General features: G+C 44.3%; 1 protein-coding gene across 4 annotated transcripts; it reads left to right on the top strand.

Annotated features, from left to right (window-relative positions):
- Window positions 1-24,517: 24,517 nt before the first annotated feature.
- LOC149275216 (disks large-associated protein 4-like) lies at window positions 24,518-53,011 on the top strand. 4 transcript variants are annotated; one of them, XM_089504866.1, is made up of 10 exons: window positions 24,518-25,516; window positions 26,298-26,509; window positions 28,014-28,123; window positions 29,264-29,551; window positions 44,713-45,065; window positions 47,144-47,226; window positions 49,002-49,375; window positions 49,807-49,898; window positions 52,151-52,303; window positions 52,787-53,011. In XM_089504866.1, exons 4-10 carry the CDS (start codon window positions 29,269-29,271, stop codon window positions 53,009-53,011), a joined length of 1,563 nt encoding a protein of 520 aa, XP_089360992.1. In that variant the 5' UTR covers window positions 24,518-25,516; window positions 26,298-26,509; window positions 28,014-28,123; window positions 29,264-29,268. The 4 variants fall into 4 exon arrangements, with proteins under 4 accessions (XP_089360992.1, XP_089360993.1, XP_089360991.1 ...); XM_089504867.1 differs by having other exon boundaries at window positions 28,014-28,128; window positions 29,305-29,551; XM_089504865.1 differs by having other exon boundaries at window positions 28,014-28,188; window positions 29,308-29,551.
- Window positions 53,012-72,089: the final 19,078 nt, after the last annotated feature.

The following is a 72,089-nucleotide window of genomic DNA, read 5'->3' as shown; positions in this document are numbered from 1 at the left end:
CTTATGGATGAGTCCAGCACGGTATTAAAATAAATATTACGAGGTTCTTCTTAGCTGCACAAAGGGAGTGTTTTTTATCGGTAATAATTTTAGACCGTGCGCTCCTCTAGAAGAAGATGTGACCTAAATAGCAGGCTTAGTATCCTTTGAAGAGTTACGTAACTGGTAACCATGTCTGCTACCCAGATTTATATTGTTGTAGCACCATTAAAACTTTGGAAGAGCAAAGTCTCTCTCTCTCTCTTTCTCGTTTTCTCTTTTTTTCGCTTTTTCTCTTTATCTCTCTTCCTTTCTCCCTTTCTCTCTTTTTTCTGTGATTCACTTTTTTCGAGTGTGTGTTCCACAGGACTGCATAGTGTGCAATGAGTGAGTTGTCTGTTAATGGTCTGCTTGTCAACCCCCCCCACCCCACCCATAGCCTCATCGGAGCCGGGCAAAGTATTTGCACATTGTTACAGGGTCACCGTACCCAAGGCTGGGTCCCCCTGTTTGAGGGCTGAGGAATCACCAGTCAGTCCCTCGTACGGATAGCACTCAGCTATCCACGGATCATCCAGACCACCATTCGTAGTAAACCAAGAAGAACTCTCTTTATTACAAACACACAGAATTTATATACAATCTCAATGCAATGAGTACCGAACCCAACCCCCAATCCCATCAGCCACATCCCATCACAAATCCCATCAGTATACAGGGGATGTATCAGGTGAGGGGATTACAGAATACAATGGGTTCCCCCACCTGTGTTATCCCCCCTGTAGTGCGGGTGCCGGCTGGGCAGACAGGGCTGTGCTGGCTGATTAAGAGCCCCAGCCAGATTATAGGATCGTCTCTGAAGGCTGGGGCTGAATCCACATCAGTCTCTGGGCCGGTTACACAATAAACACAATATAATATATTACCGGGTCACGGTATACAGAACCGGACACAAAAGTGCTCCGTGACCCGGCTAAACTTCATATGACATAAGAGCCAGCTAGCCTGGCCCTGTCACACACATCCCTATATACAGTCACTATGTATTCGCTGGATGCATTCTTCATCCTGATTTTCCTGCTTTACAACAGGTAACTGGTCCCACCACGGTGCATGGGAGGCTGCACACCATAGGGTATACAGTACAGCAGCAGTAAATGAGCACCGTGCATCCGTAATGCAATCAACGTATCTACAGGCATACATAACCATGTATACTAATACAACAAAACTGATTTAAGGAACAAATACACAACGGGTCGTATTTACGAAGGCAAAATCTGTTCACGTCTGGGTCAACGCACTCAATTTGGAAATATTCCTGGAGAAACTTACATAGTTTTTCTGATGATTGCCCTAAATTTAGCACTTTGCAAACAGAATTGCTCCAATTTTCCTTGATAAACATAGACCGCTGTTTGCAGCTTCATTTAAAGCGCCGTAGGCCCCAAATCCTTTTTCTGTCTGTTTTTATGATCATTTGCAATAGAAACAAATATTAAATTTTATAATTTTTTATTTTTTTTTTTTAAATGTAAAAAGAGGGGGGGGGAGCATTTTTACTAAGTATATCGAAATTCTTGTTACATTCAACATTGTGAATTGTGATTAAAATAAAAGTTATTTTTTTTGGGAAGAATAAAATAATTTAACGAGTTGAAGCTGATCTTTAAAATAAACATAACCCAATTTATTCGGATTCCAGAAAGAATGATGGGTAAGGAATTCCCTACTCAGGATCAAGACACATGAGCCTCTAGAAAAATAGGCCAATATATATATATTTTTGCATTTAAGTTAAAATAAATTAGCCTTTTTGTGTTGGGTAATACTGGCTTTGGAGGAGAAAGTAGAAAATGATTACATTTTGCCCCATATTTCAGTTTTCCTTGAAATGCACATCTGGCACAGCCAGCAAATGCCCAGTGGGCCATAGACCCAGCTGCTGCAGCGTGCGGCCAACAGTTGGCCAAGCATCAGGCGGCCACTGGCCTTAAAGGGCCAGTCCAGGGTCGGCTGAAATAATATTGGCCTATACTTTAAAACTATAATCAAAGGTGTGCTTGGTACATTCTCTGTTCCTTGGCCTCCAAAGGCCCATGTTTGGCCAGCAAATGTCTCCATGATATTAAATAAGGTATTTATTATCACTACAGAAATGCCGTTTTTGGGTTTGTGCAGATCAAGCATGGAAGACTCTCGTTTCTCAAAGCAAAGCACCGGTTTTTAGGGACGGGGTCCACATCTTTGTTTGCACGGTGTTTTTTTTTATCTGACTATTCATTCTTCCATAGCCTATGGTGGAGGGAAATAGCTTTTTTTTTTTTTTGCGGGAATTATGGGCTTTGGGAATCTGAGCTGGTCCACCTCCGAGATACAAGTCAACAGACGTGTTCAATTTCATGATACAGCGGAGGTCACCTTGAATATAATCTTCGCTGGGAGATGATAGCGAGCGTTTCGAACATACGGTCAGCTAATGCCAGCTAAAGAAATAACCAGTAGCCACTGGGAAAAAGTCACGTCATACGTGTGCTGTGGGCACTGTATGACTTTCTAATCAGGCATGTACCAAATATGTATGCACAGACATGACAGCATGACAGCCATACCTAATTTCTGATTATTATTTTTATTATTATTTTTATTATGGCTTTTTTTTTAATATTATTTTTATTATGGCTGTTTTTTTTGTTTTTTTTACATAATTACATGCATTATATACGTGCTCCTATATACCGTATATATATATATATATATATATATATATTACATTTTTTTTACAACCTGCTATCTCGAATACCTCCAATTGTTCAATATGACAACCGGTGGCATCAAACGTCGGAAAGAACAGAAGAAGTGTTCTGCTGCAGCTCTAGAGCTGCAGCTTCTGCTAAAGATACGTCATTTATATATTCTTTTTTTTTTGACAGATGTGAAGAAAACCTAGCATTTTAACATGCATTCTTAGTCTGAAAGGCTGCCTGGTCCCTTTAACCCTATATAACCCTCTCTTTATATAACGCAGGCTCCCTTCCAATATCTGTTCCTGCTGCTGTAATAATTTTTGTCGTTCCATGTCATTTTCCACGCACTCTATGAACGTTTCTTTGCCGTAAATAGTTTACAAAGTATTCATTTTTTCATACTGAACTTTCTTATGTATTCTTAATGAATTTTACTGCTACAATAAGGAGCGTAGTATATTTTTTAGCACTTTAAATGGATACATTTTAGATTTAACTTGTACATTAGACCAGAATCTTTCAATAGGATTTTTACAAATGATGTTTAGCACTCCGAATGCCATTTATACCTTTTTTTCCCCCAAGATAGTAAAAACTATTACTATTTATATAATACCGCAGTGTTTGGGCTTTAAGCTTTTTAGATAAATATATATATATATATATATATATATATATATATATATATATATATATATATTTGTTTATGTAAATAAAACATAAAATAAGTATATATATTATTAAGGGACTCATAAAATCCTTGTTATTGGTATTAAATACTGTTTGATATTCATCCATAAAAGAGCCATGCATGGATCTTCAACACAAACTCTGATGATTTTTAAAAGATCTTATGTTTAGGGGCTAGGAAGACCCTTTAAACATATATATATATATATATATATATATATATATATATATATATATATATATATATATATAATAATATATATTATAATATAATTATTAGTATAGATTGTTGGAGGACATAGTAAAGAATGAACTGTGTGAGTTTAGGTATTCTTGGAATAAATAGTTTTTGCCCCAATCTTCTTGCCAAATGTAAGCCAGATGTTTGCGCTTAAAACAAAATATTAAAATATTAATAAAATACAGAAAAAATAAAGCATGAAATATGATGTTTCCTAATTTCTGTGCCATGTAACCAAGATGTTAAAAGAAATTAAATGTGGAGCGAATTGGACCCAGGAGGTCAGGGGGAAGCTGTGAAATCTATTATAATAAAATAACTAAAGAAAGAATAAATGTTAATATATATATATATATATATATATATGTTAATATCACATATAGCAGGCTACTATCAGTCTTCAGTCTAATACAAGCTAAACTTGCTGATAACTTTAGGGGGGCACTTGTAGAGTAAAGGAGAGGGCTCATGGAATCTGTCATTCCTCAACAATCATTCAGCTTTTATAGGTTTTCTGCAGTTGAGCTCCCCTGCTGCTTTAGATTTTTTTTTAGATGAAAATGATTTTCAAAGAGGTTTTTCACCTGTGGTCACAACCAACTCCAGTGACTTTCCGCTGCAAGAGGGTCTTAGTGACCTCTTAAAGTAAATTCAATGGACACGACCCCGAGTTGGAAATGGCCTTCTTGGGTTTATTCTTGAGGCCAAGTCATACCTTGCGATTGTTATTCGCTGCTTAACCCCTTAAGGACAATGGGCGGCCCCTAAACCCATTGAAAACAATGCATTTTGAGCCCGTTCATGTACCCGGTTTGTCATTAAGGGGTAAATAGTCTGTCCTACGGTGCATCCCCGCTCCGGAGCATCTCACATTTTACCTCTCCTGCCATTACATGGGAAAAATCTCCACCGACATATCAGTCTGATCCTACCCCAGGGGCAGTCCGTGTCCGAAATGTGAGTCAAATTTCCTCTGCACGAGGGCATCAACAACCCCATAGGCACATTTTGGCAATCATGGGCCTCATCAATCAGGTCCAGTTGATATTGCTCCAGGCACAAGGGAGCAATGAGGTCCACATCTGGCTCTCGGTGAGTTCATCTCAAACCTTTTTTTTTGGATGATATTACGTAGCATGTATTGAATTTATCTATGATCAATTAATTCCATACCTGTGTGGGATGTATGTTATGTTTTATCCCTTTTGATACAAAATACTACTGTGTGTAATATATATATATATATATATATATATAATTTTATTTTATTTTTATTTTTTTTAATATATATTTTTTATTATTATTATTGCTAACCATGCTAAAAAAATGAGTTATTGGCTTAGCTTTATAGGTCAGGGAGAAGGGGAGACTCATTTTCACCTCTCAGAGAAACCGAGAACTGGAAACAATTTACTGAGAAAAGTTAATCCTGGCTTTTCTTGTTGGTTTATAGAGAAAAAAAAAATCTGAAAAATCCCCACCTATTGAAATACAAAGCTAGATGTATTATTGGCTGTCTCTGCAGGCCGTACGCGCAGACTTATATTGCACATTATACATTTTCACAGGTAATAAAATCCAGGCCATTGCTTATGGAAGTATGTAGAGAATAAACCAGATATATATTTAATCACAGATAGAGGAATCCGGCTCAATGTTGCAAAGAGGAGTCTAATTCCTGCCCGATACCAGACACGCAAGTTGGCTAAATCCTCTTTTTCTCATGGGAGATGAAAGCAAAGCCACGGCGGAGCAGACCAGATCCCTGGGACTAACGCGTCCACATAGTTTAGCTATTGAGATGGTAGCCTAAAACTGAAGAGATACGTATGCCCTGAGCTTGTCTCAGATGGGACAAACCTTTCTACAACGTTGACCACATTTTACTAAGTTCAAGTAGCAAGTTCCCTACAGAGTTTAGTGGAGGAATCCCATGTGAGTCAGTGATAAATTTAGTGGAGGTGCCATCCAAGGTATCAATAGTGGCAACTACCTCTAAAGCCCCTAAAAAGTATCTACTGTCCTCTGTGCCAGCTGGTCCAGGGCAGAGCACACTTATGAACTACTGCGGAGAATGCTCAGTGTGGAGCATCTGGATATGATATCCCACCCCAGCCAACGTCAATGTGCGGCATCGAAGGGGAGCAAGAGATCTGTGCCGTTGGTGACACCAAGCTGGTTGTCCTGATGAGTTAGGTCTAGTACGTCTTAACCTAAAAAGCACTGCTGACCTAGTTTGGACTTTGGTTTACTTTGTGAGCCCCAACATATCCAGAAGAAGTTTATGTGAGACCCTAGAGGAGGCTAACACTCAAGGAGGGTAGACAAGTATCTGCCTGGTTGAATTGATAAGGGGTATGGTTGCCATAATTAAAAAAGATGGTGAGGGACAAGAGCTAAATATTTGGCCCTCAGGTCTGCAGCATGTGATGCCACCCCAAAGTGAGGTCTTCTGGCCAAACTCTTGCTGCCAAGCTAAGTCCCTCTCCCTGTGCAGGTACCCATAATTAGGAACTATCCCTGGGTATACAATATTCTCAGAGATGTTGCTAACATATAAACAGACTAAAGAACTGCCAAGGGCCCTTATTAGTATAAGGGGTCCCCCCAGGAGATGCGGAAAGTATGAGACCCATGATATCAATAAAATGTATGTTTGATTTTTAGGCCAATGTAGAAAAAAGATCTAAAGCCACATTAGCTTTCTGAACCTCGGTGGTCTCTTCCTTAGATGGAAGAGACATCTGGGGTCCAGGAAGCTTATTTGATCTTTTTCTACACTGGTCCGATAAAAGATATTGACTAAAGACTCTATCTTCTTTTGGGCTAATTCAACCCAAAATGTCCACGTGCTTTGGGGTATCCAAACACAGGATGTGTGGGGGTTTAGAAATGTCTGGGGAGCCACAGATTCTGTGCAGTCATGACTTAGATTTTAATGATAAATGGCAAGTTTTGCAATATGACACCTCCCAAGTGCCCCTCTCTAGGAGAGACAGTTCTGTTTTGGGCCCCAGACCCCCTGTTCTTTTTTCCTCCCCCGATGGCCCTCTTTTCCAGGAGCTCAGAATGTTTGCTGGGTATGAGGGGATCACAAGGTTCTACAGCCACAAAAGTAACAATAATAAACATATTTACAAATTAAATTATGTATTAAGTATCTTTTTTTATAAAGGCCTTATAAATAAATATTTACAAAACAGGTCACAAAGTCACAAACAAAGTCCTAATAAAGTCCTTCTCCTAGCCACATCCTCTAGAATGGCACTTGAAGTTATTTTAAAAGGAAAATATTAAATTTCAACGTAAATGACATTGAGATTATTATTATTATATACCACAGAAAACATATACATCAGCCGGTTTCTGGAGTTCCTTTCCTGAAATGAAGCGTTACAGATATTCCAAAAGATACAAATTCTGGAGAAAGTGAGTCAAAAATATCTTTAACCGTTTAAATAATGCAAACCTGACCATTGTTCATATTCTGTAAATTCTCATAGGAGACAGATCTCCATGAACTGCTTCTCTTTAAATCCTACCAACTCAGAAATGTAAGATTTGACTCAAAATACCATGCCCCCCCCGAACTACTTAAACTCCAACATCCTAAAAAGGGAGCCATGTGTTTTACTGATACATATTAATTTGGATTACATTTCTATGCAGTTAATTTGGATTAGATTTCTATCCACTGTGCCATCCATTACTAAACAGAGACATAAGCATATCCAGTGACATGTACTGTGTCTTCCTCTATCCAGAGCATTCCAGTCATTTTCCTATACATGTAACATATTTAACAATATAATAACATATATATTTAGATTATAGTGCTTGCTTTCATATTATTCTTTATCAGCCAGTTTGCTGGCCTATTAACTTTTGTTATAATAAATATATTATTCTAATAACATATATTTATGTTTTATAATGTGTTATTATTATAATTATTATATTCTGTATATTTTTCCAGTTATGGTTGACAATTTGAAAAAAAAATCATAACAATTAATATATATATAACATATATATATATATATATATATATATTATAATATATAACACACACATATATATATATATATATATCATATACTAAATGTAGCTAGTTGTAATAGCTGATGTGTACTCATGCATTCATCCATATAATATATAAATAATATATGTACGTATGTAGGAATGAATGAATTGTATGTTAATCCACAGTTCATTCATCATTCCCACACATATATAAAGAGGGAGCATCTTGTGAGTATGGATTTACAGACAGCTCCAGATCCTATGTCCTAAATCCCCATCCCTGCAGGATTCCAGGCCTGTTCTTCCACTCCTCCCCCCCTTCCTCTCCCCCTTTCCTCTGTAGGGAGGCAGAGCATAGAGTGCCTGCATCAGCACCAGCTACAGCATCTCTGCTCTCCATCATCCACCAGAGTGGGATACAGGGGGTGGGGGGAGAAACAAGGGGGGGGCACCTCACCTGAATATTGTGGGGTAGTCTGGAGGAGGTGAAAGGAGGAACAGACAAGAGAGAGAGGGAGATATTTGTTGTTGGGGGAGAGGGAGGTGGAAAAGGGGCAGAGGAGGGGGTAGTGGTGGTGGGGGCAGCAGGGAGGGGGGGTGAAGCCGGTTTGTACCTGAAGACACAGAATAAGGAGCAAAAGGAGGGGGAGCGGAACCGTGTTCCATCTTCAACGTCACCTGGTAAGATATGTTTATTTCTTGTGTAAGGTGGGGAGGGTGCTGTGATATTTAGGGTGTTGTATAGGGGATGGGATAGCTTCCCCAATTGGCTATAGATGCTGTTGCTTTATTATTTGTTGTACAAGAAGTAGCCTGTTAAAATGTATAGGACTGTTTTGGGGGCTCTTATAATGTTAATCCTATGAAATTTATATATGTGTTGACCCCATAATCCTAATGATTCATTAACAGGGGGTAGAGGCCCCTCTTACTGCATATGGAGGTAGCTGCTTATAGGGGTATTACTCTGCTGCACATTCAGAGATAAACACAGCATCTCTCTGCTATTCCAGTGCAATCACAACTGGTATTGTATACAGTACAATACAACCCATCATAGAGTGCAATTCTTTACCTTCTATACAGCTATTCCTGAACTCCCACCCCTGCTGCTGCTCCTGCATCCCCACTGTCCACCCCTGACCTCCCCTTCTTGTACTTCTATGGAGCCCCTTCCCGTCTGCATCCCCCAGTGATACTCCTATACTGCCACTTACTGCCATCAGCAGGGGCAAACTCTCTGCTGTTAAGGCTGTATGGTGGTATATTGTGGTAGTAGCAGACAAGGGTGTGCATAGTCTGGGTACAGTGTAGAGCAGCAGACATAGTCTGGATGCAGTGCAGAGTAGGATAAACATGCTGTTAGGCCTGTTTACATTTTGTCCATTCATTCATTCATTCATTCTTTCACCCACATATGTGTCCTTATAGAGGTCCACTTGCATGTCCAGCATTGCCTGGGCCTGCCTTCATATCTGTGTATCTGTATACTTTGTATCTCTTTAACCAGGATACTGTATTTACTTCTGGATGTCACATTCCCCTCTTGCGATGTCACTGACTATGTCAAATGTGATGTCACTTAGGATTTCCTGCATCTTGACATCATCAGCAGCAACAAACCACTCCTTCCTCCAGGCAGACAGGTTGCAAATACAGAAGTATTGGGTATGACTTCACACTGCAGAGAGCCTGTGTTTGCCTTGAGACCATCCAGTAGTGAGGCATTACTTCCTGCTGAGGCTGTGCTTGGTGTAAATTGACTGGTTTGGGTCATTTCTTCACCTGTTAGTGAGGGGAAAGCTGCATTGGCAACAGGCTACCCATCCCCCCAAACACACTGCCTGTGTCTGTCCATTGCTCTTATTGGTCTGTCTCCTCCTCCCCTGTATACCCCGTCCATCTGCCCTCTGTCCCTGTTCATTCCTTGTTTTCCCATTCTTGTCCTGCTCTATATTTGTTTTATGTACCCTTTCTTCCACCATATACCTTTGCCTCCCCTTTCAGATTGTCTTGGCTGTTCTGTTCCCTTTGTCTTCTGCTGAGGGATGTGTTTAGTTAGCTGGGACCAGGCCAACCCTGTGGACACCCCACTGTATAAATCTCCAGAGATTCCAAGCTTCTGATTAGTTTCTCATACCTTCCCTAAACAGATAGCAGTTTGATAGTGAGAACCCCCCACCATTCCCTTGTACGTGATACAGGTCATCAGTGGATGGATACTGCCAAGTCTTGCTCTACTTCTCTTGCTTTGTTTCTCTGGTTCTCCTACTATCTCTCTGCGTCTTCCTCTCACTGACTGCTCCTTGTGCTGCCCGTCTCCTCTGTGCTTCCTACTTGCTCTTGCTTCTCCTGCACTTTCTCCTCTTCCCCTTCTCTCTGTGCATCTACTACAATCTCTGCTTCTGAAAATCTTCATCTCCTACCTCCTTGTGCATTTTACACCGATCATCTGTGTCACCTACTCGCTACTCCTCCAGTTCTACGTCTACATCTCAAACTCTCTGCCTCTTCATTTCATTCTCTATATTCTTTTCCCTTCTGATTCTCCTGAACTTCTTTGCCTGCCAGTCTTGCGTCACCTACACTTTCTCCTATTCCTACCATCTCACCGTCTCTCCAGCTCTGTGTCTCAATCTAGAAGTTCTCACTGTGCATCCTACTGTTCCCCACTCTTCATTTTTCTCTTCTGTCTTTCTCTCTCTCCTTCTCTATTTCTCTCCTATCATTTGATATGTTCTGACTTGTACTTCTGTTCTTCCTTGACATCTCCTACTGTTTCTGTTCTATCCATTCCTTGGTTTCATTTTTCTTTAGACTGTTTCTCCTACTGTCTGTATCCTTCCTTGGCTGTATCTCCTTTTTTTCATTTTTTTCGCCACCGTGCCTCATACTGTTCTAGCGTTGCCTCTTTGGCCTTTATCTTTCTGATCTGTCTAATATGTATCAATTCCAAGATCTATAGCCCACTTCTCCTCTGGTTTTGCTGAACCTACTATTGAAACCATAAATAAATGTTCTTTTGAGTAGCTCTGTAGGTGACTGTTCCTTCTGCAGTCCGTCCATTCAAACAATGGGGTGATTTAAAAAATGGACAGCAGGTGCACGGCAGCTACAATGTCTAAAAACACACTTGCAACATAGTGATTTGTATAATAAGAATTAACTGCCTTTATATGTCAACACGGGGGCATCATCTAAGATTAGAGGAAAGGAATTTCTTGTGCATCAAACACAAGTTGCCTTTTTTTGGTCAGGACAGTTAAGATGCGGAATACACTGGTAATTGAAGTGGTTTTGGCCGATTTAGTAGCTTTTCTGGCAAACACAAGCATTAGGGGTGCTAACAATTTAACTTTGTTCATGGTGATACGGGGAAAGATCTTATAGTCTTTGGAGTGAAGAAACCTTATTTAGGATCAGCACGAGTACTTGGAAGGGTAATCCTTAATGGATCATATGTGTTTTTTCAACCTGAGCAGGGCCGGACTGGCCATCTTGCACACTGGGCATATGCAGTGTGTGGCCAGTGGCAGAATACACTCGGCAACACGCTAGATGAGCTTAAAAAAACATAGAACCCAACTTGTCAAATCCAGCCATCGTCTGCACTTATGTCATCAGACGGCTGCTGGCCTTAAAGTGCCAGTGCCACCTCATCACCGCCAGTCCGTCGGTGTAAATACTTATACCTCAGATGTGCCATTTTATATTGCGTGATTTTCATGTTTTACGTTTGTGAGTTGTTGTTTTTTTAATCCATTGCTACAACTGCACTTGTACATTTTATCTCCACCTTAATAAATCAGGGGATATATGTGACTTGAATTCTGCCCTGGAGATCACCCTGCCAGCAGAAGACATTGAATATACGGTTATATTTTTACAGAAGTAATGTCATATCAGAGTTTTCACTGCATATGACTATAGAAAAAACATCTTTTGTTTCAATCAGGTAGAAAAAGATAAACTGTAAAAGAATTTGAAAAAGAAATTTAGCAGCCAATGATTATTATACTAATATTCCTTTCTGAATCATGTCCTCCTTCCCCCACCATGTCTCATCTTCTTATCCCATTTTATCTTTCTCCTCCTTTAGAAACCTTTGCTCAGATTAGTAATCATTCCTCATATATATATATATATATATATATATATATATATATATATATATATATATATATATATATTATATGTATGAAACATGATATGGAATATACAGTTCTCCAACTGCTTGGGTTTGAGGGGCATTGTGGTCCAACCAGAGTCAGATGAGAACCCAGCTCCTTTTTCTTTCATGTCTCCACAAACCTCCCCGCCACCATTTTTTTTGGGTAACTTTCACTATGAACAGTAATCTGTTACCTGCTTAAAATGCATCCCTAGTATTTCACTGACAGTGGCCCTATTATTGTCTATGGACAAGGCAGTCTTTAATGCTGTTGGGCCCCTGACATGGCTCTGTCGGAAGGTCTCCTTAAAGGTTGGAAGCTCTTTATATCAGATTTTGCAGTCTGAAATACTGCATTAATTTGTCAACTTTCGCCCAACAGCACGTGGTATGTTGGGAGCACGGTAAGATACTATCGCCCTGTTTTATTGTGTTATTATCTTTTATCTATATGAAAAATACGTCCCACAGTTCTGTACAATGGGTTATACAGACAATAACGATTTAAATAGCTACAGGAGCTGTGAAGGATCCTTATTAGACCCCCAAACATTTTCACCATAGTATTTATTAGGAAAACGGGCAGGTAAAGGTCCAAGTCAAGTCATTGAGCCTTGGTCATCAACTCCTTTTGGCCAGTGCTGTCTACAATGGCCTCTTGAAATGGAATGTGTGATCAAATTCTTTGAGGTTGAACAAGACATCACTTGCTTCCAAACCGCCAACTTTATTTTTCCATTAGTGGACTTTGAAAAACAAGAAGATCTTCGGCGTTTCACGTCGGCCAACACTCATGGACTAATACTGCATGACCCTACTTCCTCAGACTCTTCATCTTCATCGTTCTCTTCCTCTGCCACCTTCTGCCTCCTTCCTGTCAAATCTGTCATAGGTGAAAAGAGGGAGAAGCATAGTCAAACTAGGTTGGGGTGGGGGCGCCCCTTCTTAGTCTTTTAAAAAGTATTCTGCTGTAATGGGAACCCAGTCATAGCTACCTGACTGACGATCTTATAAGCAATGCTACTGTATCATGGGGGTGAGCACCTGCTTAGGGCTTATATGAAATGGTTTTATCCTCCCTCTCCCATCTTTGCTTCTCTTACACATTTTTATTTCTTCCCCCTTTGCCCTCTGTGCTTTCTTACCCTCTTTTATGACACATTTACCATTATTGTACCCCCTTTACCCCCCCGCTGTCTCACTTATCCCCCAGTTTCTGCTATTCCCTTATATCCCCCCTCCTTATGGCCTAATTTCCCATATTTCTTCTTCTTAGTCTCGGTTTGCTCCTTCTATGTACCCCCATTACTCTCTCTTTTCTATAGTCCTCATAGCCTGTTATCTCTCGCACTGTGTCTGCCCTCTCTCACTCCCCACCCCCTCTCCTCCGCTCTCTCTTCTCCCCTGTGTAATCTGCACTGTGCTGTCTTGTGTTCCCTCAGGTTAATCCTGCTCGCCATCATCTGCTGCCCTCCCCACCCTCCCCTTATACTGAGAACCCCCCCCACCCCCCCATGGTGCATCTGTCTCTCTCTCGTCTCACCATCTCAAGCCCTCAATCTTCATTCTTCCCTCAACTTTCGCTCTGACATAACTGTTACATGGTAGCAACTTCCATAACAATGTCGTCTATCCCCCCTACGAATACAAGTGAATATATATATATACATATATTACAGATAGATAATCAGTTATCCGCTCATATATATATATATATATATATATATATATATATATATATATATATATATATATATATATATATATGTCTAATCCGAACCACCATGACTAAGCTATCCCCCTGTTCCTTCTGACGCTCCCTCTAATATAGCTAAAATCTTGGTTGTAGCTGTCTCTGTCGATAGAATGCATCTCCGAGACGCTCTCTCTTTAGATCAGTCTCCCCCCCCCCCTGTTATCTCTCTCTCTGGCCTAGTACACATCCTCTCTTCCTTTGCTTGGTATCAGATCCCTCTCTTGGGAAGATTTAACATTCTCGTTAATTGTTTTCTTTGAGTGATGCTTTGTTCTAGTTAGGCTTTGAAGCCGTCTGTCCTCTGGTTGTGTCTGCAGTACTTGGAACGAGCCCACCCGTTCAGGGCCGGGTACCCCGTTTTGGTGGAATTTATGTCTTTCACCCCAATTCATACTGGTCTTAACGATTGTCTCTGTTCCTACCAAGAAGCTTATACTGTCTAAAAACTTACATTTTTTTTCTGAAAACCATCAATTTGTAATTTCATTAAGAATTATGGCCCAACAAAGATTTAACCCTTTTTATTGCTGAGGAATGCAAGGATGAGTTTTTCTTTGGATCCTGGGGAGTGTATGTCACTCGGCTGGTATGGGAGCAGAAAGATGAGCACAGTGGCATGCTAGCATGACAAGGACATTACAAGGTCACGCAGTTCCTTGCAGATTTTGGACACCCTGGGATCAATGGAATTGAAATTTCTCTGGGAAGCCAAGGGTTGAGTTTCTTCCAGGTCCGGTTAAGCCGTACACAGTTCCCCGGCCTGACTATCTGGCTGTGCTGCAGAGATCGACGCTACATAGAAAAGGCACGTTGGACCAGGTGCGAGTGGAAGAGAGGGATATGTCGCACAGTTAATAAAGAAAACCATAGAAATTATCAAATTATCCAAATTAACCAAAGATGAAAAAGCCGGCCTAGGTTATCTTATATATTAATTTAATTGATAACACAACGCAGCAATAAATTGTACTGTCATACGTGTACAACTGCTTGCGGATGATAGGAATTGAAGTCCTGTTCTACTAAACTCTCTTTCCCAACCCAGTCTCTTATACCCTGGCCTTAACCTTTCTCTTATACCCTGTCCTTAACCTTTCTCTTATACCCTGACCTTAACCTTTCTCTGATACCCTGACCTTAACCTTTCTCTGATACCCTGACCTTAACCTTTCTCTTATACCCTGACCTTAACCTTTCTCTTATACCCTGACCTTAACCTTTCTCTGATACCCTGACCTTAACCTTTCTCTTATACTCTGATTTTAACCTTTCTGGGTTTTCTTCACCATACCTTTGAGATGAATGATAGGCGGTCTGGTCGATGTACGTTACAGTCTTGTATCAAATGGGTTTTGGGTTGGAACGTTACAAGGCTCTCTGGTGGGTCTTCTCCACCCCTTGACTGAAGTCTAGTATGGAAAGATGGGTTATTAACTAGGAAATGCATTTTCCGAACATAAATTGTAAGTGAATTTGGTGTTGAAGGTCAGGAATGCCTGGGATACAGAGATAACTGCCAGCCAGGAAATAGAATATATATTTTTTTATAGGCAATGGAAGATTAGATGGGTCAACTTGTGTCTATCTGCCAGCCAAATCTGTAATTTATTGTTAATATCCTGCACCTACAGCACTGCGTGGTTTTGTGAGAACATCTTTACTCAATTTGCATAGATAATTCAATTGATCTGCAATTTTCATACAATTACTTTGCCCGCTTCTCGGTAACCTGGGACCTTAACTCAAAGGCGGTACTGGGAAGAAGACAGGAGACAGAGGACAATATTTTATAAAGGTTTCTCTGGCCAAGATGGTTTTCCTAGTGCTCGGTTCCACATATGTTGTTCTAGAACGGGGTGGTTCACATGATCTCAAGCAATTGTAACCTATCTAGTTCTTTCTAAGGTAGTTACCCCCTAGAACGTGTCCAGATTTGGATGGACATCATAATTAAGCTCAATGGAAGTTACAGAAGCTAATTCTTGGTGTTGGCTCCACCATATATTATGCTTGGCAATATTCTGTGCCCGTTAACTTATTTCCCCCTTCTGGTGACTCAGTGGTCGAATTCTAGCTCTCTACTTACAAAATCTACATGGTCAACAATTAACATGTTGTTGCGTGACTGTCTGCTTGGCATCTTAAGTTGCTGTTGCAAATAAAAATGAAGCAAGAATTCAGCGCATCCCCAGCGAATAATATCTATGGCACAAATATTGGGGATCCCGTCACGCTGTATGGTCACATATTGCTTAGCCCACCACTACGTCAAAGTACCTCAAGTTTGGCGAATCCTATCTCATACTTAAGGGGCGTCCAACCTGCGGCCCTCCAGCTGCTGCAAGACTACATCTCCCATACTCCTCAGCCTGCTACTTAGCCGACAGAGCATTATGGGAGATGTAGTCCTGCAGCAGCTGAAGGGCCGCAGGTTGGACACCCCTGTCATACTTCATGGCTATATAGTTTAACCAAGGAGCTTCATTTTTAACCCCAAAGAGACTGTCATGCAATGGACACCACAAATGGTATTTTATGGGCATGCGCTGAAATCTTGCTTCGTTTTGTGTAGTTAACCCAGGAAGCTGAATATGTATGCTTTTCATGCTTTTTACGTCGTGCGCTCCCCCTTTTTCATATATATATATATATATATATATATATATATATATATATATCAAATAAAAACGTATGGATATGTCACATGCCATAAATCAGTTTTTAAGGGTGCTATAAGTGTGCGGGGCGGTATACAAACCAAAAGATCATTGTGTACGTGTGTTGTTGAGTATGTTGTGTACGTATGTTGAGTGTGAATAACATGTCATATAGCTGATAAGAATCATCGTTCATGTAATTGAGCGTCTATTGTGATTTCTTAAGATAAGAACGGTACGGTGGATGAGCTCCCTGACATTGATTCCGTGACCATTTCCCCAAACTACAGAGACTCGGCTATAAGCTAGTGAAACTAATTTCCATTGATTTCCCCTGACACCGACTCCTAAATAATGTAGATCAGCCGGGAAAAAAAAAATAGGAGATAAGTGAAAGCCAAAAAAAAAAAGGGAGGGTCGTCTTCTCGGCTTTCATTAATTGTGCAGAGGTCATTACAAAGCCGCATAAGTAACCGGTGGCTCTGCTGACCTAGATGGCAGTCAATATATTCAGGGAAGAGGAATTTTTTTTTTTAAGTTTAAAGAATGTTTTATTTATGAAAGTATCAGCAGGTAACAAGCTAATGCTCAAGATAAAATACATGTTTAGTGCCGAAAGAGAAGAGAATGGAAGAGAGGAGATAAAGGAGGTAAAAGGATGAGGCTTAAGGCTTTACTATGTAAAGCTGGCAGTCCTTCTCCATGTTACACCACTACTCAATGAGCCATGTTACACCACTACTCAATGAGCCATGTTACACCACTACTCAATTAAAAGGGGTGGCGTCACTGATCTCCCCAACCAGCCCATTAAGGTCCTCCATAGTTCTGCACTGTTTAGAAGTGGAGCGTTGGGATATGATGTCATACCCTGATGCTGAGTAGTATGTACAATGGCGTTGAGGAGGGTTAGTCCTATGGCAGAGTCGGATGTAATTACCCCGCTGCCCCCATAATGCATCGTTCAGTTAGAAAAGTGATTTTGAAGAACCTGTACTGATATTACACAGGGCCCACCAAGCTCTTCATGCAGGAGAAGCTCACCGGGACCTCCACCTATACCAGATAGTACCAAATTCACCTGCAAACTCACAGTTTAGTTAAGAAATCCCAAAAATGAAGGAATCGGATACCTTAAAACTAACTTTTATTAAAGCTATTGAAAAAATTTAGATTTGTTTAATGTAATTATTAGAAATGTAAGAATAAAAGTTGGGAGGGATTCTACCTTCAGTCTACCGATGGATCTACATATATTCTTTCAACATGGCATTTAAATGCATTTAACAGATACCTACGGAATACTTTAATATGCATTCTTCTGGGGAGGGGCTCAGGCTGTAAGGCTGGCATTTAATACTATGGAGCCTACATGCTGCAGGGCAGGGTGAGAGAAGTGCTGCCCAGCAGTATGTAAAATACATATAATTCTACCACTATATGAATTCCACATGATGTCCGTCCGCTGCTGCCAGAGAGAGTCCCGTAACATGTATCTTTCATAGCTGGCCGGATTTAAACGCCTGATCTTGCACACCTGCCAGCAAGGAGCATCTGGAATAGACGTCTAAGTAACTCCAACTTGTTTGATTATCCGCACGATGCATTCTGAGTATCTGGTATATGTGCTGAAGGTATACTCTCAGCGATTCCCATGGGCCGTGTATTCGGGATGACTGTGCAGTGCATACCGTCAGTAGGAGTTGATGCTTTACACATTGGTATAGTATCTGGAGTCTGCATTCTGGATGAAGGGGCTGGCTGCTTCATTGATGCTCTTTCTGTGCCGGGGATGCTTATTGCTGTAAGGATCTGTGCATTGCATGCTGGGATTCTGCATATTTGTATGCATTACATACCCTCCCTAGGGCCAAGAGTGTGCGGTATGGCTGTATTCTATACATTCCCCAGTTCAGATTCCTTGGACTGGAAAGAAATCCTTTGTGATCTGTCCATGGTGCTGAAGCATGCGCAATAGAACATAGCAGGTGGATGTACATTATTTCACATTCTGTTATCCCAGGGTCTTATCTTGTCCATGAAAACATTATTTTATTTATATGAGGGAATAAACATGTAGGGGATAGGGTGAGACCAACGACGGATTAAGGTTCGAGTCTCTACCCCGGGCAGACTAGATGGGGCCGAATGGTTGTTGTCTGCCGCCGGATTGTATTTTTCTGTGTTTCTTTAAAAGCAGGAGGGTGATGCACCTTTGGCCCTGCAGCTGTGGCACAGATTAGATCTTGTTTGGCCAGATGGGCACAATGTACTTTGTAGCCAGTTCCAGATGCAGAAGGCTGCCTAGGTAAAAATAATGAATCAGCGAAGCATTTTTTGTCCACGGACGACGATCAGTAGTTGGCTGATGAAGTAAGTTAATGATCAGCAGTTGGGGTACGGAGTTACCCGTCGTCTTTTATCCAGACGATAGAGTAACACGACGATCAGTACTAAATGTAACAGAGATGCTCAGGGACCAGTACGTTAAGGAGGAAGAAAGCCGCGATGCCAGGAATCTGGATGGTGATCGCTCTGGAACTGGGACTTGGGTATAACCAAGTAACCCATGATCTTTAAATAGCTGATGGAACCATTGAGGCTCAGTGGCTGATGGAGTACCTAGTGGATCCATACTCCGAATGGTGGAGTAACAGAGATCAGCACTTTGCAGTTACTTAGAGATGGGTTCTACGTGTCATGCTTTCTACAGATGGAGTAACTGAGGGATCGGTGCCCACTGCGATGGTGGCTTCAAGAATCCATGCCTAGTGCGGTGGGGTAGATCGGGAATAAGAACTCTGGTTAAAGGAATAGCTTAGTTGTTAGATGTCATATTGGTAAATATCTCAACTTCTCAGTGACCAAATGTCATCTGATTATTACACAAAGCATGCATACATACATACAGTGCCAAACGATGACCGATGGTGGAACCTGAGTACTGTAGGTTCTTCTTATTGAAGTAGTGGAGGAGAGAGCAGAGGAGTAAAATTTAAGTAGGGGTGGAGGATGTCCATGTCCTCTAATCATGAGTCTTCAGACCCTCTTGTAGATATCAAAGTGAAGTAATGACCTTCTATGACAAGGATCTATGGTTATTTGGTTTTATGGCGAAAGTGTTCCTACTTACTACATCATACGAGAATTCCAGAGAGACCCTCTAGACGTTCTATCCCGTGTTTAAAGCACGTGTTCCTGTTACTTATGTGTCACTTATACATATTGTGAATAAATATTCAGAAAGCATGGATTTCTTATCAATACTCTGTGTGCGGAATAAAAGTAATAGTAAATAATAATGTGGATGGTGGAGTGTTTCCATGCTTAGATCTCTGGATTATAGAGACTGGTTTTAATGAGCCCAAAATGGCCCAGGACAATGAGCCAGACCTTATTATGTCTTTTTTCATGTTTTTTTTTTTTTTACATTGTCCCTGCATACATCGTGAATGTATATCTTCTTGTACATTTTTTATATTGTGTATGCATTTTCCAAAATGTAGATCTACGCCCAAAAATGCACACAGCAACACGGCTTCTGTTGCGTGCCGGCGGTACCTTTTGTGTTTGCCTTTATCTGGCGGTTTGTTATTCCCCGATGTCAATGTATATGTTAAGATGTGTGATTACAACGTCTGTGTGTTACAATGTAGCGCTGTCTTTTGATGTCATTCTGAGTGACCATCTCTTTTTCGCTGTTACAGGATGCAGCTCCCGGTATAATTCACAGGCTGCTATTGTCTCTTTGATGTTCCTGTCAGATTATGCAATTGTCTTTTTTGCTTTTATTGTATATTATGTTATAGAATTGTTTCTGTTTTGTTTCTCGGCTTCTCTGCGTTCCTCGTTTTTTTTTTTTATGAATGAGCCGGCTGACCCAGCCAATAGGATCCTTCCATCTGTTTCTAGACACCTCTCATCCCTTAATAAGCTTGCGTTGTGCATCTGTGGGCATCCATGCGATGTGTTAAAGTCCAGCGATGTTTTGTCATCTGTGAGTTCTTGAAGAGTAAGAGGGTCAGGCCCACATATCAGTCAGCGACGGATCGCAGGACGGGCAGTGTTCGGAGTGAGTCATGATTACAGGGCAGGAGGGAGATGGTGTGGGGGTGAGTTTAATACAAAAGCCTGTGGAAACGCACTGAATGAAGCAGAAGCACGTCAGTTCTGGCAGAAACAAGACACAACTCGGTGTATGGTGTCAAAATTGTAACAGTGCACACAAAAATAGGAGTCAAAGACTCTAGAAGTGGATGAGATTGACGCTAATGCTGATGGGGCAAATATTCTTGTCTTCATTCATTCGCTGGCGCGTGGATACGAGGAATGGATTGATTCATGATTCTCTATAATTATTTTAGGACCTTTCCGTTGGGACAGATAGCACGAGGTGTGTAGGCTTCTGCTGGGTGGCTATTCCACGGGACAGGTGACGATGTTGTATTTAAGCGGGCCATGATATTGAGTCTGTTTGCAGCGGTAGGCAGAGGGAAGGGCAATGTTTAGGAGCTGAATGATACAAAGACACAATCTAGAGAGGGTGGATATAATGAGGGCAGCGCTCTTGAAAGGTTGTGTAGTGGAAAAAACTACCCCTGGTATTCGAGGGTAACTGCCCAGTTTGAAGATCTGGGGAATGTAAATACAATAATCAATATATGTGCTGCGTAGAGAATGCGGGGCCACAATTCTGTTTCCTGTGGCCCCTGAGGTGGCTATAGGCCCTCTACAGTATCTTTGATTGTACATTGTTAAAAGCATGGAGTGTATAACTTCAGGGCTCTTTGAAAGGGTCAAGCGCCTTCCTTAGGCCCTCGTCTGGTTAGAGGGGCAGAAGGGGAAGAGGCAGAGGGTATTAGAATGCTGCCGTTGAGTATACAAAAGGGTTTTTTTTAATGAGAAGGAATGCTGGTGTAGGCTCGAAGTTCTCTGATACGGAGACATTTAATCCTGTTAATGATATTAATTAAGAAGCCGTAAGGGGTCTGATTTCTATACAGAGAGCTTGGAAAGACCAGATGAAGGACGGGGAGAGGGATGGCGTGGAAGATGAAAGGGGGAGAGAGGAAAGGAGGAGGAGGAGGAGGAAAGACGGCAACTATAAAGGGAATGTAAAAGGCATATATCGGGGTCAATACACCAGAGCTGTAGTCCGGAGTTAGTTTTTCAGCCTGAAGGTATACGCTGGAGGGAACGCACCGCATTAGTACATGATGCACGTCTTGTATGTGAGCTCTTAGCATGGGCGATATGCATAGTTTACGAGTTGCATATTTAATATATGCAAATGAGATCCAAACCCACATCTTACCCTTCGTAGCCGATGGTAGAATAACACGCTGGAGAGTATGTGATATGTAGAGATGCGGTATAACGTACGGTGCTGCGGAACATGTTGGCGCTATAAATAGTCTAAAGAGATTAATGTTTCTTTTTGGAAAGCAATCAAGATAAATTAAGGTTTGGCAGCCAGCGGCCCTTCACCCTTCCGTGGCTCCTGATGATGCACATTGCAAAGATATGACATCATTTTCTGGCGCATCGTCTCCTGATGACACATGGAACTTCCAACCAATAGGCGTGTGGCTACAGGGGCCGTCTGTGGGGTCACAGATCTTTCTGTACCCTTCCTCCAGACCCCTAGGGAGCGCACATAAAACCCGAGAGCCTTGGAGCAATCCAAACTGCCCCCCCCCCCCGCCAACAAAGTCCATTGAATCTATTACCAATAAACCTGGAAGAAGGTGCCTCAGCCTACCGGGGACCCAAATAAACGAACACTGTCACGGGGATTTGACACGGTGACCGTGAACGGAGCTGGGACTGCTGGGAGTAATGCTGGGATGATATTTAAAATGCATTAGCGAGAAACATAATATACATCCCGTGTCCCCGGAGTTTTAAATACCAGATCAATGCATGCTCCAGTTATTGCGACATCGGGTCTTTTGCATTTATCCAGCATTTGACTATCCCAGCTGATCGCCGGCTAAAAACAAGCCTCCTGCGCCGAACACGAGGCGCGCTGGCATCGGCGTTAGAAGCCTCTAGAAGGTTGCAGGTCATAACTATTCCGCAGGCTGCGCAGCGAGCGTTCTGATCCCTGCTCTAAGCTTATTTTTACAAAGTCATGGTGCATGCAGTCCGTATCCAACCGCACGACCCAAACGGAAAAAAACAAGCAAAATCATACCAAGGGTGAAGTGCCAACGATTCAAACACTCGCTAAAAGAGGACATTCTCCCCCCAAAAAAAGGTCTTCTTTTGGAGCGTTATACGCAGAGGGGTTATAACGTTGTTATATCACATGAAATCCCACAATGGTCACAAAAAGGACTCCAGAGTCTCAATCGGGTTTCCAGAATCCGTTGACTTTAATCTCAATGAATGCAAAGCCATGACTTTTTGGGGGGGATTTGATTCTTTTAACACGCGCTCGCCATATCTAGAACGGATCGGGGTAAAAGTTAAACAGCTTGATATTTGATCTATATATAGTATATATAATATATTTGATGTGAGTGCAGAGATATTGGGTTGAAGGGTCTTTTCTTTGTAGTTGGAATAGAAGCACGAATGTCTTCCGAGTATAATTTTAGGACTATTTTTTTTTTCCGGGTTGATTTATCCATTTTTCTTGTCCTTGTTTCCCTCACCGCCTCTCGTCTCGTGTTCCAGCTGTGATCCAAGGGTCGGCCCTCCTGAGACGCTCCGTATCATGGCTCTGCGCGCTGAGGTATGGGGCCGCAGCCGAAGCAGCTGTCCTCGCCGTACGTGGCAGCTGCCGCCTTCCCTGGACTCCGCGCTCGTTTTCCGAGCTTCGCCCCGGCACATCTCACGCAGGCGGAGATCTGGAGCTGCCTCGTTGATACATTTAGCCCGTCACCGTCCGGCCTGATACCCAGCGCTATGCCGTTCCTCCATTTGTTGACCGGTTCCTCCACTTCCAATCTTCCTCCTGTCATTCTCGCTACCCTTCTGCATCACTCCCTCCCCATCAGCGCCGAAAACCTCCAGAATCCTTCGTCTCGATGTCTCATTGCCATCTTCCTACCTCTCTATTTTTCTACCCCCCCATGATGTACCCCCTAACACTCCCTGATTCCGATCCCCATCTAACCATTTCTTTTCTTTTTTTTTTTTAGTATAAGAGATAAAGTGCGAGTTTGCGGAGGAAGAAGAGACAGTGACACGTCGAAGATGGAGCAAGTCACTAGACAGAGGTGGAGTGCGAAGGAGGGAATGGATTATGCGTAAAGTGAGTCCCTGTAACTGCGTGGCTTGGGGGCGAGGAGATCGGGACCGGGGACTGGTGGGGGAGGTAATTAGGACATGGTTTTATCTCTTGGTACCATCAACTAGAACACAATCCAAAATTAAACTCCGTCACCTGCTTCGCTGACTTATATGGTTTTTAGATTTTATGCAAGAAGTGCGTAAAAATATGGAATCTGGCGGCAGATCAGAGCCTTTCGTCCCATCTAGTCTGTCTTTTCTTCCTCATTTAAAGACTCAAACCTTAATCAGTCCTTGGTCCCCGTCTTCGACCCAGGAGCCGTATGCCTATGCCACGACTGTTTCAATTCCGTCATTGTATTAGCCTCTACCACTTCTGCTGGGAGGCTATTCTACTTTTTCTACCACCCGTAGAGAAGCTTTGCGATTCCGGCAGGGAGGTAATGTGGGATAGCTCTGTGTTTTAATGAAAAAGGGTTAAACGGAGATTAATATTGTGAATTGTGTGCATGATCTGCTCCGTCTGGGGTCCGCTCTCCTCGTTATATGACATGCAGAAGGAGTGGGGGCAAAGAGGGGGAGACTGTAAATTCTAATAATGTTTTTTCATCCCTAATCCCAAGATGGGTGTACGAGAAATCAATGGGAGGATGAGTGTCAAGGACAGCGAGAGTAAATGATACCTCCAGGGATGCTCTTAAAGGGGAAATCCTGTCGTTTTTATTAAATATAGAAATATAGAACGTGACGGCAGATCAGGCCCATCCGGCCCCATCTAGTCTGCCCGTTTAACCGGACGTAACGACTCAGTCGGTCTTTGTTTCATGTACTTACGTTCAAAGTGTCGTAGGACATTGCTATATAGTTAAGTATATGTTTAAAGGGACAGCGCTTTTATCTGATACATCTAATAACTGCGTGCCCTTCCTCGTCCTTGGCATAAAGGCTAACACCTGCCTTCATTGCAGGGTTTCAGAAAGGCTGTGACGAGATGCTCTTCGGGTGCCGACTGCAATGAAGGGTCTGGGGGACTCGCGCGGCCGGCACCTCTCCGGGAACTTGGACTCGCACCCAGACCCGCTCTTTGCACAACAGGAACGTACTCCTTATCTTATTAGCTCCACTGAGTCCTATCCACCGGAGCCTAGGTACCCTGAGAACTCCCTCCACCCTGACTGCCTGTACCCCCTTAACAACCAACTCTCCAACAGCAGCACTTTCCCTCGTATACACTTCAATTCGCACTATGAGCCCCCCGAGGAGAGTCCACCCTACCCCACACCGCACGCTCCCCCAGCAAAGATCAACCGGCTTCCGGCCAGCCTGCTGGACCAGTTCGAAAAACAGCTGCCCATCCACAGAGATGGATTTAGCACCCTACAGTTCCAGCGAGGGGCACCGGAGGGCAAAGACCGCAGCGAGAGCCCCGGGCGCATTCGGCACTTGGTTCACTCTGTGCAGAAACTTTTTGCCAAGTCTCCTTCTCTTGAAGGTGGCGGTAGAGCCAGTGTAAATGGCAAGAAGGGGGCATCTGAGGATGGTAAGGGGACAAGGCGGAGCAAGAGTAAAGAACGTGGCAAAGGGGATGGCAAGGGACAGCAACGGGGAAGTGCGGTATCTGGTTGGTGGAGTTCAGATGATAATTTGGACAGTGATACAGGGGGCTATCGCAATCCGGCGGGTATGATGACTTTGGGAAGGCGTCCAGAGCATTCGACTCGACACTTCTTGAGTGGGTACAACACTATCAGTGAGAGCATGTTGAAGGCCTCCAAAAGCAATAATGACCTCAAATTCACGCCCTTCCAACCACCATCCCTTACTCTGTCCCCTTTGCCAACACCCCATGAAGTGGTCCCCGCCAACTCAACGTCCTCACTAAAAAGAGGATCTTGGTCCACCTTGACCCTCAGCCATGCGCGAGAAGTGTGTCAGAAGGCATCTGCCACCATCGACAAGGCTCTGCTCAAGTCAAAGTCATGTCACCAGGACCTCAGCTACCAGTATTTACAGGTGAGTGACTCAAGTGAAAGGAGACAGGCTCTGGTGGTGTAGCGTAGATACAAAAATAGGTTAAAATGAGAAAGGAAGGGATTGGCTTACCTGTAAGATTCGATAAAAGGTGAATGGAAAGAGGCATTGGAGAAGGCCATTGGCGCATGATGGCCAGTGGAGGTCCATTGCATACAAAGCTCTCACTAGATCACAGATGCTCCAGGCATTAAAAACCACTGGTGCTCTTCATTCTCTAAAAAAACTTATGACAATAAGGCAGAAGTGGACCCCTTCACCTTAAACGTTCCTCCTAAAACAGTGGATCTGAAAATAGAAAAAGAGAAAATAGAATTTATAGAGAATCCAGACCTACCATAAGGAGATGCATATATTGCCCTTTAAAGGAGTACCCAACCCAAAGAGAAATAACCTCATTCTAAATTCATATAAACACAATATGTTGCTAAAACAAAACCAAAAAGTACAGATGTTACTGCCAAAGTCTTCAAATTGGGAAACGCCAGCAGTTAATGGCCCTCAAGTCAAGATCTACTGTAGATCCTTATAGAGGTGAAATTGAGGACAACGGAAAAGGAAGACTATACTGGATAGGAAGTGTGTCTTGGAACTGAGATGAGAAAGGGTCCTGAGAGAAAGAAGATAAGACGAGGAAATGTCTTGAGGGGATGTTTATTGTTTTGACTGTTCTGTGTTATTTGATTTCCAATCCCTGTCCCAACCCCTGGTGGGATTATCTCCGTGTTCCGTCGCTGATACGTGAATGTTGTGTTGGTTTCAGGTCCCAAGCGGGGAATGGAATGTAGCCCCATGTAAAGACGATGACATCCCATGCCGGCGAATGCGCAGTGGCAGCTACATCAAAGCAATGGGGGATGCGGACAGCGAAGACTCGGAGGGGAGCCCCCAACCGTCCCCAAAAACTGCAGCTAGGAGGCAGAGCTACCTCAAGGCCACGCAGCAGTCACTGAGCGAGCAGAGCACCACGCAGAGGTACAAGAAAGGCAAATAATAATAATAAAAAGGAGGGGGGACAAAAGAGTATTCTATGTCAGAATGGACTAATGTACTTCCAGTTAGAACTTGTTTGTGAGCCTTGATCGCCCCCCTGTGGCCACTTTGTTAGACAGTCAGTGACTCATTCTCTCTATGGCACCAGGTTGGATGTGAGATGTATCAGTGTTAGCAGTTACCCATTTGCTAGAGGCCATCTTAAAATGAAACAGATTTTAATAACCGCAATAGATTTCCCCACTCCCTTTACCTCTGTTATCAAATACACTGACACACAAAATAAAACATACGAGCCGTTTTAGGGACTGGCCACTTGGGTGGTTTGCCTGTAGACATTAACATGTAGTTGGTCCCCCTTTGCGGCTATAACGGCTTCCGCTCTTCTGGGAAGGATTTCCACAAGACTTTGGGGAGTTTCTGTGGGAATTGTTGCCCGTTCATCCAGTAGAGCGTTTGTGAGGTCAGACACTGATGTTGGACGAGACGCCCGGCTCTCAATCTCCGTTCCAATTCATTCCAAAGGTGTTTGATGGGGTTGAGGTCAGGGCTCTGTGCGGGCCGGTCAAGTTCTTCCACCCCAAACTCATCCAACCATGTCTTTATGAACATTGCTTTGTGCGCTGGGGGACAGTCATGGTGGGTCTTCCCAAACTGTTCCCAGGAAGCTTTAAACTTTGTAGTATGATAGGGGGTCGGGGGGTGTTTGTCTAGCAGATTGAAAACAGCACAATATCCCCTTTAAAAAAATAAAATAAATTAAAAAAACCTTCTATAATGGGAAGTATTTTTATAAAATACACAAAGAACCAACCAGGTCCGCATTTTCTTTGGTAAGACTTTATCATTTCATCAACTAGATTTCTTGAATTAATTTATTTATAAACCTGTATCGTCTTAATCCATGCGTTTGTGGGGGTAGTTCAGTTTATTTGGGGGTTCTCTTGTAATCTTGCATTAGTTGAGGGTGGTTTTCATTGCATTGTCTTAGAATTTTAATTATACATTTTCCGCACTTCCGAAAATATACGGCTAACTCTAAAAATGTAAATTTTAAATATTATTCAGCTCCCCCTGGTGAGCAAAATATGGTTATGTGCACACAAAAGTAATCTCGCGTGACGAATGTTTTATCTCTGGATTCTGGACCCTAACTCTTATCTTGTCAATGAGATGCCGTCTCCTCCGGCGGTTCTCTCACAACCGGCAATGGGGTTAAGAACGTACTTTTAATAAAAAAATAAATAACATTTTCTCAAAGATTCTGTTGATCATTTTGGCAACCAATCGGTTGTAATAATGGTCATTATGAAACTTAAGAACTTGTTAGAAGGTGAAGATACTCCATAATTGGGTCACCTGTATTTAAGCAGGGATTTCCAAATGGGACGCTGAGATGTCAGCAATTATTTCCTTGGTCACTGTTTGTCATTCAGTAAAAGGTCATTTTTCTTCTGCTTTATCGTGGTGTGTCCCCCCCCCCCAGGAGTCTGGACCGTGTGGATTCCATGGACATTCTGTCCCCTCCAAAGTTCCAGAGCTGGGAGGAGGATTATAACCAGCTGACCGAGAGCGCGACAGAGGAGAGCAGTCTGTGTCAGGTGGGTCTTTTTTAACCACATTGGGGGGGTCATAGAGTGTCCCCGAAACTGATTTCAAACGTAGAGGAGTCTCTCATTACGCATATAACATAGCAGAAATAAATTGGCGTTGTGTTAATTAATAAGATATACAGTATGATGTATACAGTAGTCCTGCTCTCAATAACACACCTGTGTAAAAGCAGGCTACAGTGGGACCACATTGCAGGATATCCAATATAAATGTACATTTTATTTGTATCTATGAACCTAGTTAGGTAGGTTGGGATAGCCGTATTACTCCTGTAGTTTAGATGTAAAAGAAATAAGTATTGCCGTACGATACGACTGACAATTTATTTTATCCGTTTATCGCGTCAAAATCTATACTAATCACAGAACATCTTAGAGATGTCGTCGGCAACAGACTGAAAAGGTGCAGATCGCAGCAGTTTAAGGTGGTCGTAAATGAATTTAGTGAGCGTGGAAAGAATGCGGAGGGGTAGGGAGAGAGCGAGGGGGATAATAGCAGCGTTAGAAAATCTAATTATCAAACAAATGGCTATAAAAAGATCACTGTCTACGCCAGCGAATATGTGGCGACATCTGCTGGCGGACTCTGGTATTACACAAATGACTATATTGGGTCCAAGGATTGGCTTTGAAACACAAGGGGATCAGTCTGGAGCCCATAGTCCAGCGTTTGGGTCTTCAAATCATTGGACAACAGAGGAAGTGGTAAGCTGCAGATGTAGAGCTGCAGCTTCCACCTTTTGTTTGAAATCACTCTAAAGAATGCATTATAAAGTAGGTCTGGGGGGCATAATTCATAATTTTAGGTTTGTGCTGTTGAGGATGGATGATTTTTTTTGTCCCTCCGTTATTTTGCTGATTTTTCGTCTCTTTAATTAGGATAACGAACCTCGCTGCCTCCTGCAGTACCAAACCCCAGAATCAGAAGAGCAGAGGGAACGGTACCAGCTTTGCCAGTTAGTAGAGGAGCAGAGGGATCGGTACCCACTGTGCCAGGTTCCAGAGGAGCAGATAGAGCGGTACACGTTGTGCCAGGTGCCAGAGGAACAGAGGGAAAGATATCAATTATGTCAGGTGGTGGAGGAACAGAGAGAGAGGTACCCGCTGTGCCAGGTGCCTGAAGAGGAAATGGAGCGATACCCGCTGAGCCAGGTGCCGGAGGAGCAGAGGGAGCGATACCCGTCCGAAGAGAAGATTGACCAGTACCCAATGGGCCAAGCGGTGTTTGGGGATGCTAATCCAGTCCACACTGAGGCTTTTGACCTTCATCTGCCTAATTACTTCCGTTCACGCAGCCACAGCTACCTCCGTGCCATCCAGGCGGGCTGCTCCCAGGACGATGACACAACATCCCTGCAGTCTATGTCTCCCCCACTCCCCATCACCAGCCGGACACTCCCCAGACACATCGGTGAGTGCACGAGAACAAAGAAAGTGTCTGGAAACGGCACGGCGACACTGACAAGGCTGTGAGCCTGCAGGCTTTAACCAGGGTATCTGTGTAAATATATATGTATGCATGTAAACTGATTCACACGCATGAAAGTGTCCTATAACTCCCCTACTGCTCCGTATAACCCGTCCCCAGAACTTCTTCTATTACTCTACAGAACCTCTCACATGTAACCCCTCCCATTGCTCATATAACTCCTCCCTCTAAACTCCTCCCATTGCTAAAATGACCATTCCCTCTAACACCTGCTATTGCCCCGTATAACCTCTCCCTATCACTCCATATAACCCCTTCCTTTAAAACCTCCGACTGCTCTCCATCTAACCCCTTTCCTACTCCTATAACCCCGATTCTCAACATTACGCAACTCTATACCACCTTATGTGGGTTCATACGCTCCACCCCAACTGCCCCCCAAACCCTGATCCCAGGACACCTGAGGCCAACATGGGTCTCAATGGCATACCTGGGAACTTTCAGGCTCTGGCTGCCCGGAGCCCCCCTTGCAGGACGTGGCCAGGAATACCCGCTGACATCAGTGGGTGGTCCCATTGATGTCAAGGGCCACACCCCCATTTAAGGAGGAAATGGGCAGGGAGTGGGTGGCATCAGGACCCTACTCCTGTTACCCGAAGGAATCAGGTGTCCACCTGGAGAGGTGTTGCTTCTCCCAGAGTTCCCCATTGTTTTATGGTTAAAAGCTGCTGGGACCCCCTGCTCTGTAATCTCTTCAGTATAACGCATTCTATTTTGGTTGGGAAAGCTTAAAAAGGAGGGTTCTGTGTTAACCAGTAGAATAGACAGGAGTCAAAGTACTTTTGTAATAAACAAATGTCAACAGTGGAGTAAAAATGATGCCTTTGCATAAGACTGAATTTTCATTTGTTTAACTATCTTTGTGAGTACCGTATTTGCTTGATTAGAAGATGACCCTGATTATAAGACGACCCCCCCAAAATTTGAATATGAATTAAGGGGGGAAAAAGCCTGAATATAAGACGACCCTATAGGGAAAAAAAGTTTTACTAGTAAATATTAATTCACATGTAAACTATTTTTAATATTTAATAAAAACTATGATTGAGAAAAATGCATGTTTTGTTTTTATTTCCTTTTATTTGCCACTCTGTCCCAGTTATGCACATCTGCCCCCCAGATATGGCTTATACCCCCTTATATGCCACTCTGCCCCCCAGATATGGCTTATACCCCTTTATATGCCACTCTGCCTCTCAGATATGTCTTATACACCTATATGCCACGCTGCCTCCCGAAAACCATTGAACCCCTCCCCCTGACTTACCAGTGCATCCCTTTACTTGTGGCCCGTGCGTGCTTCAGACATCCTGGAGTCCTCTGCTGCTGCCGGCACTTCCTCTGGGGGCTTCTATGGTGGAGCACCGGCAGGTCATGTGATGCCGGCGCGCCGTCATAGAAGCCCCCAGAGGAAGTGCTGGCAGCAGCAAAGGCTGCCAGAGAGGAGGATCCAGGTCCCCTGCAGCGCTGCGGGAGATCTGGATCTTAGTCTTGTAGTCACACCTCTATTTGAGGTCTGATTAGAAGATGACCTTGAATATAAGACAAGGGGTATTTTTCTGAAAAAAACCTCATCTTATAATCAAGCAAATATGGTACTTTAATATGCATTATTTAAAAAAGGTAAATAATGGAGAAGCTTCCAGCTTGCTTTAGAGAGAAGCTGCAGCTCCCTGTTTCCACCATGGACAATTATCACCGCTGATTGGCTGCTTGAAACCAATGGGATCGCTTCCTGTGCATGCACACGGGGTGGTCTCTTTAGACCCCCCACAACGTTTACCGTGCCAGCCCTAGTGCTGACTGGCATTCAGTATATCACTTGCTAGGAGATGTGTTCGGAAAAATGCATATGGGGGAACATAATGACATTTCAAAAAGGGACCTTTCAGCTACCATATACATTAATGTATATATATAATGACTAGAGTGTCCCATTAAATGCATACGTTTCACTCAATGCTTGTGATTGATTTTGTTTAGTACTAAAGTACCTTGACTCCTCTCTACCCTAAAGCAATTACTCGGCATAACTCACAGAGACTCAAAGGTGAGGACCCTTTAAAATGACACGATGTCTTTTTATAGCCCAGAAAGCAATTTTCTCTGCTACTGTATCCTAGACAATGCTAAGGAAGCAACTGTATATTACCCCCCCCTAAGCCTGCTGGGGGGACAAACTCACTCTAACACACACACACTGACTCCATACACTAACACACACACTGACTCCATACACTAACACACACACTGACTCCATACACTAACACACACACTGACTCCATACACTAACACACACACTGACTCCATACACTAACACACACACTGACTCCATACACTAACACACACCCATGCATTCTAACACCATACCCTAACACACACTCACTGTAATACCATACGTTAACACACACTTACTCCAACACCATACCATAACACATGCTGTGCTACTACTACTAAACCTTCTTCATGTGGCAGGGTCATGTAACGCTTAATTAACACTATAAAGGTTTGGAGTCACTTAAAATAACATGAAATTGATCAGAAATCCATAGCAAACGGGGTTAATGTTTTTTAAATGATGAAAAAAAAATGCTGATTTTTAATGGAATCTCTTCATAGGCGTACAGAGGCCTTTATCACTCCCATCACTCCTGTGTTTCAATGGCACATTGTGTTTGCTGATCCCCCCCCCCAGGACCTACCATGATGGTGGTCCTCCTCCCCTCTGTATATATATAAACCCCCTCTCTATAACTCCTCCCATTGATCCATAGAACCCCTCCCTATAACTCCTCCCATTGATCCGCCTCACCTGTTGTCTCTGTAAGTGGATTTGTTATGTTACATACTACTTGTTATGTCCTGTCTACCCATTGTACAGCGCTACAGAATTTGATGGCGCTATATAAAACAATAAATAATAATAATCATCACATAACCCCTCCTTATAATGCCTTCTATTGCACGATATAGGATTTAACTCCTCCCATTGCTCATATAACCCCGTAAGTCTTCCTATTGTTTATAAAGTGTTTCCTAAAAAGAATAATATTTTTCTTACACAATTTAATCTAAACACAAATATTCTGCTGTTTATAAACACATTATTGTTACTTTTAGAACCCAGCGATACTCTCATCCCCAGCAAACATTCCGAGCTCCTAGAAAAGAGGGGGCTTCAGGGGAGGAAAAGGGGGGCAGGGGGATTTGGGTCCAAAAGAGGGACTCTTGGGATGTATGCCGTACATAACCCCCTTTCTTATAAAACCTCCTATTTTTCTATATTCTGAAATTGTACAGCGAATGATAAAAATGTGTGTAGTGTGTAACCTTTCCCCAAATAGTATAGCATTCTATATACAGTGAGTGGAATTGTTATATATAGGGTTTCAGAGCAGCGGCAGATTTTCTGTAAGGGCGCTGCCTAGTACATTTTGGTTCATTCTAACAATGCCCATAGATGGAGCCCAAAATAGGTCCAGTCTTGTTGGAAATTCCAGCCTGCTACCCCTGAGATTAGACGTACTGTCCAGGATATTGGTTAAATAGAATTGTTCTTGGCATTTAAATATCCAACCGCTTTATCACAGAATAGGCGATAACCCTGTCCACACAGCCCTGTTTCTGGATGTGCCCTGGAGTTATATGACAAATTCATACTTACCAGCTGTCCCAGATCTGGGCCAGCTCAGTGAGTCCTGGGCTATTGATCCAGTGTCCTGCTTCTTGACACTTCTCCACTGGATCCATAACTTTGGAACCTGTTATAAAGGCATCTTTGGCATCTCATGGTTATGCTTTTGGCTACAATGGAAGAATGTGGCTATACTTTACGTTATGTTAACCCAGGTTAATACATTCTGGTACAGAAAGGAGAAGAGGGTCCTGCTCCTATGAGCTTACAATCTGTGACATTGGTTGAGTGGGAATTAAAGGGTTAATGAAAAGGAATCCCCAGCGATCTTAACCTCAGTAACGCATGAATCTAGTATTATGATGGGACTTATGAAACCGCTGGGTCCAGCTGCTGTAAACTACAGCTCCCATCGTGCAAAGCTATGTAAAGGCCTGCGCGGCATGCTGGGAGTTGTAGTACACGGTGCTGTCTGCATGCTCACAATGCATCCGGCATGTGCCTCTGCTGGCGGCGGTAGCGGTGACATGTTCACTTTGTTGTGGGCTGTCTGCCGCTGTCAAGACTGCCTTCTTTTTATAGACTGGTGTGGGCAGTGCCAGGAAGGGGGCATTTTCCTTGTAAACCAGAGGTAGGTGGGCAGTTTCCTTTACTTACCGATTTAACAATCATACTTTGCAAGTTATAAACGTTAAGAAGAAAGGGCATTCTAGCATTAACTACACGTGACCCGATCGCCTGTTTTAATGCCAAGAGTATGGACACACCTCTTTTGCCCACAGAACATCTATATGTTGTTGTGGATTTTTAGACCAGAATAACCCTTTAGAAGCCCGGTAAATGAAAAATATGTATGAAAAACATGTATGTGCCATGTATGATACCACCCTGTGGCATCGATAGGGATAAGTCGATGTATGGCATTAGTACTATTATTGTGAGCTGTAATGCTCAGAGGTTCATTGGGCCTGATCTTCTAAGCGTGTAGCAGTGGGCAGATATATTGCAGCCTTTATGGATCGCTGGCATCATGTACATTTGGCTTTGTGTGTCTGTCTCTTTAAGAGCCCCCCCTTCTGCGCCTCTGTCCTTTTAACTGCCTACATCACAATGAGTAAATGCACGCCACGCCCCACCAAGCTTGGCATGACGGTTTTCGGGGGGGCGGGGTTTTTCTCCTGGGCTTTAACCAAAGTTGCTCCGCCTCTTAAAGGGGAGACGCTGCAAAGGGAGCAGGCAGGAGGGTGAGTGTCTGTGTCTGTCCCCTTGTCTCTTGTCACCTGGCCCGGCCACACTAGCACCACTGTGCCCACCCGAGTACCAGGGGCAGTGCCCACCACCCCTCCGGCCTGCTGACTCTATACATTCTATGGGGTTTAATCTATAGCTTATTCTTTCAATCCTCTGCAGAATTTCCTATGAATGAGTAGGGCGGATCCCCTGCTCCGTATCCACGTCTAACCCCCACCATCACCTCTGATTTGGCACCGGGACCTCTTTGTGCCCTCCTAAATACCTCATATAGCCCCTGCTAGCCTAGAGCCCCTCCCCGTCTCTCCCACTCACTGGTTCCATCACCCTGGCTTTGTTTCAAGAGCTGTTGAAGCAATGTGAGTTGGACCCTTTTTGGTGCCCTCTTTGCATGGCATGGCTTGTGTGATCCCTCCTGGGTGGGGGTCCCTTTTTGATGGCTGGGTTTGGAATGTATATATATATATATACGGTATAGATATATGTAATTAATATGTATGGGCTTTGCTGATGATTTAGTGTCTCGGAAACCCCCTTCTTGTGCTGGGGATTTAAGATGGCACAGCCATGCCAGCGGCGGAGGGCACGGGAAGGCTGGTGTCTTTTCTTAAGTGACATTAGCCTGCGTGTATTGATTGGTACAATTAACTCTTGGTGCGCTGCGGTGGAAACGCTGATGCCAGCAGCTCTGCTAGAGAATGGACCATTTATGTGCTAGCATCCTCCCTTTCTTTCAGCGCTGGCAGCTGATCGCCGGCGTGTGAACGGGGTCCATGCTCTTGTCCTGTCCAGACTACACACTCCGGGGGGGGGGGGGGATTTAACGATGTGTGCCACATGGAAACAAAAACTAGACGTTGGCAGGGCTGGTGCCAGACATTATGCGCTCGCGTTGCATGAAGGGCTTTCGTTAGCCGCGTGCGGTTAGTCTGCTTTCCGCTGTCCTGCATGGCCGAGATGTGTGCCCCGTAGCCCCTTGGCATCGCTGTAGTTCTAGGCGCATGTGGCCCGGGTTGGCGCTGTCTCCGATGAATCAGATCTGTTGTAACCCTGGGTTACGTTGCTGGCAAAATTAGGCAGACTAATCACACATGACATACTGTGTGTACTGATTTGGCTGTACAAGCGTGTCTCTAAATTAAGAGTGACTAATATATTAAATGCAGCTACACAACATTGTGCGTGCGCAAGAATTTGGCCCATCTGGTGTATTGTTCATTGGTGTATCATACCTGCCGATTGGTAAGTCCCTCACGGATATGGCATGTCCCCGGTAGGTTCTCTCGTGGACTACTACTCCTATCATCCACAGACAGTCGATGGCTGTCTAAAGACAGTGGAAGTTTGAGACCCCTGTCCCGTAATGTACGCGAGGGGCTGAGCTTCTTGGAGATGTCTGCCACAACTTATCTCTTGTCTTACAAGGATCTCTAGGAGTTTTAAGGTTGTGGACAGCATCCCTGGGCATGATGGGAGTTGAAGTCTCGAGCAGCTCCCTGTATGTGTGGATTCCCGTTTCCTTTGTGGTATCTGTATGTCTCATCAGTGGCCTGGGTGTCACACAGTGCTCAATGGGGGTCCCCGACGGTCTTCCTGTTGTTTGTCCGACGCTCTAAATAGCAACCTGGCAGGTTGACAGTTATATGTGCGATGCTCTGCGGGGACTTTGGTTTCTTTCCTTTTCTAGCGCAATGCTCTGCAGGCTCACGGAGTTCTAACATTGGGGTAGATAATGTTGTCGAGATGGGTGGGAATGGGGTCTTCTGCAAGTGATGAGGCAGAGCAGATGCTGGACCTGTCATTCACCCGAAACCCACAACTGTCATAACACAGGAGCCCACCGCAATAAACTGTCCTGTCCTGGGGGGCCACACCGTGCAGCGCCACCGTATGTTTATGTAGCCGTACTTTTCTATATATGGTCAAGATATACAGTGTCTCTGGGATCTGTCCACAGACCCCTTATAGAATGCGTATCACACTATAAGGACACTCTGCCGTAGGGGGGGTCACCTGCCCGTATACCACCGCTCACTGAGGGTATATTTGTAGCGTTGTTTCTTGTGCGGATGAAATAACATCAAACAAAATGTTACTTAAAATCGCAACTTAAATAGTAGCAATGAGCGGGGATTGGGTGCCCCGCAAACATCTGGAAATAACAATTTGGACTAAGTACTGGCAGACGGCGGAGGCGAGCGGGGGTCTGTCCCGTTAATATAATGCAGCCCTGCCTGATCGCCTTCGCATTTCTATAGCATTTTCTATAAGTTTAAAATCACTTATTATTATTATTATTATTATTCTTTAAATGGCCTGATTGAATTTCATTATTATTATTATTATTATTATTATTATTATTATGTTTTAAATGGTTTTAAGTATTATTATTATTATTTGTAACGGTTTTAATATTATTTAAATGGCTTGATAAATTATTATTATTAATTATTGGTTAATGTATCTGCGTGAATGGTTGATATAAAAGCTCTATAGCTCTGGATGTTTAGTACATAAAAGCCCCTCGGTGTTGATCTGTTTAGCCCTTTATTGGATTTTGGGGTCCGTGTTAGGTCACGGCACTGTACAGATTATCCTCATGGCCTGTGGCTATTACTGACCTGGGGTGAGATCAGGTCTGATCTCCTGCTGCTCATCGCGGGTGGCTGCCATGATGGGAGTTGTTTCCCAAAGTTCACGTTCCCGGAGCTAGGTAAGTACTGTTAGCCGGCAGACTGGTTTAGCCCTGCACGCGTTTAGGAACAGGAGTTACGGCGTGCTACTTTAGCTTGGTTATGGCATAGGCCTGGGGTTGTTTCCATGGTTACAGTGTATATCACAAACGGTTGCCCTGGTGAGATACAGAGGGAGAGCTCAGCGGGATAAGTGGCGGAATCAGGACTGTCCCGCACAAAGCAGGACAGTTGGGAGGCACGATCCTTTTTGTTGTGTGTTTCTGTGAATAGACCGCTGGGCTCAGTAGTGGCCGCTGATTCCACGAGTTATTTGTAGATTGGCATTAATTCGAAAAAACCCCCCACAACTATGCGTCACAGAATTATTTTCTACGCCCCATCTGTTCGACGGGATCATCTTTCCAGGAGAGGCGTCCTACGAGAGAATAATCTAACATATAAATAATATCAGAAAGGGAAGTAGATATGCGGATTTGCCTTCCAGTGGGAGTGGTAGAGGAGCTTAGAATAAAGGGAAATGTGACTTATTTACATATCACGCCGGAGAATAAGCTGATGAAATGTAATAGAATTTAGAGTTTTCGGTGGGAAACCTCGGCCTGTTCTTCGGAAATAAAACCCCAGATGCTTAGGTTTGTGAATGATTATGGTTATTGTGTTGTATAGCGCCGTCGCATGCCACAGCGCTGTACAGTGAATCCGTGTGATATACACGCATTACACGATGGGGATCTGCTGGGTATAATATCTCCATTCTGTGGACCCGAGGGGGCAAAAGAGGATAAGCGGCGCATGTTATAAATAGTTTATTATAAAACATTAATAGCCGGCCTGGCATTACTCGCCGGGGTATTAATAGCCGTCCTCCCCGCAACCATTATCAATATATTACCCGCTCCGGAGGGATACGGAATATTCCGCCCGCCTCGCTCTGCAGGTGACAGAATCCCCGCTACCTTCTCTGGTGCTTTATATCTGAATAATGGCAAATAGAGGCACTTCTACTGGGAGACGGTTCCACCTATCTACCACCCCCTTAGGAAAGTAAAGAGAGAAAAACCCATAGTGGGCGATGTGTTCTTAGACAGCCCGTGCAGAGGAATTTATTTGTGTTGACGCACATTATCATTCACAAATGTACATAAACCGCCAGCTGTCCCTCAGCTGTCCCTGTGCCCGTTTAGATAAGCGAGGAGGAGCAGCTGACGGGAAAGCAGCTGTACGAGTGCGCGCGCCTGTGTTTATATACTCAGTCCTGATGTAGAGCGTGCCTGTGTTTATAGTCAGTTCTGATGTAGAGCGCGCCTGTGTTTATATACTCAGTCCTGATGTAGAGCGCGCCGGTGTTTATACTCAGTCCTGATGTAGAGAGCACGGCGATTGTAAGAGCCGCGTCGTCTTCCCTCCCGACTCACTTTCCATATAACTCCCAGACAGCAGGGGGGGACCCAGGGCTAAAATCTTAACCCCTTATATAATTATATACCTCTCTCTTGCCCTCACTCTCTCTCTCCCGTCTGCTCTCTTTCGTGCCCTCGCTCTCTCTTGCACCCTCCCTCTCTCTGTTGCGCCGTCTTTCTCTTTTGGGCCCTCTTTCTCTTTTGCGCTCTCTTTCGCGCCCTCTCTCTTTCGCGCCCTATCTCTTTCGCGCCCTCGCCCTCTCTCTTTCGCGCCCTCGCCCTCTCTCTTTCGCGCCCTTGCCCTCTCTCTTTCGCGCCCTCGCCCTCTCTCTCTTTCGCGCCCTTGCCCGCTCTCTCTTTCGCACCCTTGCCCGCTCTCTCTTTCGCGCCCTTGCCCGCTCTCTCTTTCGCACCCTTGCCCGCTCTCTCTTTCGCGCCCTTGCCCACTCTCTCTTTCTCGCTCTCTCTCTCTCTCTATGTATGTATATATTGGTTACACTGGTATATGCTGTGTGACTGCGCAGAAACATTGTGTATTGGCTGTACGTACAACACACATGACACATGTAAGGGTGTGCGTCAGGATGCCAGCCTGTTCTGACTCATATGTCAATTGTCTTTCTGAGCGCTCCGTCTCTTTAAAAGGGGGCGGGGCTGCCAGCTCACGCTTCTCAGTGTGACAGCACTACGTGTAACCCTTTGAGTGCCGCCGGTGATCGCACACACATCACTCAGCACGCTGGTAGAGCCTGCGTGTCGCTTTACGTGTCCCGTGTGTATTTACGTGGCCGTGCAGAGTGTGGATTGATCCTCATGGTGGGAAGGCGTGGAGCGACAGGCGGCGAGTCCTGCAGGTTGGTGCTGTGCCCGGCGCTAGGGAGAGAGAGAGGCAGATGGGGCAGATGTTCCCAGGGGTGGGGGTGCGGTGCTTCCATTACTCGTTGGTTATGTAACACTGTGATACAATAGGGTGTTACTGAGTTTACTCCCTTCTCAGCATCCTTGGAGATGTGCCGTCCACCCCGTACGCCGAGAACCAGAGCGCTGTCTGGTTTCGCCATTCCAACCCGGCAGACATGGCTAGGGTACAACATCTCATTATATAGGTCATCACGTATGAGCAGCTTGTTCCCTATCAATGCATAGCTCTGTTCCTTCACCATTAATGCCTGAGCATGTCGCAGTGTATAGTAATGCCGGGTATCTGTATGTGCCTGCCCTGCAGTAATATGTGTCCCATCATGTCTTGTATTATTCTTTAACCTGTTAATAGTCAGCGTCTGAATCAGGCAAGTGCAAACCCCAGGAGGCTGACAAAGCATAATGAGAGTTATAGTTCAACAACAACAGCTGCTGTCTAGCTTCATCTTGCATGCGCCTGTTGCCAGCAGATACATACTCAGGATCATCATATAGCACAGCATAACCACAATCCGTGTCTACATGCTCTTTATCATTACAAAATACTCCATCATCAGTCATCCAAATCCCATTTATTTTACTTTACTAAGAAGGTGGTGGATAAATGGAACAGCCTCTCAGCAGAAGTGGTAGAGGGTAATACAGTGAGGGTATTAAACATGCACGGGACAGGCATAGGCTCCTGAATCTAAGACGAGACCAACGACTGATTAGGGCTTGAGTCTTTAAAGCAAGAAAAACAGGCGGCCTATCGTCGGCTACTCGGTATCACTATATACAGGGCTGCCCCGCAGGGTTATGGGAAGCAGAATTAATGGCCTGTGACTCCCTTTGTGATGTGGAGCCCAATAAAATTCCCAAATCCAGAAATAGAAGCGCGGCCGCCTCCTCGCTCAGCTGATGTCAGTGCGTGAAAGCAGCGGGAGGCGCATACTGTTGGCCGGGCAGCGCCATCACTCTACTCCACGCACAATATGTTGGATTATCGGCCGCTTTAAAAGACTAGTCCTTCCCGAAATGTACAGTGAATGAACAGGAGGGTATCGGGCCAGGGGGCTTATTACTACTATCCGACGCCGTCAGATACATGGAATGTATCTCTCTATATTGTATCTCTTTTCTTTATTCCATTAAGGTGTAATATGCAAGTTATATAACTATAATGTATATGTGTGTCTATATATATATATAATAAATATATTATAGTACAGCGGTGTATATATTATATATTTTATATTATATATATATATTATATACACTGTTGTATGGTGCTGTGGAATATTATGGCGCTATATAATAAATAATCATTATGTGTTTATATATGGCTACAATTTTAATATTTGGTATTTTTTTAAATAAGGTTCTTTTAAATGCACTCAGAAGACCACCTAATAACGAACACACAGGAGCCGTCGGATAATAGGAACAAAATGTCAGAGAAATGAGTGGCTCCACGAGGCTTAAATTTGCCTGATCGGCAATAAAAAGGTGAAATGACAGAACCAAATCATAATTCACCGAATCAGTCGCCGGCGCCCCAAATCATTCTTGGGTAGGCCGGCGGCTTTGCACTATGCCGGGCAGCGGTCGGTTTTGCTGAAATCGGGGGATTATGGTCCTGAGTACTGCTGTCCCGAGCTCGGCGGGACAAAGGGATAGGGTGGCAAAATCAGGACTGCCCTGCGCAAAACGGGACAGTTGGGAGGCATGCTCATAAAGCATGTGGGTTATAGCAGTGAGTAATCACGCTTTTATCGGGACAGTCCCAGCATCATTAAATGAGGCCGCCACCGTTCCCAGACTGACTTTGTGTGCATTTAAACCTTTAAGAAGTTATATACATACCACAACTCCCATCATGCTCAGTCCCTGCCTTCAGCGGTTGCCTGTCGCTAGTGATTAGGTAGTTTAAATTATTTTCGGTGCGCTTGTTTCGAGGCTACGCGCCTATTCTGATAGATTTTAATAAACCTATTATTTCCACCCCTTTGCAGGCCACAAAAGGGTCGCCAGGACCTCTCTCCCTCCTGCTGCAGTCAGCTGCCCTCCCCTCCTCCCCCCCCCTCTCACTAGTTCAGAACTTGCTGGTTGCCGTGGTGATGTCCCCAGTCAGGCTTGGGGCCTTGCTCAGTAACAGAGGGGTTAAGAGGAGGACGCTTGGCTGGGTGTTACCATAGCAATTGTGAGGAAGGATAGGGGCAGTTGCCTAGAAACCGCCATCTGGGGCCCGGCGGCCATTTCCTGGAGAGCAACGGTACAAGAAACTGGAGATACAGTGTGGCCCATACACCAAGCATTAATATACATAAATATATATATATAAAAAAATTATATTTAATTTAACATTTTTCTATATATGTTATAGTAAATTTTTTATATATTGTATTTTTTTATAGACTCTATAATTTTATTTGATTTTTTCCATATATTATTTTTTTTCTATTATATATCATATTTCATTTCATTTTTTTTTTTTGCATCATATTTTATTTATTTTACATTTTATTTACATGTATACTATATAAATAAATAAACGCGCACACGCAATATTTTTAGTTGTTGGAAAGAAATGTATCCACGCAAATCGATACATAATAACGCAGGTCTCAGGCCCACCGGCTCTGCTCTTTAATAATCTGCTGGTAAATATTTTCTCAGAGGAGGGGAAGGTCGCTGACATGTTACACATTCCTGGGAATTTTCTGAATGAGCTGACCCAGGGGCCCGTAAAACTATTAACCCATTCCTGCCAATCTTCCGCCTCGCTGTATTAGAATGAGGCTGTGATGTCATCAGTGTGTAGACTTTAACTGTAACACTTATCACATTACATGCTGCGTTGTGACATCACTCTTGACCAGGTTACATCATGCTTCCAACTATGTTACGCTCTGTCCTTTATATCGGGGGCGGGGGGATAAAATACTAAATACAATTAAAAAAAATATTATTATTGCAGCATGAGTGTCCACAAAACAAGTATCTGGGGTCTTGGGGTCCTTGGTGCTTAGAATAAAATTGGAGGATATTGTACTTTAATGAACCACAAAATAGCCATTAAGCCAGACCATAAAGAATTAGTATTTTGTCGCGTGTTAAAAGAAAAAAACAAATATTCCTGTGAACTTTGGCCAATATCGATAATGTGTATTTTTATTGCATTCCTCGTGCTCGACAATGTTCTCTTTTGAGGATGTTAGACCTTTGACTCTTTTTTTTTTTTATTATTATTGTATTAGTGAGTTGTGCTAATTCTAATTATTATTATTTCTATAGCGCCATCATATTCTGCAGCGCGGTACAGCGGTATTTAAATCTCTTATCCCTTGCGCCGTACTAAGATTCTAGAATTGATAGAAAACGTAAACAGTTCTGTTTATAACGTTAATTGCCCCAATTTTATTTTTGGGCTTCCCTTAAACGTAAGCATGTGGGCTATGTGTAAAGAATGCCGGGTTGTGTGTGTGTTGGAATGTGTAGTGTAAGCATGAATGTGGATTGCATTTCTAGAGCGTGCAGGGAGGGGAAAGCAGTCTGGGACGGGCTTGGAAGCAGGAAATGTAGGTCAGACATCAAGGCAAGCAATCAGGATGCAAAGACAGACACTAATCCCCGCAGTGTGCCTGCGCAGGCTGCGTGTCTACATATGTGTACGGTGCAGAACATGTCTGCTGTTCCGTGTGTCTGTTGTGCTATTTTGCTCTGTTAGGCTGTGTTGTTTGTTAAAGGGACCCTGTCGCTAATAATAATAAGAAGACGCTGGCTGGCTTTATTACTTATGACATCACATTTTGGAGAGATTACTGGTTGGTGTGAACACAAAAAATTAAAGAGAAAGAGTGAGGGATCTAAGTATTGAGGGGAGAAGAGAGGGGGGTGCGATAGAAACAAAATATAGGAGGAGAAATGTTAGAAGAAGAGGTCATGATGTAAACCTAGAGGATCAGAGGCTTGGATGGAATGTAAGGAAGTTTTACTTTACTGAGAGGGTGGTGGATAAGTAGAACAGACTCCCGGCAGAGGTGGTACAGGGTAATACTGTAAGGGACTGATTAAGGAAAAATGGTCAGACTAGATGGGGCTGAATGGCTCTGATCTGCTGTCAAATTCTATGTTTTTATATATAGTGGTATTAATAATGTGAAAACGGGGGGGGGGGGGGGTGAAAGCCAGTGTTAGTGTTTATATATTTGGTTAAAAAACAAAAAATATCACTTTTGGGGAAGAGATTTTGTGTGTTTATGTAAAACTCTTAAGAGAAGTGCCGGGGTGGCTCTGTGATTCTGCTGGCATTGTTCTCAGCGTTCGCTTTAGGTGACCGTGTCCCTTTAAGATGTGTGTTTGAGTTTCAGTCCGCGGAGGTGTGATGGGAGTGTGAGTTTTGTGTGGTGGAAGCAGTAATTACCGGCACCCTGCCCCCTCCCGCTGCTTCTTGACATAATTGGGACCTTGCGAGTGACGAGAAGCTTTCATTCTTCCAGGATAATCCTGGAAGAATGAAAGCTTCTCGTCACTCGCAAGAGTGAGCGTCTCTCGCTGCGCTGATTGCCGCAGGATTAGCAAGGCGCTGCTTTCTCTCTGCCGCGTTCCGTCAGGGCAGGCAGCGGCAGGCTCTGGAGCTGCTCCCAAACTATAACTCCCATCAGTCCTGGAAATTCCTGCTAATATTTTTCTTTTGACCCACTTTTTTTGCACAAATGCACGTTGAACCCAGCGATTGGATGACATTCATCTCCTAAAAAAACCATACCGGCTCTTTCTGCACAGAAATCCCATAACCCTCAGCCAGCTAACGACATGCCTACATAGTGCTGTTTGTTAATGGCATTGCGGTAATTAGGTCTGCAATCTCTCTGATGTTTACTCAGCCGTCATCCTCCTCGGAGTCATGGGAGTTGCATTTTGACTAGCGTCCCTGATCAGAAGAGTAGCTACTTTGGGTGTGGGGGGCGGAGCTTCCTTAGCGCAGCCATGGCAACAGCTTTGGCCAAATACTTGGACTGTATGCGTAAATGTTTGTAGACTATGCTCGGTTCCAGTTGCTGATTGGTCAGTTGTTTTTTTTTGGTTGCCGGAAGGGACAAGATATTTAAAGCTCTGCGCTTAGATTGCAAGCCCTGTGGGTCAGGCAGTGAAGCTATGCGGGGAGTTCCTAATGGTCGTTTCCTGTGCTTCTTCCAGGTTCCTCTTGTCTGGTGGGCTACAAGAAGACCCCCCCGCCGGTGCCCCCCCGCACCACGTCCAAACCCTTCATATCTGTGACTGTACAGAGCAGCACCGAGTCTGCGCAGGACTCTTACCTGGATGCGCAGGAGGGACAGAGTGAGGCCAACAGCCAGTCAGGGCTCAGTACATCCACCGAGAGCTTGGAGAGCACCCGGGCCCCCAGCGTGACCCGCGTAGCCCCACCGACCCCCATCAGACAAGTCCCCCCTGAGATACCCCCCAAAAATGCATCGGTGAAAACCATCAAAGAAGAGACGCGCGCCCCGGATCCGCTCCCCAAACGCAAGCTGTCCTCCATCGGCATCCAGGTCAGTGCTTGTTTTCTTTATATCCTTTTGGAAGGGGTAGAAATTTAAGTAAAAAATGCATTTAATCACAAGATAAATTTAGGATACAGCTTTGCGCGGATCCTTTCCCTTAAAAATATAATTATTGTTTATTATAAAAATAGTTTTTTGTTTTTGTTTGTTTTTTTATTGACGTAAAATCTGCAAGTCCCCCTGGATTTCCCGTCCCCTGCGTAATATTTCTGCACTCTGTAACAAGGTGCGGGGTGTTGTCGTGGAAGGGGTATACATTCCCCCTCGATTTTGCAGGGTTTTATACGACATATAGGGCAGGCTGGTGCTCCACCCCGCAGTTTACATGCCCCTGGACTGACACGGGTTCCAGGCCGGGAGTTTAAGCTGACTCCAATGCACTGGTCAGCTGCAAGTAATCAGCTGCACCGACTGCAATATAACCTGACCTGTTGGCCAGAGGGAGAGAAGAGAGTTTGTTTGGAAGCAGCAGAGCTCGGTATGCCCAAAAGAGACCATCAAAGAGGTTGGTGGGATTATGTTTTGTGTTAGTTTAGACCCTTAGTAGTGAGGGAGTTATATGTTAGTAAGCGCTCAGACGAGCTGGGCTTTTGTTTGTAGGGAATTTGTGTTCTATGTAATCCTGTAAATATCTTCATACGTGGACTACAAATAAATCGTTGGTGATTACCTAACTGAGATGTGGCGTTAATACCCTAGAGGACCGTGCTGTTTGGTACCCTGTGTGGGTGCAGGATCACAACTCCCTGAGAAAACGAATGGTGTGGCCGCTCCTTTAAATTATTTTGTAATTCTTCTTCTTTTATCAAAAGCCTCAATATTTTATATCTTACGTGAGCCGAACCCCCCCCCCCCCCCTGTTCTAGTATCTGCCATGCTATTTATCTAGATCCCTTTTTATGAGGATTTTAATAAGCATTTCCAGGCAGCACGCTCTATAGCAATGCTTATTATGAATAGATAATTCATGAGCACACATCAAAATCCACTTAAAGAGCAAACGGGCCGGAAAATTGACATCGGCTTGGAAGTACGTGATGTTTTATGTATGCGGATCACTTTGCTTTTAGGTGTTGGTACCCCTTTAAAGCACTCGCTGTTGGTACAGAGTAGCTCTGATACAAAGTATCTACATGAAGAATGAAGTCTATGACCAAATGCATGGTTCCGTGTGTGATGGCGACACGTACCCTCTCATTTTGGACACGGTGTGCCATTTAATTAGCCCGAAATTATCCAATGGAGTGCCGACTATGCAGGTCACCATTAATTAATGGCTTTACGGGCCTAGGAAGAAAGCCAGGAGCTGCCAGTTAGTGCCGCTGCTGAAATCTGGAGTCGGGTGGATTATGGAAGCTCCGTCCCAATTAACAACTGGCTAGTTAAGACGGGGGGCCGATCGCTGCCGGAACTTGGCATGATATCTTTACCCCCGGCCGATGGAACAGCTGTTGGAAAGGGCCGCAGTTGTGCATTTGTTTTGCTTATTTCCTTTTTTATTTAACTGAGAAGGAACAAGACTCGTAGCAGCGCCATGATGCTTTGACTAGTCCCACTACTAAAAGCCATTTGCAGGTCCACAAGACAAGGTGCGTTAGAATCGGTAAATCCCAGACGTTTCAGCCTGTGTGAGCTTCTTCAGTGAAGTGTAGCTTCCTACACACAACAGACAAGGTATCGAGATCTGGGTTACCGTTTCCATCTACAGAGAGCGGGCAAATAGAACTCAGAATGGTCGCCACCTAATCCAAGGGTGTCCAACCTGCGGCCCTCCAGCTGCTGCAGGAATACATCTCCCATACTCATCAGCCAGCCCCTTAGCTGGCAATAGAGCATTATGGGAGATGTAGCCCTGCAGCAGCTGGAGGGCCGCAGGTTGGACGCCCCTGACCTAATCATTTATTCTAGAAAGAGCTCATTTGTTGGAGAGGCTCCTGAGTGTATGAAACAGGCTTTTATGCGTCCTGCGTTCCTCTTTAGTATGCTGCTAATGGGAACATTGCGTGAGCGGGATGACTGCTAATGTCCTTTTAGCCCAAAAAACGAATAACTGTATGTTTCCGCAGGTGGATAGTATACAGCCGGTTCCCGAGCCCCCGCCTCCGGCCAGATTCCAGTCCATTGGGGTTCAGGTGGAGGAAGAGTGGAGGTAAATTTACGCTTTACTATGAAATAAATGTCTCTTCTGGCTTACGGTTGTCTGCTGTCTTCACCAATCCTACGTTATGCAGCTCAGTGGACTTAACCTGTGCATTTACTCCTGCAGATTCACACACACACACACACACACACTACCGTGCAAACGTTTGGGGTCATTAGTCAGTTAGCCTCTTAAACTTGGATTAGTGAACGCAACGTGGCGTTGGAACACAGGAGTGATGGGAGTGATAAAGGGCCGTTGGAACACAGGAGTGATGGGAGTGATAAAGGGCCATTGGAACACAGGAGTGATGGGCGTGATAAAGGGCCATTGGAACACAGGAGTGATGGGCGTGATAAAGGGCCATTGGAACACAGGAGTGATGGGAGTGATAAAGGGTCATTGGAACACAGGAGTGATGGGAGTGATAAAGGCCTTCTGTATAAGCCTATGAAGATATCGCATTAAAAATCGGCCTTTTCCAGCCATAATAGTCATTTATAACATTAACCCCGTCTGCGCTGGATTTCTGATGAATTTCATGTTATTTTAATGGACAAAATTAGCTTTCCCCCCTAAAAAAAAAAAAACATTGAAATTTCTAAGTGAGCCCAAACCTTTGAACGGTAATGTAGATGTACTTGAGTGGGGGTTGGAAGTAGAATTTGCTGTAGAATTCACCGTGCATTATGAAGGGTCATCCCCGGCAAATTGCTGGCCCTGCATAAAGTATAGTTGAAACATTGAGTCGAGTGCCCAGAAACCTCGCTAATTTTAAAAATGCTTCATACAGGGCGATCCAAGCTAATCTTCCAGCAGAGACTCACTGGGGTCGATCCTTTGTGATGTAAAGTGAAATCTGGGAGAAGAAATTGCAGCTCTCCTGCCTAATCTTTCTGTAGTGAATAAACCCCTTTGTGTGTAAACCACGGAAGCATCCCTCTCAAAGTTCCTGCTCTGAGGATTTCTATGATTACTCATCATCCTCAGCGGCAGCCTTCGGAGGTGGAATGAATAGAATGGATGTGAGCTCATGGCGGGGAGGAAATTAGCTTTGCTGTTTTTCGCTGGATCTCACCTCTACCAAAAAAACGAATCCCTTACAATATACCAAATATCCCCAAAACTATTGCACTTAATAAAATAAAAAAACACACAAATTGGGAATATTTGCCCTTTTTAATTCTCATTGTTTTTCTATTATATAATCTTGTAATGCACAGAACAAACATATACTTTTATAGGAGTGTGAGAATAAACCTGATCTTCACCCAGGGCTGTACAGGTGATTGTAGGTCGTACGATAAATCATCAGTCAGAGATAAGCAGCCAAATCCTTTAAGACGCTTATCAATGTTATCCAATTGATTTCTTTCTTTAGCATGCCGGCGTTGGACTCGCTTACCCTTCCAGTGCAACTCACAAGTTGCTGGATACTTTGCCGAATGTCCTCGCGATTCACACCTGAGTATGTTCTATCAGAGAGTAATCCATGTTATACCTCATGTATGATGTGTGAGGATTCTGTAGTGCATCCAGTGGGGTCTTAGGGTCTAAGCCGACATCCCCAAACCGTTGGGCGATCAACCCCTTGATGCTGGATGGCCATTTTCAAGGGAGATGTCTGATCTCCCCAACTGGTCCATTTACACCGTCGGGGACTGTGCCGGCCACCCTCGTCGCGGTAGGAGCCATTGCCCTGGTCAAGCCTAGCCAAGGTGCTATGTGGATCAAGGGTATGAGGATGGGTTTCTTTCAATGCTATATTCTCTTTTCTTGAACAGGAACAGCCGTTCCAGCAGTATGACGTCGAAGCAGGAGACAGATTCGGACACGCAGGAGCCCAGTAACTCATCGGATAAGAGTGTTCCTGACTGCCCCCCACCCCGTCAACAAGCCACAGGGCCCCCGGGCCTCCTCCCCAAGAAGCACCTCTCCTATGGAGATGGCGTAGATGCGGAGGCCTCAGCCCTTCCTCCTCCTGACCCTTGGCTGGACTCTGCAGCCTCTCCCCCTTCATCGGAGCCGAGCCAAGTTGGTGCATGCCGTAGGGATGGACACTGGTTCCTAAAGCTGTTACAAGCCGAGACGGAGAGACTGGAGGGCTGGTGCAAACAAATGCAGAGGGAGACGGGCGATAACAACCTGTGTGAAGAAGGTACCGTGACCTTGCACTTCCTTTAGTATAGGATGACCATCTACCTCTAGTGCATGCGATGGTGATGGCTGGATCAGATCAAAGCCGATCCGGTGTGCACTATTGGCCACCTTATCTGTGCATTTGTAGGGCGGCTTTTATATTTTTTAGAAGTTGGTCCTTAATTATTTCCTATTAAACAGACTTTTCTTACTTTCCATTAAGTGGAAATGGTTATGTCTGGCTTCTACTCAATCCCCGTAACATTAATGATTGCTTCTTGTTTTACGACCATGGTAGTTGAAGAAGAACAATTTTAGCAACTGTAAATATCAGTGCATCATAACTTTGGTTACGTCAGATATTCGATGCAGCCATGTATAGAGTATAATACAGACAGTCCAGTGGGACGTGACATAAGCTGTTTCTTCTGACCTCTTCTTTCTGCTCAGTGATCGGGAAGGTCCTCAGTGCGGTGGGCAGCGCTCAGCTCCTGATGTCACAGAAATTCCAGCAGTTCCGAGGCTTGTGTGAGCAAAACCTGGTGAGTTATACCTCAAAATAAAAGGGCGTATTAGGACAGGTTTGTAAAACACAGAAACAAAGAATTTCATTTCAGAAAGGAGCATCAACATGGCCATTTCATTCTACGTGCTGCAAGAGCTCAGCTTGGCCTTATCTTGGCTTCAGGATAGCCACGTGCCGTTCCCATACATGCATAAATTAGCATCTACTGCTTCTGCTGGAAGGCTCTTCCACCAGCAACTCCATAACTTCCATCAGCTCGGACGATGGTTCACATTAAACAGTACAAGCTAACTAGCGTAAAATGCATCTTTATTGTCAACCTCCGCATCTGCTAATAGTTTGTTCTCCAGCCGGTTGGAATCTTGGAATTGTTGGTATGTTAAGGCAGATTACTGTAAACACGTACCGGTGTTTGGAATGGAATAACACAAGACCCTAATGAAACAATAAACACCGGCAGCCGTGTAATATAGCCAGCTTGCTTATCTGAGCTTAATCCCATCAGACATGCTAAGATCTTCTAGAGGAACATGTCGCAGCCCTCTCTCTCTGCCTTCTCGTACCCCAGGGAGCCTGTGATCTGCTTTGGATGATGGTTAGAGCTTAATACTGTGGTGTTTGTTTCATTAACATGTGTCAGCACCTCTAGGGCTGTATCGCTGTCAGGGGTGGGGTGGGGGGATCATATTAACCACACAGCCTCCGTATTTTTATCGAGTGTTTCCACGTCGTTGAATTACCGTTCGCAAAGTGTTGATTGTTTTCGCAATTCTGAGCGGATTTAATTAGAAATGCAGAGCACCGTGAGAACGGTAATTCTAGAACCCCTGCTCCAGATAACATTGTCTGTCTCGACGGTGGTAAAATCTTTCCAGCTTTTTTTTTTCCCCCCTTTCTTCCGTTAAACAAAACGCCCACTGGCGGAAACATTTTCAATCGTTGTGGGAAACATACACAGTTTTGTAAAGCACTTTATTACATATATCTCCACAGTGGTGGATATGCCGAGAAAACACCTATGGCCATCGGCTTTGGACTGTTACTCTCAGATGTTTTTTTGACTGGCCTGGGGAAGCAGGAACACAGCAGGGTTACATAATAACGTGACATTAGATGACCCTGCTTTAAAAGCGAGGCCATTCGCACAATGCGTGATCAGCTACAATGAAAGCTGTGCGTGAGTTGAAGGTGTGTATAGATGTATGTATGTGAGTGTGTAAGCATTAATTTGTATGTGAGCATGAATGTTGGAGTGTGCGTTCGCATGTGTTTGTAAGTGTATGTGTGTTAGTGTCCATATGTAAGCTTGTGTGAGAGTGTGTGTTTAAACGTGTACCATATGTGAGTTACTGGAAGGGGAGGTAAGGGGCTACATGGCTTTACCTGCCCCCCGCCAGGCCAGAAAGGTGCCAGCCGGTTACTGCCGCCACTAGGTGGCACTGTCAGGTTCGTGGTGTCTTGTTTTATCATGCCGGCAATTGTGTGTTAAGAGACAATGACAGTGACACACCTGTGTATATCTCATACATTGTATGTAATAAGTTTTATTGTGTTCATGACGGCTCTGCAGTAATATGTAAGAATCACATAGAGCACAGTAGGTTCTTTGTAAGATTTAAAATGCTAGATGTGAGTCGCCCAGGTGTGACAGTATGGATGTCCACCCCCTCCAGACCACGTTCATGGTCTACCAGTAAAAGCAAGAAAGGCCAAGTCCCCTTTCCAGTTACTTCACTGGGAGCTCTGATTGCGTGGGGTTATTCCGGCCTCTGGCATGGAAAGGGTGTGCCTGGTATTGTGTAATTATTTATTTTATATTCAGGTTTTGTTTGCTGTAAAACATAATGCTGTGTGAGTTTGGCATATATACGCGTATAATCAAACTGGGTGTAGCACGAGTGATAAGTATACGGAGCCCGTAGTGGCCGGACGGATGACGTTAGCAGCTGACGTGAGTATTTTTAGAAAGATAAATAATTAATATTAATAATAATACAACAAATAAAATAACCAAAAGCTGCTGGACTGATGAAGAAAAGTCTCAATGGCAGCACCGCAGGTGGCTCATCGGCCCCGGGAGGGGGTATCAGACAGGGGTTAAATACTGCTGCTCTCCCGCTACGTCTTGTTCTCCCTTTTGACCGGATCTTGTGTGTCTTGTGTCGTATGTTGTACTTTATGTATGTAATGCATACACGGACATAAGCTGAGTGATAAACGTACCTTTATTTAAATAGGGTCCTTGTTTGTCTTATTTTCTACCCACAGAACCCAAACTCGAACCCACGCCCCTCTGCCCAGGACCTGGCTGGATTCTGGGACTTGCTCCAGCTCTCTATAGAGGATATTAGCATGAAGTTCGATGAACTCTTCCAGCTCAAGGCTAACGGCTGGGTGCTGAGCGAGATGCCTGACAGGAACGTAAGTGACCCTCCGAGTTTGCTTTTCAAACTCCAAATACTCCCGTCCTCCTCCTCCTCCTCCTCCTGCGAATGATCAGCTCTTAGGAGCCTGCAGAATCCATCGTCTGTGTAAATTGATCCTCAGCTTTCCATAGACACGTAGAATTTGGCCGCTGATCCATTCAGCTCGTCTAATCGCCCACTTTTCCTGCTGTAAAGACTTTTATCAGTCTTTGGTCTCGTCCTAGATCGAGGAGCCATATGTCTATCCCATGCGTATTGAAGTTCTAATTAACTGAAGCAAAAATGAGAGGGGGGTTTACGTACCAAAATATTCACCCTTTATCTAGAAATACATCCTTGGAAATTATTACGCAGATCCTTGGACGCTGCAGCAGCTCGCCCGCACGTGCATTAGATGCCTGCAACTCATTGTTAAGCTTTGGGGATACGTTCTCGTGACATGAAATGTAACTTTTATATTTTATCCATCCCCACACAGGAGATAAAGAGGCAACCGCCCCCTGTGCCAAAGAAGCCAGCACGGCCCAAGCCCCCACTTAGTCGCGACAAGACAGCCGGACCCTCCAACACTGACAAGCAGCGTCAAGAAGCCCGCAAGAGGCTCATGGCAGCCAAGAGAGCCGCATCGGTGCGCCAGAACTCTGCCACGGAAAGCGCGGACAGCATCGAGATTTACGTTCCCGAGGCTCAGACGCGGCTCTGAGTGGTTAAGCCTTGGGTGCTCAGCGAGAGGGGAACGGAGAGAGAGAGCGTTGGCATCCACAGACTTAATGACAGACTCATATGGGAGAGACAGGGAGAAGGCACACGAGCACGCTGGTTCTGGCAGTCTCGCACCAGAGAGAGAGCGTGCCAGGACTATTCGTTAACTAATTATTCTTATTAATATTAAGGAGCTTTTCAGGTCTGTGTGGGGAAGAGACCCTAAGTGGAGGGTGAGTGGGACGGGGAAGTCTCTCGATGCAGAACCCCTTCCCCTCTTTATCCAGGGCTGAGGCAATAAGGCATCCCAAAATCTCACAATTGCACAAAGAGAGCACCCTGTTTTATGGACGCTATGTCATCTTTGTATCACCCTTGTGTGTGTAAGTAGCACCTATCGCAATAAGGAGTCCCTCCCACTTTTCCCTACCCTGCCCAGCCTCCCCTTTTCACCTGGAGCAGGAGCATGCGCCGTTTGTAGGATGGTTACGTAGCAGTATGCCGCCCATCCAGCCCCAAATTTCTTTGTGGTTGATTAGAACGTAACCGTCTTTCCCGGCATACCGGTCGGATGAAACAGACATTGAGCTGCGCGTTGCGGAGCCGCGGTGCTGCGCAGCACGGTACAGACCACTTCTGCTCCGCGCTCGGTGTATCAGGCTCTCCACCACAATGTGTTTCCTGGCCTAACTCGCGCATAAAGCTTATTTATTTTTAAACACAAATTATGCCTTTTCTACTGAAAAATAGCGGCGTCCTAGGGGAGTTCTCTCCGTGCGGGGGGGGGGCAGCCAAACATATCCGCTCCTGGGCTGCAAGGTGAGCGTATCACTGTTACCACCTTGTGTGCCAGCTGGGCCAGCAAAAACATTGAAAGACTAAGCACACTGCACTATATGACGAGACTGAGTATCTGTATACACTGATAATGAATACACCATGTGTATAACGATGCATAATACCACTGTTCCCCAACAAGCCCATTGCCCCGATGATACTGGGTATCTGTACACACGAATACTGAATATACTGCATTGTATAATGATGCCGAGTATCAATACCTTGAATATGCACATCTCGCTTGTATAATGATGTGAAGTATTTCTATACTAAGAGACTCAGTCCCCCCCCCCCGATTAGTGATGCAGAATGTCCCTTTACATTCCCAGAACACCCATCATGCTACATAATAATGCGGGCTGTTGATATACTGATAATGAGCAGGCCGCGCCGTATAATGATGCAGAGTATCTTTATAGATTGATGACATCGTGATCTCCCGTGCCCTTCCTCCTTTTGTTGATGATGTCACTAAGGATTGCTGGTTTCTTCCCCCATGTAACACGGGCAGGACTGAACTTCACGTTTTAAAGGCGTGGAAACTGGATTTTTAGGACAAAAATAAATTTCAGAAAAATCGGATGTTTTGATGAATTTTGGAGAAAAAAAAAATCTATTCCTAGGGACGCACCCAATAAACAGCAATAGAGCCTGGTCCATGGAATCAGTTGCATTGATACCAGTGAATAGACTGGAACAGTTGGGTTTAATTTCACCTGGGACACTCGGCCAAGGAACATGTCTCGAGCAGGTAGAGAAGTGAGATTTCTGATCAATGCACACACTTTTCAACATTGTCCACGTGTGGGCGATTTCCTACTTCCATTAGTGGTGTCAAATGCTATCACACTGTCATCTTGTAAATGGTACCATCTATAACTAGTAGGCCTCCTAATTCTTATATGTAATATGTCAACAAGGGCAGCAGGAATCTATGCCATGAGACAGTAGATCAGGGCAACATAAATTAAGTAGGGGGCAATGACCTCAAAGCAGCACCTGTAGCCTTCATCTTGCATTTACGTTGCCAAGGTGATTCCTCTACCTCTAGAACGCCATTTTATGAAGTCATATTCTGCACAAAAAGAACTACAAACTGTAGTATAAATTCACCTGGGATACAAAACAGCTTCTACCCAACCAGTCTATTAGGCTGAGGCCTATCATGGAGCCCAATTGCTGAAGAGGGTCATCTGCTCCCACACCAACCACACTAAGCCTAATTGGCCTTGACTAGGATATATTGGAGTTTCCATCGTCCTATATGTTGAAAACATGCTTATGTAGGGTTCATCTAGAAGACAGTGTCAGTTTGCTTCACAACCATGGATGGTTCATCAGCTATCAAAGCAACAGTGGTACCTAGGGGTGATTTCCAAAACCCATTCAACCAAAAGCCTTGTGACTCTTGGAGAATGTACCTTATGGAATGTTAGTGGTGACATAACCAAAATGAATATGGCCCCATAGCGGGATAATGTATATTCTTCTCAGACCCAGTCAATGAATAACTGATGTTATAATCAATCCATATTTTGCTGTTGGCCCAGATCTTCATTGTAAGCTAGTCTCCGCTAGAACATGTACTATTATTCTCTAGAAGTGGGTCCATTGGCACGTATCAGATGAAAAGGGCTTTTGTAACAAAAGAGCTGCATTACGAAGGACCAACCCTCATCATTCTACAAGAAGGGCAGAGCTGCCCTGCACAATGTGTAGATAATGAACTCCAGTGAGGACAAATAACCTTAGACTGGCCGACGGAATTTGAGAATTATAATTATTATTAATTAAATTATAATTATGCGTGGTTACTGGTGATGTGAATATCATGTCGGATGTTACAGGGAAGGCAATATGGTATCATATAAGAGGAAATAAATTTATATTTTTAGCGTCATATAGAGCTTTATTGAACTACTGCGGTAGAGATGGCTTATACATCCCTATTTAAACTGGGATGCATAAAAATACATCATACAAGGCAGTAGTGGTTGTTAATTCAGCCCACAGTATACATTTTTTTCCATAAATGTCTCCGTTTAATATGAAGCCGCCCCCCATGGAGGAAGTATAAGGGCTATTTGGACCAAACAAATCGTATTTAATTCTAATTGAAATATATACAGCAAATCATTCAATAAAAATACCGTGTCTTATATGATGGATTATTTTACGGTCGACCTTAATATAAGGAAGAGTTATAAGAAGCTTTAGAACTAAGCAAAAGTAAATCGGTATAGGTTTGGGTAGAGTTGGGAGGGGGACCAGGTGGATCAATAAGTGCCTTTAATTTTGAGTAGCATGTGCTGATGGAGGACACCTGCGCATGTTGGGTAGACTGATGTATGCAGCGTTATGAAGGCTTGAAGAAAATAGCAGTTTATGGAACAACATGAGGAACCTTTAATGATTAAAAAAGACCTTCTGGAAAGACCTGCTGGACTGTACAAAGACCTGATCGAACAAAAGCTGATACAGGTAAGGATTTATATCTCAGAGAAAACTGAAAAGAGAGTGTCTGGATAACCAGACCGTGGAGAGTTTTCACTGTACTTTACTTACGCTCAAGGTCAATAGGATATTAAAGTCCCATGACGACTTGATGACTTCCAGGATCCCTGGGAGGTCTAATCTCTTTCATATTACCGTTATTACATCTGCTTGCCTCAACTTAATAGGTACATTTGTAATAATGACATTGGGACTATTAACCCATTAAAGGGAAATCAATTCCAATACGGTCTTTATATTTTGTATTGGGTGGTCAACCCATCTTGATTAAACTACGCTCAGAAGAGCCAAGTTGGTCTTCAATGAAAAAAAAAAACATTTTCCTGGGCGGCGCCAGCCCCCGCATAATGATTTTCGTGGGTGGAGTCTGTTTGGCGGCGGGAACCCAGCAAGGTGTCAGGGCGCATGGAGGGCTGAAGGGATCAAGCGCAGTCTTCAGTCAGGTGAGTTGATAAACTGGGGATAGGGTTGGCAACGAGAGGCTGGGGACAAAGATAGTTACAAAGATAGTGACCAAATTGGCTATAGGATAGCCATTACTAAACATGGGACTTTGGGAAGCTGTTTAGTGACAAAGATGACTATGGGAAGCTGTTTAGTGACTAAACATGGGACTAAAGGAGTTGGCCCCAGTTTCCCATAAGCATCTTTGTCACTAAACAGCTTCCCATAGTCCCATGTTTAGTGACAAAGATGGCTATAAGAAGCTGGGGACAAAGGTGACAAAAATAACATTGTTTAGCTATTTGGGGATAAAGATAGCACTGGGTTAAAGATGGCACTGCTTAGCTGCGGGGGTGTAAAGATGGTACTTAGCTGTTTGGAAAGCAACATGGCACCATTTAGCTGTTTTGGCCCTGTTTGGGGACCAGGTTGGCACAATTTAGCTGTTTTGGCCCTGTTTGGGGACCAGGTTGCCTCTGTTTAGCTGTTTTGTTCCTATTTGGGTAAATACTGAAAATGCGCTGGCAAATGTGTTTTCGGCAGTCCCGAGCATAACTTTGATGCAATGCATCCGTTAAAGTAACTGTCCCTGAATGGCAGTTAGGAAATGTGAACACCCTAGTTTGGGTGTCGGATGGCAGAGCCTGTCCTGGTTGTATATTTGGTTGTGTATTTGGCTACTTACTGTAGGAATAAATGTAACTATTTCGTTTTTACTTATTATTCAGAGATAAAACGCCCCCCTGAATGAGTGAGAGGAAAAGTAAAGGTTTTGTGTTATTTATCTATTTCAATCTGCATATTTTATCAAAAAGGATGGCACTAAATTGTGGCTTCAGGCGTCCAGTGTATGATGACTTTTTTTGTGTGTACTGATTACTCCCAATCCCATCACTCCCAATCCCATCACATAAAATTCTATCCTATATTATCTGCCGAGCACCGGTGTCATCTTTATCCGGTACACATAGATGCCGAGGAGTTAAGATTCTGTCTATTTTATTTATTTCCATAAAAAGCCACCAAATTCCTCAGCATCCGGCCCTGCCCAAAAGATTCTAAGAAGTGCGTTTTAATTTCAAGGACAAAATGTGAGAAATAAAGTATATATTATACAATCACTTCACATACCAAATACACTGCATTTATCGTTTGAAGAAAAAATGTCCCTGGATTAAATTTTAATTTAATTTAAAAAATCTGGTTACCTTTGCCAGAAGAAGCCTTTGAAAATGATATATCATAGGATTTAATATTAATTCCTGGATACAAGCAGAATATTTAAAATTCAGTTGTATTTGGGACATTTCAATCTGCACATAAGAAAGGTCATAACATATGATGTCAGGCTGAGCTTGCATTGTGAGGTCATATGCGCCATGTAACTGTACAACAGGAAGGAAACAATAACCAAAATTAGGGGGGGGGTTATTTTTATTTTTGACTTTCTTGGAGACAACAAATGTGGAAAGTGTTGAGAATCGCTCTGACAAAATCTTCAAAACATCCAGTCTGGAGTCACAAAGGAGAAGCCGAACAGGCTCTGGTCACTCGATGAAGAGGACGCGCCGGCCGGGCTCTGATCACTAAATAAAGAGGAGGTTTCAGACAGGCTCTGTTTACTAGATGGAGAGGCAATGTCCTCTGTGATCTCCAAAACTGGTGGTATGGGTTGGATGTTCTTGAAGCGGCGATTGGGTCTTTCAGCCTTCTGGTATGGTGGCGGCATTCTCCGGCTCTCTATGTCTTCCCAATTTATGCTGTCAAAGAACGGATGCTCCCTGATGTATTCGGTCATCCAGAGGCGAAGCTGAGGATCTTTCTTTAACAGACAAGTCAGTATATCCACAGCTTCTTGGCTTAATGCCTTGGTGTATTTGGGCCTGCCATTGATAATAGAATGGACAGTTGCCTTCTTGCAGTAGCCAGTGAAGAAGGGAAAAGTTCCGTTAAGCATGCGGAAGAGAATAACCCCGAAGGACCACCAGTCGACAGCAACACCATACTGCTGCTTTAGATATATTTCTGGGGCCATGTAGAGACGTGTTCCACAATGTCCTCTCACTGTACTTCCAAAAACACCTTCTACAGCAAGACCAAAATCACTGATCTTGACATGGCCCTCACGGTCAAGTAGGATATTCTGCGGCTTCAGATCTCTATGAATGATGCCCTGGGAATGGAGGAATTGGATGCCACAGACCAGCTCTGCAGAGTAGAATGCGGCTGTGTTCTGTGTCATGTAGCCAACGCTATCCATATAAGACTCCAAGGTTCCTCCAGCCATAAACTCCATGGCGAGGAACACACAGGTCTCTGTCTGGAAAGCTGCATACCCGTGGCATAGAAACGGGCTGTTCCTGGCTACCTCCAGAATCCTCCTCTCTCTCATGATGTGCAGAGACTTCATAGATCTCTTGCGTATCATTTTTACCGCTATTAAAGAATCCTTGGAAGGAACTGAGGCCAACATGACCTTTCCAAAGCTCCCTTGTCCCAGTTGAAAATGAAACCTTAAGCAGGACACCGACATGGGGAGAAGGTTCCTGAATCGTTTTGCGGCCAGGCTGCAGTCCTCCTCACTTCTGCGCCTTTTCCTGGGAACCTTCATCCTCCTGCTCCTGTACTCCTCCAGGTGCGCATCTGCTGTTGGTTTCACCTGCTGCCCCAGATCATGGCTCTCGTTATTTCTATGCCTCTTCCGCTCATGTTCATAGCTGCCTGTGCTGGTTCTTCTGCGCTTTGTTGTCTCCTTTTTCCTGATATACAGGCGTTTTTGCTCTCTCTGGTTAGCAGTACATCTCCTCCTTTTCCTCAGTCTCATTCTGTTTTCTGTACTGCTACCTTCTTTCTTTCGCTTCAGCAGAAAGGTTCTGTCTGTCAAGAGCTCGCTGTTTTCATCTCCTGTGCTATGTGTTGGAACGATATCGGAAGTCTTTTTGAGCCTGTTGAAATATTTGAGTAGTTTTCTGGGGCAGCACTTCTTTAAAATCCACCTTAGTCCTGAGAAGAGACAACACTCTGCCATAATGACTGGTGAGTTTTTCTTCTCTGGTAGCTGTTGACGTAGTTGGTAACCACACTTCAAGTTCACTAAAGAAATAGCAGCCTGAAAGTGTCGAGCGCCCAACTGCACTGAAGATAGAATGCTGTGCAACCAACCTGCTTGCTGCCAGGATGATGTCATAATTCACTATGGGATCTATGAGGTCACAATAGGAGTGCTTGCAGGTGGTTTCCCAGATACAGAGCATGGGTAGCGTTTTCTCCCTTCTGCGGTTTTATTTATTTCAGGATTGTTAATTTCTATAAATGTAGCTGGTTTTTGCATAATGTTTTTAGGTTGTTACATATTAAAACTATTCAATAACAAACATATTCACCGCCTTTCGTTCAGTTTATTCTCATTGTGTTCCAAATCAGTTAAAGGCAACATACATTTGGTTTAAAAACTGCCACTGAGCTACAGCAAAGCTTTCATAACGGAAAAGACTGTAATGCAGTAGTTGGTGTTTTAGGATTGAAAGTAAGGGATATTTATACCAGCAGATATATTGGATATCTGGGTAAAAAGAAACCCTCCAGAAGATAAGTGATAATAACGTTCTTGATCACATTAGGACACCGATGTCTTGATACATTTTTTTGCTACTCCTAAAACTAAAGGATCAGATCCCAGACTGTTTGAAAGACATATTTGAAATATATTCTGTAACGACTCTGTAGTTTTCACATGCACAGTGATCGGTTCTTGTGTGAGAAACCGAACAAAGCTTGTTAAATGTGTAATTAATGTTTTTGTTTAGTTGGACAGCGCATTTGTAGTTGTAGTATTTGTAGTATATTGTAATATAGTATATTAACGTGAGGATCTTAATTACCAATTTATATTTCTTTGTTTTTAAACCTTCACTGCAGGTTAATTCATAAAGAGATCATTCACATTGGTTATAACTACAGATGTAACCAAACTAGTTCTTTACTCTGCAAGGTTTTATATACAGGGCTGCAGAGTATCCATCATGCACTAGGAGGCCACAGTGCTGTTGTTGTAAGCTTTCTTACTCTTTGATGCAGTTGTGGACCCCTACAGTGAAAAATCTACCCTTTACCTCCTTGTGAAGCATTGGTCTAGTAACAGCTACACGTTTATCAGCATTAATATATGGCCCTCTGAGTCGTAGCAACATGCAGGTTGGTTGGCAGTAGTTGAAGACCTAGGTGATGTTCAGAGATCTTCATGCTTTCTTGTTGGACCACCAGCTGCTGGGAAGTGGTGCTCTGGTTGCAGCTATGACCTGTGATGATGACTTTTTTGTGTGTACTGATTACTCCCAATCCCATCACATAAAATTCTATCCTATATTATCTGCCGAGCACCGGTGTCATCTTTATCCGGTACACATAGATGCCGAGGAGTTAAGATTCTGTCTATTTTATTTATTTCCATAAAAAGCCACCAAATTCCTCAGCATCCGGCCCTGCCCAAAAGATTCTAAGAAGTGCGTTTTAATTTCAAGGACAAAATGTGAGAAATAAAGTATATATTATACCATCGCTTCACATAACAAATACACTGCATTTATAGTTTGAAGAAAAAATGTCCCTGGATTAAATTTTGATTTAATTTACAAAAATCTGGTTACCTTTGCCAGAAGAAGCCTTTGAAAATGATATATCATAGGATTTAATATTAATTCCTGGATACAAGAAGAATATTTAAAATTCAGTTGTATTTTGGACATTTCAATCTGCACATAAGAAAGGTCATAACATATGATGTCAGGCTGAGCCTGCATTGTGAGGTCATATTGTGACAGGGCCAGGCTAGCTGGCTCATATGTCATATGAAGTTTAGCCGGGTCACGGAGCACTTTTGTGTCCGGTTCTGTATACCGTGACCCGGTAATATATTATATTGTGTTTATTGTGTAACCGGCCCAGAGACTCTTAATCAGCCAACACAGCCCTGTCTGCCCAGCCGGCACCCGCACTACAGCGGGGATAACACAGGTGGGGAAACCCATTGTATTCTGTAATCCCCTCACCTGATACATCCCCTGTATACTGATGGGATTTGTGATGGGATGTGGCTGATGGGATTGGGGGTTGGGTTCGGTACACATTGCATTGAGATTGTATATAAATTCTGTGTGTTTGTAATAAAGAGAGTTCTTCTTGGTTTACTACGAATGGTGGTCTGGATGATCCGTGGATAGCTGAGTGCTATCCGTACGAGGGACTGACTGGTGATTCCTCAGCCCTCAAACAGGGGGACCCAGCCTTGGGTACGGTGACCCTGTAACATTGGTTGGCAGCGGTGGGAAGAATCCCACGACTTGGGTGAAATCCAAACCACCAACTGGGATTGCAGACGAGAGACACCGAGAGAGCTCCTGGAGGTTTGTAGCAAAGGAAAGGCTACTCTGATTGCGGACTGCAGGGAGATGGACCGGCACCAGGATGCCCCAGAGGAGAGCCTCGGACTGAGTGCTCTACAAAAGAACATTCTATGGCACTTATCCCTGTACCCAGGAGGGGCTACATCGGAGCAAGTGATGACGGTGATTGAAATGTGTCACCGGGAACTGAGCCAGAGTGGGTCTGTATCTCCCAGACTAGGGGAACAGACCCCCACAATATCATACCAGGATATCCAACCCTTCCGAGAACCAGAGGATGAGACAGACCGGGTTACAGCCGAGGTGTGTGAGCTGGAACACCAGCAATGGCAGTTAGAGTCTGCGCCTGCAGACTGTAGGGATGATTTCTCCCATCCCCACTTTGAAACGTACTGGGCACAGTACTGGACAATGTGGGATATACGAGTTCCACTCCTGGGGGACAACCCGTTGCCGGAGTGGGAAGACGAATTGAGGGGTCTCATATATGCAGAGCTCGATTTCCAGAGCTGCTACCAGGGATTCTCCCAGCAGTTAGCAGGTGAAGACCACAGCGACCCTCTGATGCTGTATAGCCCCATCGACCCAGGACTGATATATGATGCCTTCCAATTTGACTCGTCCTTCGGAAGCCCCTGCCAGTACCGCAGGGATACAATCTGGGACAACCGTGCAGAAGTCCTGGTTTATGCTATTCCCCCCGAGCTGGAGGCTGTTATGGATTGCCTGGTCCAAGAGGAATGGCAGCTCGAGAGGGACTATAAAGAATTGCTGCGGAGAGTGGAGCTCCAGGAGTTACAAGGAGACTGGGAGCATGGTACTACAACTTGCGGGAGTGGGACCGAGGTCCTCTTCACCTACTCCTCAGCCCCTGCCCTGGTGAGAAGAACCGAGGTCCTCGCCAGCAAAAAGAAGCGGAGGAGGAAGCCAAAAGCTCCGACCCATGTCCCCACCAACAACCCTGGCTGCTCTACCCCGGCAGAAGAGATGACTGTCCCCACCGCCCGAGTAAGTGGCACAATCCCCCTCACCAAACCCTTATCTATGCTCGTAGAAGCCAGGGCCCCAGATTGTCCCCCTGATTTCCCGAGTGTCCTGGGAGAAGTCCGGGTCACTGCCCCAGAGGTTCCCACTGAAGTCCCCGGTGACCCGGTAGAGGCAGCGTTCCCTAACCTAGCGAGGACGCCAGAGGGGCTGCCGAGTTCCCTGGGTCCTCTCAGTAGCCTGGCGCAGGCCCTGGTTCCTATCCCTGTGTTCTCCGAAGTGATCCCTGGTTCCCGAAGTGTCCTCCTAGAAGCCCATGTCACTGTCCCAGAGTGTTCCTCTGACTCTCCCCGTGCCCAGGCAGAGGCACTTGTCCCAGAGAGGAAGATCGAGGGTCTGCTTAACCCTCCCGGTGGTCCAGTATTGGCAGCTGTCCCTGCCCCGGAGTACCCCCGCAGAGCTGCTTAGCTCGCCCAATAACCCTGTAAGGGCACCTGTTCCTGTCCCAGAGTGTCCCCTAGGTCACTCCTGTGTCCCGGTAGAGGCCTCGCTTACTACCTCTACGTGTTTCCCTGGTTCCCCGAGTGCCCCCGGCCCGATCAGCAGGGTTTTCCTTCCATGCAACCACCCTGGCCTGGCAGCTGCCCCAGACTCAGTTCCCAAGACTAGGGAGCAAGAGTCCCCACGTGCCCCTGTTACCCCGGTGAGGGGGATAGCCATGTGCCCCTGGCTGAGCTGGGACCGTCCTCCAATTCACAGAGGACTACTGACTATCCTTTTGGGCAACCAGGGCCCTGGCCCACCTTCAATGGATGATTCTGACAAAGGGGGCCATGAACTAAGGCCTGCACCTTTGAACTTTGTCCACTCGGACAGCCTGCAGCAGACCCGTGTGGATCTGCCTGGTCTGCCGGACCGTTGGTCAAGGGGGAGATCTGTGACAGGGCCAGGCTAGCTGGCTCATATGTCATATGAAGTTTAGCCGGGTCACGGAGCACTTTTGTGTCCGGTTCTGTATACCGTGACCCGGTAATATATTATATTGTGTTTATTGTGTAACCGGCCCAGAGACTCTTAATCAGCCAACACAGCCCTGTCTGCCCAGCCGGCACCCGCACTACAGGGGGGATAACACAGGTGGGGAAACCCATTGTATTCTGTAATCCCCTCACCTGATACATCCCCTGTATACTGATGGGATTTGTGATGGGATGTGGCTGATGGGATTGGGGGTTGGGTTCGGTACACATTGCATTGAGATTGTATATAAGTTCTGTGTGTTTGTAATAAAGAGAGTTCTTCTTGGTTTACTACGAATGGTGGTCTGGATGATCCGTGGATAGCTGAGTGCTATCCGTACGAGGGACTGACTGGTGATTCCTCAGCCCTCAAACAGGGGGACCCAGCCTTGGGTACGGTGACCCTGTAACACATATGCACCATGTAACTGTATAACAGGAAGGAAACTATAACCAAAATTAGGGGGGAGGGGGTTATTTTTATTTTTGACTTTCTTGGAGACAACAAATGTGGAAAGTCTTGAGAATCGCTCTGACAAAATCTTCAAAACATCCAGTCTGGAGTCACAAAGGAGAAGCCGAACAGGCTCTGGTCACTCGATGAAGAGGACGCGCCGGCCGGGCTCTGATCACTAAATAAAGAGGAGGTTTCAGACAGGCTCTGTTTACTAGATGGAGAGGCAATGTCCTCTGTGATCTCCAAAACTGGTGGTATGGGTTGGATGTTCTTGAAGCGGCGATTGGGTCTTTCAGCCTTCTGGTATGGTGGCGGCATTCTCCGGCTCTCTATGTCTTCCCAATTTATGCTGTCAAAGAACGGATGCTCCCTGATGTATTCGGTCATCCAGAGGCGAAGCTGAGGATCTTTCTTTAACAGACAAGTCAGTATATCCACAGCTTCTTGGCTTAATGCCTTGGTGTATTTGGGCCTGCCATTGATAATAGAATGGACAGTTGCCTTCTTGCAGTAGCCAGTGAAGAAGGGAAAAGTTCCGTTAAGCATGCGGAAGAGAATAACCCCGAAGGACCACCAGTCGACAGCAACACCATACTGCTGCTTTAGATATATTTCTGGGGCCATGTAGAGACGTGTTCCACAATGTCCTCTCACTGTACTTCCAAAAACACCTTCTACAGCAAGACCAAAATCACTGATCTTGACATGGCCCTCACGGTCAAGTAGGATATTCTGCGGCTTCAGATCTCTATGAATGATGCCCTGGGAATGGAGGAATTGGATGCCACAGACCAGCTCTGCAGAGTAGAATGCGGCTGTGTTCTCTGTCATGTAGCCAACGCTATCCATATAAGACTCCAAGGTTCCTCCAGCCATAAACTCCATGGCGAGGAACACACAGGTCTCTGTCTGGAAAGCTGCATACCCGTGGCATAGAAACGGGCTGTTCCTGGCTACCTCCAGAATCCTCCTCTCTCTCATGATGTGCAGAGACTTCATAGATCTCTTGCGTATCATTTTTACCGCTATTAAAGAATCCTTGGAAGGAACTGAGGCCAACATGACCTTTCCAAAGCTCCCTTGTCCCAGTTGAAAATGAAACCTTAAGCAGGACACCGACATGGGGAGAAGGTTCCTGAATCGTTTTGCGGCCAGGCTGCAGTCCTCCTCACTTCTGCGCCTTTTCCTGGGAACCTTCATCCTCCTGCTCCTGTACTCCTCCAGGTGCGCATCTGCTGTTGGTTTCACCTGCTGCCCCAGATCATGGCTCTCGTTATTTCTATGCCTCTTCCGCTCATGTTCATAGCTGCCTGTGCTGGTTCTTCTGCGCTTTGTTGTCTCCTTTTTCCTGATATACAGGCGTTTTTGCTCTCTCTGGTTAGCAGTACATCTCCTCCTTTTCCTCAGTCTCATTCTGTTTTCTGTACTGCTACCTTCTTTCTTTCGCTTCAGCAGAAAGGTTCTGTCTGTCAAGAGCTCGCTGTTTTCATCTCCTGTGCTATGTGTTGGAACGATATCGGAAGTCTTTTTGAGCCTGTTGAAATATTTGAGTAGTTTTCTGGGGCAGCACTTCTTTAAAATCCACCTTAGTCCTGAGAAGAGACAACACTCTGCCATAATGACTGGTGAGTTTTTCTTCTCTGGTAGCTGTTGACGTAGTTGGTAACCACACTTCAAGTTCACTAAAGAAATAGCAGCCTGAAAGTGTCGAGCGCCCAACTGCACTGAAGATAGAATGCTGTGCAACCAACCTGCTTGCTGCCAGGATGATGTCATAATTCACTATGGGATCTATGAGGTCACAATAGGAGTGCTTGCAGGTGGTTTCCCAGATACAGAGCATGGGTAGCGTTTTCTCCCTTCTGCGGTTTTATTTATTTCAGGATTGTTAATTTCTATAAATGTAGCTGGTTTTTGCATAATGTTTTTAGGTTGTTACATATTAAAACTATTCAATAACAAACATATTCACCGCCTTTCGTTCAGTTTATTCTCATTGTGTTCCAAATCAGTTAAAGGCAACATACATTTGGTTTAAAAACTGCCACTGAGCTACAGCAAAGCTTTCATAACGGAAAAGACTGTAATGCAGTAGTTGGTGTTTTAGGATTGAAAGTAAGGGATATTTATACCAGCAGATATATTGGATATCTGGGTAAAAAGAAACCCTCCAGAAGATAAGTGATAATAACGTTCTTGATCATATTAGGACACCGATGTCTTGATACATTTTTTGGTACTCCTAAAACTAAAGGATCAGATCCCAGACTGTTTGAAAGACATATTTGAAATATATTCTGTAACGACTCTGTAGTTTTCACATGCACAGTGATCGGTTCTTGTGTGAGAAACCGAACAAAGCTTGTTAAATGTGTAATTAATGTTTTTGTTTAGTTGGACAGCGCATTTGTAGTTGTAGTATTTGTAGTATATTGTAATATAGTATATTAACGTGAGGATCTTAATTACCAACTTTATATTTCTTTGTTTTTAAACCTTCATTGCAGGTTAATTCATAAAGAGATTATTCATAAAGAGATCAAGTCTCTGTGAGTTCTGCTTGGCTTTTGCAGTTGCATTTAGCTTGGACACACAAGCGAATCCTGAGCTGGGGCGAATCTCCTAAGTGACATCTCTAAGTGAGGAGTTACAAGCAAAGAAGGAGTTAAAAAGCAAGAAGGAGGGTAAAGTATAAATCCTTGTGATTCCTTATATTTATATATATATATTGCACCTTACTGTCTGTTTTTGCCAGTTATTTGAGCTATCCCCATTGCCAAGATGTCCTCCATGTTTGACAATGCGGTCAGGTGTACATCTTGCTCAATGTATGCAATCCTTGATCAGCGCTTCGAGGGTGCATATTGCTGTGCGAGATGTGTGCGGGTTGCTCATTTGGAAGCACAAATCCTGAGTCTAGAGGAGCAACTGGCAACACTGAGATCTGTTGACAACTTGGAGAGGAGTCTGCTGCTCACTGAGCAAGCTCTCTCGGGGGTAGAGGTGGGGGAGGATAGCGGGATGGAGGTACAGGACAGTCAGGCAGCTAGCTGGGTTACAGTTAGAAGGCGGGCTAGGGGGAAAAGCGCCAGGGAGGCTAGTCCTGATCTAGCACACCCCAACAAGTTTGCCCGGTTGGCAGATGAGGGGGATGTTAGTGCAGAGTTAGCAGTACTGCAGCAAGTCACTGCCTCTGACCACCAGAGGGGTGTCTGCTCCAGTAAGGAGGGAAGGAGGAGCGCAGGGCAGGCCAGACAGGTGCTGGTAGTGGGGGACTCAATTATTAGGGGGACAGACAGGGCGATCTGTCACAAAGACCGGGATCGACGAACAGTGTGTTGTCTGCCTGGCGCTCGCGTTCGGCACATCGCGGATCGGGTTGACAGATTACTGGGGGGGGGCTGGAGAAGACCCAGCAGTCATGGTGCACATTGGCACCAATGACAAAGTGAGAGGTAGGCGGAGTGTCCTTAAAAATGATTTCAGGGACTTAGGTAGCAAGCTTAAGGCAAGGACCTCCAAGGTAGTATTTTCTGAAATATTACCTGTACCACGTGCCACACCAGAGAGGCAGCGGGAGATTAGGGAGCTAAACAAGTATCTCAGAAGCTGGTGTAGGAAGGAGGGGTTTGGGTTCATGGAGAACTGGGCCGACATCTCTGTCGGATACAGGCTCTACGGTAGGGACGGGCTGCACCTCAATGGGGAGGGTGCAGCTGTGCTCGGGGAGAAGATGGCCAGAAGGGTGGAGGAGTGTTTAAACTAGGTAAAGGGGGGGAGGGAAACTAAAATATAGAAGGGGAAGATAGTGTAGATAGAAAGCTGGGGTTTATAAATGTACCTGGGGGTGGAGCGGAGGGAGGGGTTAGAATAGTCAATAGGGATAGGCTTCATAGGGAAAAAAACCATACACCTCTAAATTGTATGCTTACTAATGCCAGAAGTCTGACCAATAAAACTGACGAACTGTTAGTTAATAATGTCTGAAGAAAACTATGACATAGTGGGTATAACAGAGACATGGTTGGATGATAGCTATGACTGGGCGGTTAACATACAGGGTTATAGTCTATTCAGGAAGGATCGGAAAAAACAAAAAGGGGGAGGAGTTTGCCTTTATGTAAAGTCCAGCCTAAAGGCCACACTGCGGGAGAATATATGTGAGGGAAATGATAATGTGGAGTCATTATGGGTAGAAATATATGGAAAGAAAAATAATAAAATACTGATCGGGGTTTGCTATAAGCCACCAAATATAATGGAAGCAGCAGAAGATCAATTATTAAAGCAAATAAACAAGGCAGCAAATCACAATGAGGTGGTTATTATGGGGGACTTTAACTATCCCGACATAAACTGGGAAACAGAGACCTGTGAATCTCATAAAGGAAACCGGTTTCTGACTATAAGTAAGGATAATTATCTGTCCCAAATGGTACAGGACCCGACCAGAGGGGGCGCCCTACTGGACTTAATATTAACCAACAGACCTGACAGAGTAACTAATGTGCAGGTCAGGGGGCATCTAGGAAATAGTGATCACAATATGATACATTATAACTTGTCCTTCAATAAGGGAACTCTTAGAGGAGCCACAAGAACCATGAACTTTAGGAAAGCAAGGTTTGATCAACTAAGAGAAGCCCTTAACACTGTAAATTGGGAAAATGTCCTCAAAAACAAGAGTACAGACACTCAATGGGAGATTTTTAAGGATATCTTAAATTCTCACTGTGAAAGGTACATACCGTATGGGAATAAAAGAGTCAGGAACAAGAGAAAACCAATGTGGATAAATAAAAATGTAAAGGGGGTAATAAATGGCAAAAAAAAGGCATTTAAGCTACTAAAACAGGAAGGCAGTGAGGAAGCACTAAAAAGCTATCGGGAAAAAAATAAAATATGTAAAAATCAGATAAAAGCAGCAAAAGTGGAGACAGAAAGACTCATTGCCAAAGAGAGTAAGACAAACCCCAAAATGTTCTTTAACTATATAAATAGTAAAAAGGTTAAAAATGAAAGCGTTGGCCCCTTAAAAAGTAATGAGGGAGAAGTTATAGACGGGGATCAGGAAAAAGCTAATCTATTAAATATATTCTTCTCTGCTGTATTCACAGAGGAAAATGAAATGCCAGGTAATATACAGCAGGATGAGATAACTGCCCCAGTACATGTCGCCTGTCTAACCCAGGAAGAAGTGCAGTGCCGCCTAAAAAAAATCAAAATAGACAAATCACCAGGTCCAGATGGCATTCACCCCCGCGTTCTAAGGGAGTTAAGTAATGTAATAGACAGACCCCTATTTCTAATATGCAAGGACTCTATAGTGACAGGGTCTGTTCCCCAGGACTGGCGCATAGCAAATGTTGTGCCAATATTCAAAAAGGGGACAAAAAGTGACCCGGGGAATTATAGGCCTGTTAGTTTAACTTCTGTTGTGTGTAAACTGTTTGAGGGTTTCCTAAGAGATGCTATTTTGGAGTATCTCAATGAAAATAAGTGTGTGACTCCATATCAGCATGGGTTTACAAGGGATCAGTCCTGTCAAACTAACCTGATCAGCTTTTATGAGGAGGTGAGCTCAAGACTGGATCGGGGTGAATCGCTGGATGTCGTATATCTTGATTTTTCCAAAGCATTTGATACGGTGCCACATAAAAGGCTGGTACATAAAATGAGAATGCTTGGGCTGGGGGAGAATGTGTGTATGTGGGTAAGTAACTGGCTCAGTGATAGGAAACAGAGGGTGGTTATTAATGGTACATACTCTGAGTGGGTTACTGTTGCTAGTGGGGTACCACAGGGGTCAGTTTTGGGTCCTATTCTTTTTAATATATTTATTAATGACCTTGTAGAGGGATTGTATAGTAAAGTATCAATCTTTGCAGACGATACTAAGCTCTGTAACGTGGTTAACACAATAGAGGACAGTGCACGATTACAAATGGATCTGCATAGGTTGGAGGCTTGGGCTGGGATGTGGCAGATGAGGTTCAACACAGATAAATGTAAGGTTATGCACGTGGGGAAGAAAAATCCAGGCTGGGAATATGTATTAAATGGGAAAACACTGGGGACGACTGACATGGAAAAGGACTTAGGAGTTTTAGTTAACAGTAAATTTACCTGTAGCGACCAGTGTCAGGCAGCTGCTGCTAAGGCAAATAAAATCATGGGGTGCATCAAAAGGGGCATAGATGCCCACGACAAGGAAATAATTCTACCACTGTACAAGTCACTAGTCAGACCACACATGGAATACTGTGTACAGTACTGGGCACCAGTGTACAAGAAAGATATAGTGGAGCTGGAGAGGGTTCAAAGACGGGCAACCAGAGTAATAAGGGGAATGGGAGGACTACAGTACCCAGAAAGATTATCAGAATTAGGGTTATTTAGTTTGGAAAAAAGACGGCTTAGGGGGGATTTAATAACTATGTATAAATATATAAGGGGACAGTACAGAGATCACTCCCAGGACCTATTTATACCCAGGACTGTATCTATAACAAGGGGACATCCTCTACGGTTGGAGGAAAGAAGGTTTCTACACCAGCACAGACGGGGGGTTCTTTACAGTAAGAGCGGTGAGATTATGGAACTCTCTGCCAGAGGAAGTGGTGATGGTAAACTCAATAAAAGAGTTCAAAAGGAGCCTGGACGTGTTTCTTGAAAGCAATAATATTACAAGTTATGGATATTAGATTAATAGGGACAGAACGTTGATCCAGGGATTTATTCTGATTGCCATATTTGGAGTCGGGAAGGAATTTTCCCCCTGGTATGGGGCAATTGGCATCTGCTTCATAAGGGTTTTTTTGCCTTCCTCTGGATCAACACAGTAGGGACACAATATGTATATAGGTTGAACTTGATGGACTTTGGTCTTTTTTCAACCTTATGAACTATGTTACATTGGTTATAACTACAGATGTAACCAAACTAGTTCTTTACTCTACAAGGTTTTATATACAGGGCTGCAGAGTATCCATCATGCACTAGGAGGCCACAGTGCTGTTGTTGTAAAAAATCAACCCTTTACCTCCTTGTGAAGCATTGGTCTAGTAACAGCTACACGTTTATCAGCATTAATATATGGCCCTCTGAGTCGTAGCAACATGCAGGTTGGTTGGCAGTAGTTGAAGACCTAGGTGATGTTCAGAGATCTTCATGCTTTCTTGTTGGACCACCAGCTGCTGGGAAGTGGTGCTCTGGTTGCAGCTATGACCTGTGATGATGACTTTTTTGTGTGTACTGATTACTCCCAATCCCATCACATAAAATTCTATCCTATATTATCTGCCGAGCACCGGTGTCATCTTTATCCGGTACACATAGATGCCGAGGAGTTAAGATTCTGTCTATTTTATTTATTTCCATAAAAAGCCACCAAATTCCTCAGCATCCGGCCCTGCCCAA

The sequence above is a fragment of the Sceloporus occidentalis genome, unplaced genomic scaffold, assembly GCF_023333645.1.
Source record: "Sceloporus occidentalis isolate IW3139 unplaced genomic scaffold, rSceOcc1.0.p SCAF_293, whole genome shotgun sequence".
In the NCBI taxonomy this organism is placed as follows: domain Eukaryota; kingdom Metazoa; phylum Chordata; class Lepidosauria; order Squamata; family Phrynosomatidae; genus Sceloporus; species Sceloporus occidentalis.
The sequence above is the reverse complement of the archived record's forward strand: the minus strand, read 5'-3'. Positions and strand labels throughout refer to the sequence as shown.

Coding starts and splice junctions, on each gene's coding strand:
- LOC149275216 (XM_089504867.1), top strand. CDS start 24,518: ATGAAGGGTCTGGGGGACTCGCGCGGCCGGCACCTCTCCGGGAACTTG. Junction 28,129..29,304: donor AGGAGAGCAGTCTGTGTCAG/GTGGGTCTTTTT, acceptor GTGCCGGAGGAG/CAGAGGGAGCGATACCCGTC. Junction 29,552..44,712: donor GACACTCCCCAGACACATCG/GTGAGTGCACGA, acceptor TGCTTCTTCCAG/GTTCCTCTTGTCTGGTGGGC.